The 70,754-nt window shown below is 42.2% G+C and overlaps 6 protein-coding genes across 8 annotated transcripts in view; 3 read left to right on the top strand and 3 right to left on the bottom strand.

Annotated features, from left to right (window-relative positions):
• The first annotated feature begins 6,078 nt into the window (after positions 1 to 6,078).
• LOC112224481 (ras-related C3 botulinum toxin substrate 1) lies at positions 6,079 to 15,495 on the top strand. The gene is made up of 6 exons (XM_024388059.2): positions 6,079 to 6,375; positions 8,434 to 8,505; positions 8,751 to 8,868; positions 11,577 to 11,639; positions 13,155 to 13,314; positions 13,643 to 15,495. The coding sequence occupies exons 1-6, from the start codon at positions 6,341 to 6,343 to the stop codon at positions 13,771 to 13,773; spliced, it is 579 nt and encodes a 192-aa protein (XP_024243827.1). The 5' UTR covers positions 6,079 to 6,340; the 3' UTR covers positions 13,774 to 15,495.
• Positions 15,496 to 15,552: 57 nt separating this feature from the next.
• crym (crystallin, mu) lies at positions 15,553 to 20,124 on the bottom strand. Of its 2 annotated transcripts, none has more exons than XM_024388057.2 (8): positions 19,885 to 20,124; positions 19,658 to 19,808; positions 19,435 to 19,497; positions 19,205 to 19,306; positions 18,865 to 19,048; positions 16,038 to 16,159; positions 15,794 to 15,878; positions 15,553 to 15,701 (listed from the first exon to the last, which is right to left on the bottom strand). In XM_024388057.2, exons 1-8 carry the CDS (start codon positions 20,049 to 20,051, stop codon positions 15,637 to 15,639), a joined length of 939 nt encoding a protein of 312 aa, XP_024243825.1. In that variant the 5' UTR covers positions 20,052 to 20,124; the 3' UTR covers positions 15,553 to 15,636. The 2 variants fall into 2 exon arrangements, with proteins under 2 accessions (XP_024243825.1, XP_024243824.1); XM_024388056.2 differs by having other exon boundaries at positions 15,794 to 15,871; positions 19,885 to 20,119.
• A 417-nt stretch (positions 20,125 to 20,541) lies between these two features.
• LOC112224484 (NHP2-like protein 1) lies at positions 20,542 to 21,761 on the bottom strand. Its single transcript, XM_024388064.2, has 3 exons — positions 21,549 to 21,761; positions 21,261 to 21,381; positions 20,542 to 20,995 (listed from the first exon to the last, which is right to left on the bottom strand). Exons 1-3 carry the CDS (start codon positions 21,549 to 21,551, stop codon positions 20,733 to 20,735), a joined length of 387 nt encoding a protein of 128 aa, XP_024243832.1. The 5' UTR covers positions 21,552 to 21,761; the 3' UTR covers positions 20,542 to 20,732.
• A 200-nt stretch (positions 21,762 to 21,961) lies between these two features.
• On the top strand, positions 21,962 to 32,102 carry LOC112224473 (cytochrome b-c1 complex subunit 2, mitochondrial). The gene is made up of 14 exons (XM_024388050.2): positions 21,962 to 22,102; positions 23,767 to 23,847; positions 27,749 to 27,898; positions 28,032 to 28,096; positions 29,243 to 29,299; positions 29,407 to 29,531; positions 29,692 to 29,789; positions 29,953 to 30,010; positions 30,143 to 30,238; positions 30,400 to 30,599; positions 30,805 to 30,885; positions 31,147 to 31,220; positions 31,345 to 31,498; positions 31,732 to 32,102. Exons 1-14 carry the CDS (start codon positions 22,070 to 22,072, stop codon positions 31,813 to 31,815), a joined length of 1,356 nt encoding a protein of 451 aa, XP_024243818.1. The 5' UTR covers positions 21,962 to 22,069; the 3' UTR covers positions 31,816 to 32,102.
• Positions 32,103 to 50,081: 17,979 nt separating this feature from the next.
• Positions 50,082 to 60,350, top strand: LOC112224483 (uncharacterized protein C16orf52 homolog B). Of its 2 annotated transcripts, none has more exons than XM_024388062.2 (3): positions 50,082 to 50,952; positions 58,014 to 58,226; positions 59,222 to 60,350. In XM_024388062.2, the coding sequence occupies exons 1-3, from the start codon at positions 50,838 to 50,840 to the stop codon at positions 59,404 to 59,406; spliced, it is 513 nt and encodes a 170-aa protein (XP_024243830.1). In that variant the 5' UTR covers positions 50,082 to 50,837; the 3' UTR covers positions 59,407 to 60,350. The 2 variants fall into 2 exon arrangements, with proteins under 2 accessions (XP_024243830.1, XP_024243831.1); XM_024388063.2 differs by having other exon boundaries at positions 50,083 to 50,943; positions 59,222 to 60,349.
• Positions 60,351 to 64,739: 4,389 nt separating this feature from the next.
• Positions 64,740 to 70,754, bottom strand: part of tmem235b (transmembrane protein 235b) — a 13,525-nt gene continuing 7,510 nt past the window's right edge. Inside the window, exon 4 of the mRNA XM_024388058.2 lies at positions 64,740 to 65,820. Within this exon, the coding sequence (XP_024243826.1) occupies positions 65,567 to 65,820 (254 nt within the window). The 3' untranslated portion in view covers positions 64,740 to 65,566. The remainder of the gene's footprint in view (positions 65,821 to 70,754) is intronic.

The raw sequence follows: 70,754 nt of genomic DNA on the forward strand, positions 1-70,754 counted from the left end.
TATCTGTCGGGAAGATATCAGTTTGTCTCTGTGAATGTTTTGTCCTCTGACAAATCAACTGTAAATTTCGGTGTTCCTCAAGGTTCCGTTTTAGGACTACTATTGTTTTCACTATATATTTTACCTCTTGTACATTTCAATGAAACATGGTAAAACCCCACAATTGCCCTCGCTAGAAGCCTGTGTTTCAGACATAAGGAAATGGATGGCTGCAAACGTTCTACTTTTAAACTCAGACAAAACAGAGATGCTTGTTCTAGGTCCCAAGAAACAAAGAGATCTTCTGTTGAATCTAACAATTAATTTTGATGGTTGTACAGCCGTCTCAAATAAAACTGTGAAGGACTAGGGTCAGTCTGTTATATCTGGCTATGGAACACTGACCTGTTCACCGGACATGCTACCTTGTCCCAGACCTACTGTTTTCAACTCTCTAGAGACAGCAGGAGCGGTAGAGATACTCTTAATGATCGGCTATGAAAAGCCAACTGACATTTACTGCTGAGGTGCTGACCTGTTGCACCCTCGACAACTACTGTGATTATTATTATTTGACCATGCTGTTCATTTATGAACATTTGAACATCTTGGCCATGTTCTGTTATAATCTCCACCCGGCACAGCCAGAAGAGGACTGGCCACCCCTCATAGCCTGGTTACTCTCTAGGTTTCTTCCTAGGTTTTGGCATTTCCTAGCCACCGTGCTTCTATACCTGCATTGCTTGCTGTTTGGGGTTTTAGGCTGGGTTTCTGTACAGCACTTTGACATATCAGCTGATGTAAGAAGGGATATATAAATACATTTAATTTGATTTGAACATCTGCTAACTATGTGTATGTGACCAATAACATTTTATTGGATTTGAACTGAATAACACCATGGCAGAGGGTTCAGTTCTCCTAAGGAATAATATCTTTACCACAATCTGTATCCATCAGAAGGTTGGATAGTTCCAGTGGGCGGATTCGATTATGCAGGGCACTGGGCAAGGTCATCGGGCGAATGCAGGGAGGGAGGAGCACCATTCTCAAATGGAACAGTAGGGAAATCTGTGCCACTAGGTAATTTTGTCAACAATGGTGCATCGACCAGAAACATACAACATCTCTGTTCCATGAAATAAATGTTTGAATTTTCTATTCTATTTTTCATTGGGAAGGCAGATAAAGTGTTTTTATTAAAATGAATCACTTTTGCATGTGAAAACACAGAATCCTACTAATTACTACACATGCTTAATTACGTCACTTTTGTTTTGAAGCCATCTTCGTGTTGGGCTATGAACGGAGCACCTGGCTCACGACCGGGAGGCAACCCAATTCCAAATCGAATGCAATCAACTTTTAGCTGACACATAACATGCCTATACCGCTGCCCCGGCGAGATTGATCGAACTCCCTCATTGACTCTTCCAGCGTTCTAAAATGTCATCCGGGACAATCCATGCTCTCGCATGGTGCCAATTACTGCAATCGTGCACACATTTACATGACGATTCCCCACAGACTGTTATGCAAATGAACTTTGCGTTTTGAATACGGTAGTTGAGAGATGATTCAAAAACATAATGGGAAACATAATGACCAGGTGACAAACACTCAGATCCTGAGCTTGGAGAGTGAGAAAGATCTATTTGCATGAATTAACTTCTATCATTTCCACGCTAGTGTTATATACCATGAGAAGGAGACACCATAAATGGTGTGTTTACTCTACTTTCTACAGCTCTAGCAGAACAGTAGCTTCTGGGCTATACTGTAGTGTTGCTGATCTGCATGCTTTACATTCAGTAGCTTTCCATAGCTTTATCAGAGGAGCCTACCAATGCATCTGGATCAGAATCACCTTTATTCACCAAGTACATTTACACATACCCAGAATTTTACTTGGTGATATAGTGCTGCTAGCAATAGACAACATATAGACGCAGAATCAGACAGAGGAATTTACACAAAGTTGACATATTTTATATACAAAATAGATAGTTTGGCATAGAACTGTAGCGTATGAGTGAATTTACAGTATAAATATACACATATATTTACATGTATGTGTATATATATATATATATATATATATATATATATACTGCTCAAAAAAATAAAGGGAACACTTAAACAACACAATGTAACTCCAAGTCAATCACACTTCTGTGAAATCAAACTGTCCACTTAGGAAGCAACACTGATTGACAATACATTTCACATGCTGTTGTGCAAATGGAATAGACAACAGGTGGAAATTATAGGCAATTAGCAAGACACCACCAATAAAGGAGTGGTTCTGCAGGTGGTGACCACAGACCACTTCTCAGTTCCTATGCTTCCTGGCTGATGTTTTGGTCACTTTTGAATGCTGGCGGTGCATTCACTCTAGTGGTAGCATGAGACGGAGTCTACAACCCACACAAGTGACTCAGGTAGTGCAGCTCAGGTAGTGCAGCTCATCCAGGATGGCAAATCAATGCGAGCTGTGGCAAGAAGATTTGCTGTGTCTGTCAGCGTAGTGTCCAGAGCATGGAGGCACTACCAGGAGACAGGCCAGTACATCAAGAGACGTGGAGGAGGCCGTAGGAGGGCAACAACCCAGCAGCAGGACCGCTACCTCTGCCTTTGTGAAAGGAGGAGCAGGAGGAGCACTGCCAGAGCCCTGCAAAATTACCTCCAGCGGGCCACAAATGTGCATGTGTCTGCTCAAACGATCAGAAACAGACTCCATGAGGGTGGTATGAGGGCCCGGCGTCCACAGTTGGGGGTTGTGCTTACAGTCCAACACCACCGTGCAGGACGTTTGGCATTTGCCAGAGAACACCAAGATTGGCAAATTCGCCACTGGCGCCCTGTGCTCTTCACAGATGAAAGCAGGTTCACACTGAGCACATGTGACAGACGTGACAGAGTCTGGAGACGCCGTGGAGAACGTTCTGCTGCCTGCAACATCCTCCAGCATGACCGGTTTGGCGGTGGGTCAGTCATGGTGTGGGGTGGCATTTCTTTGGGGGGCCACACAGCCCTCCATGTGCTCGCCAGAGGTAGCCTGACTGCCATTAGGTACCGAGATGAGATCCTCAGACCCCTTGTGAGACCATATGCTGGTGCGGTTGGCCCTGGGTTCCTCCTAATGCAAGACAATGCTAGACCTCATGTGGCTGGAGTGTGTCAGCAGTTCCTGCAAGAGGAAGGCATTGATGCTATGGACTGGCCTGCCCGTTCCCCAGACCTGAATCCAATTGAGCACATCTGGGACATCATGTCTCGCTCCATCCACCATTGCATCACAGACTGTCCAGGAGTTGGCAGATGCTTTAGTCCAGGTATGGGAGGAGATCCCTCAGGAGACCATCCGCCACCTCATCAGGAGCATGCCCAGGCGTTTGTAGGGAGGTCATACAGGCACGTGGAGTCCACACACACTACTGAGCCTCATTTTGACTTGTTTTAAGGACATTACATCAAAGTTGGATCAGCCTGTAGTGTGGTTTTCCACTTTAATTTTGAGTGCGACTCCAAATCCAGACCTCCATGGGTTGATAAATTTGATTTCCATTGATAATTTTTGTGTGATTTTGTTGTCAGCACATTCAACTATGTAAAGAAAGTATTTAATAAGAATATTTCATTCATTCAGATCTAGGATGTGTTATTTTAGTGTTCCCTTTATTTTTTTGAGCAGTGTATATATATATATATATATATATATATGCAGAGGTAGGGATGCTCTGTGACGTAGTGCATTTAAGGTAGTGCATCTAACAAAGTTACCAACACCCACGGATTCTACACAAACCCCACACAATTCCTCTTTGAGCATCTTACATGTCTCCAATGCTCCACATTTCCATTGGGACACATATGTGTGTTAGTGCTAGTGCTAGTGCTGGCCCCTAGTCTCTGTGACAAGCATGTTTATCTTGCATTAATCCCTTTCCTCTGCTTTAACCCACCATTTAATGCTGTTGTCTATCCTATTAATGTGTCAATCGCTTCAAAATCCTCCAATAACATAATCCTTCCTACACGATTCTGATGAGGGGTATAAACATAGAATTAGGAATTAGAATATAAAATGGACATGAACCTTCTTATGACGGTCCAGAGGTCAGCAATGTTAGTCAGGGAGTTGGTCAACCATGGCTTTGCCAGTGCTGTGATAAGATATTGTGTAAAACAATGAATGCGAAGAATTTATCTACATTGTATGTGTTTTAGCTAGCCAGACAATTTTAGAGGAATAATTCCATTAATTTTTTAAATTAACTGCCAATATGCCAACATTCCATTCAAGCGATGCAGTCAATCCACTGCCATAGCCTGGCTCAAATCAGTTGAAGACTGAGTTTAGAAAGGTTTAAATGCAACAAGTACTGATATTGTATCATATAATAACACTCAAAGCTTTCCAAGAAAACAACATCTGAGACATTCATGGTCTGTTTACGTATATTTTAGAGGCTATTTATGCAGAAAATATGTATAAAACCTGTATAAACTCTATTTATCATTATATGACAGTATTTTAGATTGACTATAATTCCATTACACAATTTCTGATACATCACATGCCTTTCTTTTATTTTCCTACATAATTAAAAGCAGGAAATGCATCACCTATGAAGCTGCTGACATTCATTCCAATTAGACTGGTTTTGAATTTCTCCCTGGCCAAGATTGCTGTAATTTTGGCCTCATTACGGAACTTTGAGGGTTCATGACATAGCCCCTCTAGTAATATAATAAGATCTCTCTGGGTATAAATATATTGAACAAAAATATAAACACAACATGTAAAGTGAGCTGAAATTAAAGTTCCCATAGATTTTCCATACACAGAAAAGCCTATTTCTCTCAATTTATTTGCACAAATTTGTATAAATCCCTGTTAGTGAGTATTTCTCATTTTCCATGATAATACATCCACTTGACAGGTGTGGCATATCAAAAAGCTGATTAAACAGCATGATCATTAGACACACAAGGTGCACACCTTGTGCCGGGGACAGTAAAAGGCCACTCTAAAATATGAAGTTTTGTCACACAGCACAATACCACAGATGTTTCAAGTTTTGAAGGAGTGCACAATTCATATGCTGACTGCAGGAATACCCCCCAGAGCTGTTTCCAGAGAATTTAATTTTCATTCATTTTAGAGAATTTGGCAGTATGTCCAACCAGCCTCACAACTGCAGACCAAGTGCAATCACGCCAGCCCAGGACCTCCACAGTTCTGCATACTCACGAGACCCATTGAGCATGTTTGTGATGCTCTGGATTGATGTGTACGACAGCGTGTCCCAGTTCCCATCAATATCCAGCAACTTCGCACAGCCCTTGAAGAGGAGTGAGACAACATTACACAGGCCACAATCAACAGCCTGATCAATTCTATGCGAAGGGAATGTGTCGCCTAATGAATTTATTTCAATTGACTGATAACTCAGTAAAATCTTTCAAATTGTTGCTTATTGCCTTTATATTTTTGTTTTTTGTTCAGTGTACATGGGGATGGGGAGACAGGGTTTGAGTTACCATGAAGACACTGATTAATTAAAGATGAACTCAAGCCACTTTAATAGTTTTGTTAAGAAGGGGATAATGGGGGAGGGGTGGGGGGGGACAGGGGCGGGAGAGAGAGAGAACTCAAAATTACAGCTTAACTGGTTTTATACTTACTCAGATGTCTTACAACATGGATCCACAATCAGCAGGGGATAAACTCCCTTTTAATCTGTTAATTTAGATAAGATGCAATTTTTCATCTATATAAATGTGGATAAACACATCATTTTTCTTAGGATAAAACACAGGACAACTATGACAAAGTTCCAGAGTGATGTAATCATAACACCCAAGGTATTGCATCTGGACTTGTCTTGACTGTCTCGTCTCATGCCTGCCTCCCTGAAATCTTTACAATATTAAATGATGAGGAAATACTGCCCTCTAACGTTAAGGACCTAAAGGTGGCTGTAGAAATATTAAACTTACCGCTAGGTGGCGTATCTTGACAGCCCTTTGAAAATTCCTCTATCCAATCTACAGTAAACGGAAATGACTTGCATGGAATGGGAGTTACAGCTTCCGTTGTCTGAGGGCGTTTTTTCAACTTTAGCACCAGAGATTTTTTTGGGTGGTGGCTGCTTGTTTTACAAGTTTAGAATTCCACCAAGTTATTGTTGAGGACACTGATTTGAAGGAATTATACTAATTTCCAAACTATCGTAACTTGGGCCCTCTAATCGAGGCTTCAAACCTTGTTTTTCCCCGTTGGGGCAACTAACGAGTGGTTTACCAGCTAACCGATAAGCTCAAATTTTAGCTAGCTAGCTGAGAGAGGCGTCAGATGCAGGCCATCAAGTGTGTTGTAGTGGGGGACGGGTAAGTTGAACCTACATTTGTCTATTTAGCTATGTTTATAAAATGTCTTACAATATAAGTTATGATGTAGAATATACATTATAATATCAAAATTGTTTCTAGTAGCCCTTAGTTTGCTTGGTACGTTGCTAGCTAACTGGTGACAACTGTTGTCACTGTTTCCAGCTTGCTAACAACACATTTTCCTGTAAACTTGTGGCATGGTGTAATTTAGCTTAGCTAGCGTAATTGCTACCTACTGCTAACTGTTCAGCATTCTCGTTTGCTGTTTATGGTTACGCAGCTATATGCACTATTTTCTCAGACAGAAATATGCAAAAAAAAAAAAACATTTCCAATTCACACATCCGTATCAATACGCACCCACCATATTATCTTTAGCTATTAAATTGTGCTTAGCAAGCTAGCAATCCTTTAGGGTGGGTTGCCCAAACATGGTTTCAATTAATCTTAGATTAGACCTAATTTAGATTTTGTATATCTAGGTTTATAGCTAGCAACTTTGCCTAATTTCAGTTTGTGACAAAACAAGCAAGTATATTGTAGAGAATCATTGTACCATATTAACAGCTGCAAATATATATTTTACATAACCAGAAATTCTGTATTTTCAGCTGGTTGAAGCTGGTGAACAAAACAAAGTGAAAGACAAATGTAATTTAAGAATGGGCAGCATACAAATAGTGCACACAGAACATATTTTTAGACTTGCTTACAACGAGAATGACATCTATTAACTCACATCTATGTACATTTGGTCAGATTGCCCATAAGTTTACATACTGCAACTTTAACTTTTTGGGAGACCTGACCAAATGTACGTAGTAGATATGTGAGTTGTACATCTGTCATTTGCACTGTTTGCCAATATATCCTCCAAACACTGGCTTCTTGGGCATGATCACTTAATTAAATAACTAAACTATGATTAGTGACACGTGTCATAATACATTCAACATAGCAATATGTTCTAATTGTATTCATATGGAAACAAACCAGCACTGGTCATTGCTAGTTTGCTAGCAAAGTGAGTTTTTGAGCTTTTTGAAATTTGTGAAAGTAGTTCATGTTACCTGGCTAGTTGAGTTTTACAAACATAAGCTGCAGGAGCTGAAATTGTTAATCGCACTGAAAACAGCACATACACTGACATGACAAACTTAAACATCCTCCAGTGGCAGTTTAGATTGAATCCCTAACCTACTTTTACATTTGACTTTAAAACAGTGGAGCAACATGATTACATTTGATTTTTGTTTATAAGAAGGATTACATTTAACTAGGATTAATTTAAGCCTACTGAGTGGCGCAGTGGTCTAAGGCTGTGCCATTAGAGATTCTGGGTTCGAGTTCATGTTCTTTTGCCAGCCGGCCGCGACCCGGAGACCCATGGGGCGGCGCACAATTGGCCCAGTGTCGTCCGGGTTAGGAGAGGGTTTGTCCACCAGGGGTGTCCTTGTCCCATCTCGCACTAGCGGCTACTGTGGCAGGCCGGGCACGCTGACACGGTCGCCAGGTGTTACTGTTTCCCTCGACACACAGGTGCGGCTGACTTCTGGGTTAAGTGGGCATTGTGTCAAGAAGCAGTACGGCTTTGTTGGGTTGTTTCGGAGGACGCGCGGCTCTCTGCCTTCGCCTATCCCGAGTCCATACGGGAGTTTTAGTGACGAGACAAGACTGTAACAGCCAATTGGATAACACAAAATTGTGGGGAAACAGGGAGTAATTTAAAACTAGGTTTCAAGTTTGGTTAAACAAGATTTATAGATAAACCTTGATTTAACCCAGTTTGAGTATCCATGATGGTGCAACCCAACCTAAATGTCTGCTGCATGTTCTTATTGAGCTACACCACCCAATCTTATTTAGGACATTGTGATTGGGACTCAAATGTGTCATTCTGCAGACATTTTTCAGTTTAACTCATTGTCTTAAGTTTGCCAGTTACACCCCATTCAAGTTCTCCTTTCAGTTTTGAAATTGACAAAAACAAAACTGAGGCCAGGCGGCTTATTTCTCCTCTTCATTCCTCCATCTCTTTATGCTTCTCTCCTCCAGAGCTGTGGGTAAAACATGCCTGCTCATCAGCTACACCACCAACGCGTTCCCCGGGGAATACATCCCCACAGTGTAAGTACTCTCACTCTATCCCCCCACTCCCTCATCGTAGCAGGTGCCCCACACGAGAAACATAGAATGCCAACATTAACATTCAGAACTGTTATATTTTATAGTCCGATGTGGGGGGTTTTCTCCTGATGATCAGGAAATTCTATATTTGGCCTGTCGAATCATTGAAATTAACTTGTTGATTTTATTTCTTGGTGGTGTGCTGATCACATCCATTGATGTCAATGTGGTGTATCTCTCTCTAGCTTTGACAACTACTCTGCCAATGTGATGGTAGATGGGAAACCAGTGAATCTGGGTCTATGGGATACAGCAGGACAGGAAGACTACGACAGACTCAGACCACTGTCCTATCCACAGACGGTAAAACAACAGGATAAATGTACTGTGTCCTCTAGGTCACTAGTGTCAGCAATGAAGACAGTCAAGTGACTTTACTGCGTCTCAAAGTATCAAACACATTTTCAGATGTTTCTATGGGTACAGCCAAAAAACGGAAGTGATGGGATTCGACTTTCGCTTTACTTCCTTACTGCAGTGTGGCAGTTCGCCGGTTGCAAACTTGGTGCGGTAAATTATTTGGAGTCAATTTATAGAGCATAAAAGTAAACAAGTTTAATTTTGTATTTATTTCCTTCAAGTTCGCTAACGTTAGCTAGACCTACTAGTTGTACTGTTGTGATAACGTTAGTTGTGTCAGAGTTAAGGGCCATCCACAAAGCCAATAACGATAAACTATAGGCTACATAACTATAAAACCTTGGTGAGCATCCACACTAGGGGAAGGTTTATCGTTCTACAGTCCTACAGATGTCAATCAACTGATCAACGCATTGTGCTGCCTATTACAAAATGGTAACTCAACCATTCAGTAATTTCAGGGTGTGTTCATTGTCATGGTGACAACTGCAAATAATACCTCAATGTACATGTAGGCCTAATAGAAAATAATATAGTAACTCATATTTGAAATGTAGCAATTCATCAACAAACGCTGTTGAGCCTACATATTTTTTTACAGTATGACATTGGCATGTTCCTCAAGTAGTTTGCAAGTGATTTATGATTTTCTAATGGTTGTCAATTCCTTTTCGGTTGTCTTTTTCACTGTGCTCATCTGTCTGTCCTATGCAACTATTTGCATGCGTCAGTGTAACAATGTTATCATAACCGGCCGAATGTGATCACTCCGATGCGCTTTCTCACCTCAACTGTAGGCCTGTTTTACGTTCAGCAATTGAATGTTATAGGCTGTTAAGCCTAGTATAAAAAAAAATATCAAGATAAATATTCTATAGCTTTTTTTCCTGGAATTTTACGAGCAGAGGAATGGCTATCGTGGAGAGGCTTGCGTAGCCTATAGCCTAAACAGCTGGAAAAGAGAGGCTAGTGATATCTGATGTGTAGCTGAAGTAAGAAGCTAGATATTAGCTAAATATTAGGGCTGTAGGCTAAATAATAACCAGTCAAAGTGCAAGAAAAATAAATTAACAGATTATGAAATGTCAGATCTGTGGGTTCCTCCAGGCTACGCTCTGTTCCCCGCGAATGCAAAGCTCCACTATTAATTAGGGCTACATTTTTAGACAAGACAATTATTCTACCTGTGCTACAACAGTGCAATGAGGAATTCATTTTTGTTACCAAGTCAGTACAGTCAGTTCAAGTCAGTATTGTCTATAAGGCTGTAAACTACAGTGATATAGGCTAGTTTGAATAAACGCTCAAACGTCCTGTTTTGTTTCATGCCAAAATAACTGCATACAGCCTAGGCCTGATTATGCAACCATTTGGATCAGTTGGGGTACATTCTCGACAATTTAGAATGGCTAGAAAGGTACATTAGCAGGCGACTCTTATGGTGTATTTTGGCAGGATGTAGCCTATCGGTGTTAAGATGGGCCTACAAGGAAAATATGGACTTCTCCTTTCCCACTCCCTGTGTGTTCTTAATGCTGTAGCTTATTTTACATTCAGCAAGCAAGTGTGCATCTCTCTTCCAATAGGCTATTAGTAAAGAAAATAGTCTAAGTTAGAAGCACTTAATTCATCAGCTCAATGTTAGGCTTCATACTGCAGTGAATATATCCAGTCAATTTACGCAGTGAAAGAAAACATAGTTATCAGAAATGGAAATCATAGGTAGCCTACACTGTGCGGTCCCGAGGCTGAGCTCCCAGTCCCCGGGCACGCAGCTCGAAAAGCTACTCTATGGATTCTGTTTTTTTAGGGACTAGAAATGTATCCAACCTAGGCTACAACAATGTAATTAATAATTTTCTTGTTTTCAAGTGAGTATAAAACTCTAGACCTCAAACTGCTGTGAATTGCCATTATTTCAATAATCGCTCAAAAGCCTGGCGTTTTTCATGCATATTAATTTAGAAAAATAACTGCATCTAGCCTGCCTTATTGGGCAATCATTTGGATCGGTTATGGGTCTTTTCTCTGCAGTTTAGCCTACAAGGTCCAGGCACATTAGCAGGTCAGTAATATGGTGTATTTTGTCAGGATGTATTGGCTAACAGAAACATGCTAATGCAGGGATTTCTAGTGGCGCGCATATGGATTATCATAATAGGTGAGCACAGAGGAAGTTGTTTTAAAATTGCTGTCAGCTCTGCATAAAGAATCAATCCCTACAACATTGTGAATAATATAACAAGATAATCAGGGCGTTAGGGAAAGGCGTATTGATTGTTTCTTATGGCTCAGAGGTCTGTATGAGGAGGAGAGTACAGCCTGCTTTCCACAGTACTAAAACAATGTCTGGAGCAGACATTAAGGAAGTGAAAGAGTGCTCTGTTTGCCCCACATTCTGGGCTCTGACTCCTCCCGGCAATTGAGTGTTCAGGGAACTTTGTCCTCCTAGATAACAGTAAAGTTGTATCGCAGTGAATTGAGGATGTTCATGAACTCTGTTGTCTGTGTCATGTATGTTTTTTTTGTACCATTCATAGCTACAAAACATTAATCTCCATAAATTGTAAGTGTCAATTTTTCATGTTTGATCTTGTAATGCTGTACTCGTATGACCAAATAAATAATGCTGGTTGTTTCCTCCCCAACAGGATGTGTTTTTGATCTGTTTCTCTCTCGTGAGTCCTGCCTCCTTTGAAAACGTCCGTGCCAAGGTGAGTCATAGTCTCCGCTTTGTTTCTGTTTAGTTTTTCTGTTAAGTATTAAGTTATCTTGAAAATAAAAGATCCGCACACTCTAGGAGCTCAGATACAAAAATGTAATTACCAACGTTTCGACAGCCAAGCTGTCTTCATCAGGGTATAATCACAAACACTGCGGGATGACTCGTTTATATAGTGTCAAAAGACACAGGTGTCTGTAATCATGGCCAGGAGTGGCCTAATATCATTGGTTAATTATCAAATATTAAAATGTCATACAAAGAACAGCATACAAACAACAAATGGATAGCATACGATCATAGATTAATTTGACTACACAAGCTTACAAACAATTACAATGGCAAAATCACAAGAATGACTTCAGATCAAAGTCTACGTTGAGACCGAAGGGCGCAAGTTAAAGATCGAGGCAGCCTCTCGTTTTAACAATAAATTATCACGGTCACCCCCTCTCTCCTAGGGAGGGTGACATGTTCGATGCCAATATAACGCAGAGACGAAATCGAGTGGCCTGCCTCCAAGAAGTGGGCCGCAACTGGATAAGTAAAGTTTTTACACCTAATGGTGCTACAATGCTCTGAGATACGTACTTTTAATTCGCGCTTTGTTTTACCTACATCATTTTTACCACAAGGACAAGTTATAAGATAAATAACTGTCTTAGTGGAGCACGTAATAACTCCTTTGATTGGGATCGATTTCCCTGTTTGTGGGTGTTTGAAGGATCTACATTTATAAGTGCCATTGCATTGAGCACGGCCTTTACATTTGTAATTTCCATCCAGTAGGGGCGCAAATAGACGTTGTTCAGGAATATCTTGGGGTGGTAAATCAGAGTGTATCAATTGGTCTCTGAGATTTCTGCCCCGCGAGAATATGACCAAGGGAAGGTCCGAAAACACATTACCGAGACTACCATCGGATTTTAGGATGTGCCAATGTTTGTGAACGATCCCTTAATTTGTTCAGAGCACTTTGAATAGCGGGTAGTTAGAACACAAGAATGCGTCTTTTTGCGAGACTGACCTTGAAAAAGGTCATGTTTTGAATTTGATCTGATCATTCTTGTAGCCCCTCTCCTTGAACTTCCTTTGCGTCTCGGCCATATTTCTGTCGAAATCTGATTGTTTTTTGCAAATTCTTTTGATTCGACAAATTGGCTGTAGGGCAAACTGTTTTTCAAGGGAAGTGGGTGACAACTATCAGCCCTCAACAAACTGTTATGATCAGTAGGCTTCCTGTAAAGATCAGTGTATAGAACATTATCTTCACACAAGATCAGAAGATCAAGGAAACTGATTTGACGTGTGTCAGATTGCATTAAATCTCAGATGTTAAGAAAAGCATAAAATGCCTGGAGCTGTATTAAGTTATCAACATGGTCATTGCTTGACAGGGTGGATTTTATCCACATTCTCAAAACAACTGATGTACTTGATAGATAGGCGTCTAGTCTACAGTAACATCCTGATCCTATCCTGACTGGCTTGGCCCTGTCCTCCATAGTGGTACCCAGAGGTGAGACACCACTGCCCCAACACCCCAATCATCCTGGTGGGCACCAAGCTGGATCTGAGAGATGACAAGGACACCATCGAGAAGCTGAAGGAGAAGAAACTCACCCCCATTACCTACCCCCAGGGTCTGGCCATGGCAAAAGAGATTGGTTAGTATACTAATAGTACTTTAGTGTCCTGTCCAGGAGGTGTACTTGTACATCAAGCTGCATCACGCTACAAAAACAACAGATAACAAATAACAGATATGAGCTGTTCTGGCTCGGACAAGGCTTACTTCTTAGTAATACTTGAGGGCCCGGTATCCTGGACGTAGAGCAAACATTTTACTGGACAACACAGCAAGGTCAATGGAGTTTCTCCATAGCTTCATTTGCAACCGGATGGGGTAGTCTTAGCTATTATTCAATTCAGGATTTTAATGAATGAAATCCCGTTTGCTGTGACGTTGAATGCCGGCCTCTCTCCCCTCTACAGGAGCAGTAAAGTACCTGGAATGCTCAGCCTTGACACAGCGTGGCCTTAAGACAGTGTTTGACGAAGCCATCCGGGCGGTCTTGTGTCCCCCGCCCGTCAAGAAGAGGAAGAGAAAGTGTTCACTACTCTAAACGCCGCAGACAGGAAGTAGGAAGTCACACTGCAGTCTGAGCTCACCTATTGGTTGGGGGGAGGAAGAAGAGGGTGGGGGAGTGTCTTAAGAGGGAAGATTCTACAGATGTCATTTTTTTTCTCTCGGATTGTAATTAGTACATAGTACTTAAATATGATTTTTATTATACAAATCCTAGAATTAGAGCTTTGTGAAATTCCTGCTGCCTTCTAAAAATAACTTTTTTTTATGTTCTTGGAAGATACTAATTGCTCTTTTCAATTTCAGTCTCTTTCCACTCTTCTCGAGTCCATATTGTTTGTTTACAGACTTCAATTGTGTAGAATTGAGGTGTTGCCAAAATTCCTACCGCATATAACGGTCATCACTTTCTCATAGCTCCATATACAGCATATAACGGTCATCACTTTCTCATAGCTCCATATACACTAAATGTAATGATTGCTTCTTGTTTTTTTCTTTTGTACCATATGTGCGACCATAATTAGCAAAATCTTAAAATATCCTTTAAATGGTTCAAGAGAAATTGAAGTAAACTCTTAAAAAAACAAAAAAAAAGTGTTGTAGTAGTGTCTTCTATGTTCTATAATCGTACTCTATGTAGATCAAGTAAATTTAGATCAATTGTTTCTCATCAGGTAGATTTTATCTATCCATCAAATACATTGTCAAAATAACTCAATCATGGATAATAGCGATCACTTTATACTTAGGTGGATTAAATGCTTATTAGATCTATCTAAATATCAACTTACAGTGCTTGCCCCTTGATCTGATAAAATAGTATTTTACATTCTACAGGTGTCTATACAGATGCACCTGAACAGGTGAATAGGAGAACCTGTTAGAAAGTGGATGGAGAATGGTTCTTTATCAGACCAATTTAGATGGATCCCTCTTGTTGGATTAAACAACGGTTTCACAAACTGTGTTTTCTGTACATAAACACAAAATACATCCATTGTACGAGTATTGTCAGTAAAGGAACTGTACTGTGTAGTCTGCCAGATTTACACTCCAAACACCTGCGTGTGTCAACCTTTTTGTTATAGGCCTTCTTTGTTATAAGGTAGAATTCAACCTCATTCCCTTTAAGAACGTATTCTGTCAGCAGATGCCATCTATCCAGTCCTTTACAGAAGGTATAGTTCTTGTGTGAAGAATCTGGACTTTGTTTGCTACTCGAAACAACATAGTTGTGAACTCATTTTAACATTAAGCTTTATCATCACTAACATCATGATGCTATGTAAACATTACTGTGTTGTTTTGTCATCAGAGCTGCCTATTACTAGTCTGAGTACCAGTCTTTCTATCTAACATTCCACTCCTTGCCACTCCTTTCATTTGGCCAATGGCAGGAATGTAATAGCTGAACAGGGACTACATCCAGGCTAACCTATTACTGTATCACTAAAAACTGAGCAATTTAAAATAATTCAGAAGTTGTAACTGACCATGTTGTCTTTGTCTTATTGTAGCTTCTAATTGCTGTATTTAAAATATACAGTAGTTCACCTACCAGTGAATTTTCAAAGTACTCTTTTTTAATTTGAACTGAGTGAGGCTGTTCTGAGCTATTACCAGTGTTAACAGCACAAGGAAAGAAATTATACCTGATTTTTCTTTGGCTAAATGTGGTTTTATTTTGACAATAGTAGTTTAATCTGCTGATTTTTTTTTTTTTTTTTTTTTAAGCCAATAAATTCATTTAATCTCTGCCTGTCATTTTTTACTTCCTGTTGTGCAGATGTAGGAATAACACAGTAACTCCCACTATCTTTCCACCAACTCCCTTTAATATAGAACTGGTGGGAATGTAAGTGATCACATCCATGGCCATCCCATTATCCTCAGGTCTTCAGTGTTTGTTCTTCCACTGTTCAAACACAAGCTTGGCAGAGACTGCATCTTGAATCCCCATTCCTGTTGTATACAAACAGGGTCAATAAAACTATGGGAAAAGTACAATGAAGGAACATGTTACAGGATTTGAATAGAGGATAAAGACAATCTACCAAGGGATTTGAACACAGTGGTCTTCTCTCTAAGGGCAGGTCTTGTTCCATTGAGAACCTCTCCAAGCTCTGCAAACACTTTGGCCTGGATATTAAGTATTCATTAGCACACCAAATCATGTTAAACATGTTTATCCTTTAATTGGGATTACCCACTTGTATAACTTCCATAAACCAAGATTGCATTCAGTAGGCACAGCCAGAAGAAACCCATATACAGAATACCAATAGTCTCACAACCTACCCCAGACAGGATGATGTCTCCTGACTCTGCTACAGCTCCCTCTCTGCTGTCTACATACACCTCAGCCTGCCTCATCAACACATCATCCAGCTCCCTCCAGTCTGGCCTGCAGGCTCCCACAGCTGATGCGCACACACACACACACACAACAATGATACATTACATTAAGAACAAAGAGAGATGTCCTGCACAAGCGATATGACTCAATTATTTTAGGAGATTTGAACTGGGGCGTGCATACATCTGTATCGGACACTTTTAAATGACTCTGAATCTCGCTCTAATTAATGCGCCGACAAGACCGAATCCCAGAGCACCTAACAAATCAACGCTATTGGGCATTATTCTAACGAATACCCCTCACAAATACACATCAACTGGGATATTCTGCAATGTCTGTGATCACTGTGCAATTGCTTGTGTTATAAATACAAAAATGACCAAAGCCAAACCCCGTTATATTTTTAAAAGACATTTTAGACAGTTTGATGAGCAAACGTTCTTACATGATCTGTACCATAATATTGACAGAGTAAGTCTGATTCCCGATGTTGACACTGCCTGGGACTATTTGTCTATGAAATGTGTGTTGATTTGCGATAAACATGCCCCTGTGAAGAAATTTAGAATCAGTGGAAGGGACAATCCCTGGTTTTCAGATAACTTGGCAGAATTCATTAGAAAGATAAATGTATTTTGGGCTCAAGCTAGACATACAAATGCTCCTGTTGACTGGGCCTCCTTCAGAGCACAAAGAAACAAATGCACAGGATTGATCAGGAAGTCCAAATCAGATGATCTAAATGCAGTCACGGAAAACCTAAACAACCCTACCAAGTTCTGGAAGCCAATCAAATCAGTGTCAGGTTCTAATGTATCCTCTGGCCTTCATGACCATTTAATGATGGATTCTAATGAAGTGAAAGATAAAGCCCATATTGTAGGGGTTTTTAACAAGCACTTCATATCTGCTGGTTCAGTTTTTGATAATGGTGGGGCCCATGCCTCTAATGTAAGCTCTGTTACAGTAAACTATGATATAGGCCCTCACGTGAACCATTTTAACGTTGAGCCTGTTTCTTATACTGAGGTCTATAAAACACTGGAGGCAATAGACACTAAAAAGTCTGCAGGTTCAGACAACCTTGACCCCTACCTCTTAAAGATAGTAGCTGATATTATTACTGAACCTGTGGCTCACATGTTCAATTTGAGTCTCTTGACCAATTCCATACCAGCATTTGGAAAGCAGCTTAAGTCCCCCACTGCTAAAGAGTGGAGATCCCTCAGATGCCAATAACAATCGTCCTATCTCCAAACTCCCTATCATGGCCATAGTCTATGAATCCCTAGTGAACTCACAGTTAAAAAGTGTCTTCATTGAAAAGAACATACTGAGCGGGGTTCAGTCTGGCTTTAGACCGGGGCACAGCACCACAACTGCAGCTATGGCTGTGGCAAATTACATAATAAATGCACTTGATAAAAAGCAACATTGTGCTGCTCTGCTTGTGGATTTATCAAAGGCCTTTGATTCAGTTGACCATGAATTGTTGCTAGCTAGACTCAGAAACACTGGTCTCAGTGAAGGAGCAGTAAATTGGTTTAGGAACTATCTTTCTGACAGAACACAACGTGTATAACTGACAATCACAAGTCTGGCATTCTTGAGATTAATAGAGGTGTGCCCCAGGGTTCCATTTTATATCCTGTGTTGTTCTCAATGTTTATTAATGATTTGGGAAATGGGATGCAACCAGCAAAGTTACATCTATATGCAGATGATACAGTCATATATTCATGTGCTCCTTCTCTGGTTAAGGCTGTTGAAGAGCTCCAGACTGCTTTTCAGTCACTGCAGGCCTGCCTTTATGGCCTCAAACTGGTCTTGAAAGAAAATTCAATTCATGACCTTTACCAGAGCTAGAACTCTGCCAGAGAACGTTAGCATTGTCACATCTGGTGGCTTATCCATTGAAAAGGTGTCATCCTACAAATACCATGGTATTTAGTTGGATGACAAGTTGTCCTTCAAAGTTCATGTGGATAATCTTGTGACAAAGCTTACATTGAAATTGGGTTTTTATTTTCGTAATAAGGCCTGCTTCCCGCTTATGGCTAGAAAGAAGCTTGTTGAGGCCACTTTTCTCTCTGTAATTGATTATGGTGACTTGTTGTATATGTATGCAACCTCCTCTGTCTTACATAGACTGGACTCTGTTTATCATGCATCCTTGCACTTTATTACAAATGCCAAGTCACTCACCCACCATTGCACATTGTACCAAATGGTAGGTTTGTACACTTTACTTTATATGTGCAGAAAGATACATTTGTATGTGTTCACCTACAAAGCCCTTTTGGGTAAACTCCCTCTTTACCTCTGTAGTGTGGTCTCCTTCACCACTAGCAGTTACCATACCCTGCTAGGTGGTTGCTACTTAAGGTCCCCAGGACATTCACAGTATTAGGCAAGACTGCCTTCTCTTCTTGTGCACCAGAGGCATGGAATAGTCTATAATCCATGCTTCATCTAGATATGTTAGTGCCACTGAATTCATTTAAAATAATGATGGGAGACTGTTACGGAGGAGTGTAAATGCTTTTTTTAGGCTGGATCATGTTCTGTTGTATGTTTTAATTCTGAAATGTTTTGATTGTTGCTGCCTTTTTGGCCAGGTCTCCCTTGAAAAAGAGACTCTGGGTCTCAATGGGCTTTTCCTGGTTAAATAAATGTTAAATAAAAAATTAAATATACAGTATGTTATCTTCACACATCAAAGTCTTAAGGCATGGCACTATCATCTTCAGTCAGGAGTTTCCTCACCTGCTACATGGGCACCTGGCTTGACCCACTGGCCAAAGAGCACTGGTTCACTGGCCCCAGTCACAGTGACTATGACGTCTGCACCGTTCACTGCCTCCTCCACTGACTCCCATACTGTAACGTGACCCTGGGTGGACTGGGCAAACCTCTCCGCCGTCTCTTTCCTCCTGCTCCACACGCGGACCTGTAATGACGTGATCCCTCGATGGTCTTTCATATTTTCTCATGACCCACAAGATATTTCTAACCAGAACCCAGTCTTATGTCTGGAGGATATAGCCACAACACACCAGTGGATCTCTCTAATCACCCATTCAGAAACATGGAATCACTCTGGTACCTCTTTAAATGAGAAGGTTTCTGTGAAGACGTTGTAGTGGCTGAGGGCCTGATGGCCAGCTCCCAGTATGGTCAACACCTCCGACTTGGCTGGCATCAACAGCTGGGCAGTTGCAAGGGGGGTTCCAAAAATTCCAATGTTAGAACAGCACAATGTTATTGACAGTTAGTGAGGAATCACCAATAAAGAGAGTATGCATGCCCGCCTAGGCCACAAAGAGAGGGCCTTACTTTGGCAGAAATAGCAGACACTGCTGCTGTCCTTTTGGCTGTGATGACCTCCCCATCCATGACCTGCAGATGTCAACCACACTGAGACATGTTATTACTGAATTGACCTCTATTATAACCAGCTGTGCTAAATCCTTGAAGTATTTAACTTTACTTGTATTGCTAATCACAAATGATAAATAACATCTAATGGCCTCTGTTCAATGATCATAGGCATACTCACAGCTTTGACATTCCCATACTCAGGATCAAACAGCAACACTGTGGCTTGAGTTGATGGCAGAGTTGACCCACTCTCCCTCTTGTAGAAGCACACCAATTTTGTGCACAGGATGTCTTCATGCACCAAATACGCAGGCATCAGCCCCAGAAATCTGTCCGGAACATTTTTGGAACAGTATTGTTACTAAATTACCGACCAATGATAAACAGGGGAATGAATAAACATACCCATTGTATTTTTGTAACGGGACCGTAGTACGAACGGGCTGGATCACTTCTGCGCTGTCCAGTTTGGAAAACTTCCCCAGTGCTACTTCAAGTCGCGGGATCAAATCTTTATAATGTAACAAACCTTCAACCTCATCTTGTCGTATAAGAACGGGTGGCTCAGCCATGGTGGCTAAAGCTTTTGCTCAACTCAAGCGTACATACAGTTTATGATCAGTGATGCGAGTCCAAAAGTTCAACTTTGTGGATGAATTATTCCAGCTCAGACGCTGCGTTCAAGACACCAAACGGTTGCGTGAACGCTAGGATATGTTCTAAAAACGCCCTACAAGATCAAATGGGCACATATTGATTCTGCCAAGGTAGTTCGAGGGACCCTTCATATTTTTTATTACCCTTGCTGTTCCGCAACAGACATGTGGTAATTACTCATCATCCAACACAATACTGTATGCAAGATAAATTGGTTGAGAACTCGAGGGATGAACCAACTAGAAAAATAAGTTTGCCAATGATAAGATCCTGTTCATAACGAACTAATAATTTTCTAGTTGGTTCATCCCTCCATTAAAAGTACTCAATTTATCTTGTATACAGTATTATTTGATACTGTAATAGTCTTATGGCACTTACAAAATTGAACACAATTACATATCACACATTAGTAAAAAGAAATGTTTTATTATCACAAAACAAGAGTAAATTACATAACATAGTATGTCCCTGACAAAATACAATGTATCTTCCAAAGACAATTCAATTCAACTATCCAAAAGAACACACAATTCAATTGCCTGACATAGTCCTTTAGACTATCCAATACTATAGAGAGCAGAGCAGCAACCAGATCAAACCAGCAGTCTCTCAATGGCCATCTGGGTAGACTGGATCTGGGGCTTCAGCTGAGATCCCTCCTTGATGGTGATTGAGGTGGCGATGACGGGGCGGGAGACCCCACAGGCACGCCCCAGGGCCTGCTTAGAGCGCACAAACACGTAGGGGACGTTCTTGTCCTCGCAAAGCAGCGGCAGGTGGAGGATGATCTCCAGTGGCTCAGCATCAGCAGCCATCACAATGAACTCAGAGATACCACGGTTCAATGTCTTGGTGGCTGGAAGAGGGCAGACAAGAGTTAAGGGTTAGTGATATATGTCTTTGATAGATTAGAACTCCATAGATAAGTGTTTGAAGTGGTAATCTGAATAGGATTTGAACCAGCTAATCTGTGGTCAGATATCAAGCACACTCAACCTCATGTACTGTGCAATTGGGCCAGATGTCTTAGAAGCTGGTATAATGATGCTTGCAGTAAGGACTATATTTCCAGTACATTACTTATATTATCAATTGGGTATTCATCAATATCAGATTCTCACCCTCATTGGCCCCTTTCCTCAACTGTTTGTAGTTGGAGGCTTGCTGCACAAGGTCCAGGATGGTTTTGGAAAGTGTGGCGTCGGCCAGGGGGTAGGCCTTGGGATTCACTTCGGCTTCAGTCTGAGAACAAACAAAAACTGTTAGAAGATGTAGAGACTAGATGAGAACGAAATAACATTATCCTTATCAATTAGGTAACGTTAGCTAGTTACGTTATTACCGGTATTCAGGTAGTTAGCTAACGGTAGCTAGAAATGCTAACTGAAGCGGTCCATTAAAATACTCACCATGCTTGCTTCCGTTTATTTCTGATATTTCTCCTCTCGGCGAATGCTTCACGGAGGACTATACGTCTACGATTGAGGTTTTGGGAAATTAAAAAAATAAATCGTTATGTAGCTAAAACAGCTTGTTTCGATTCTCAAAAGCTAGAGAAACTTCAACACGCAGCTACTCTAACAACACGTGTTTAGGACTGAGCGTGGAACGAATGGGGGCTTCGGTTGCTAAACTGGGCAGGAAGTGAATTGTTTGACCCGCCCATGTTCTTCTTTTTGCTTCGTTTTGTTACCAGTTATTTCCCATTGATGCATGTTGTGCATTTTCACAAAATGTGGACAATATTTGTAGAATTCTACAGGGTAGATAAAAAGTTGTTTAGCACATTTAAAAACAGTGGTGGTAAATACACTTGTTAGTGCACGTTTTTAAACCCCAGAAGAAGAAGTTGGTGCGCTAGGAATTCTGGGTACGACATTCCCGTGTCAGCCATATTGTTTCATCGTTCTGGTGTAAGGTTAAAGGGGAGATGAAGGGGATTCGCGGAATAAGTCAGTTATCGGTAAGAACTCCTTTGCCATTTTCATAAATTGAATAGTTGATTATTCAGGAGACGTTTTTGATACCCACTTATAGATTGTGGGGCTTGGTTGGCGAGGATCGCGCTCGGGCCAGTATCTAAAAGGTTGCTGGAACAAATCCCCGAGGTGACAATGTAAAAATCTGTCGTTCTGCCCCTGAGCAAGGCAGTTAACCCACTGTTCCCGGGGCGCCGAAGACGTGGATGTCGATTATTGCAGCCGCCGGCTCTTTTCTGCCTCAGAGGGGTTGGGTTAAATGCGGAAGGCACATTTCAGTTGAATTCATTTGTACAACTGACTGGGTATCCCCTTTCACCACAAATTGTGATGACACTAGGTAGCTAACGTAAACATACTAGCGAGGAAGCGAACGTTAACACAATGATGATAAACCCAGCCTTAACGTTTGATAGCTTAATAACCAAATTTTTGACCCACTAACGTTACAATTTGTGGAATATTTGATCTACTCTTTACCCGCTGTCAATGAGTTGTCAAATTTGTCCCTCGCGGTCTGTCCAATCAGAAGTTCGGATCATGCAAAGGATAATAGTTCCGTTGTTTATCAGTCTCACCGGGGGTCGCTATAGGGTTTAGCAGCTGTTGGTTTGACATCAAGCCTTCGGTGTGATTCTCCCTTGAAAGTCAAATGTAGTTCATAGCAGGTGGTCATGTGTCCTGGACTGTGCACTATGATGCAAATAGCTGGCACACACTGTCGTGTCATTCAATGAATCAGGACATAACGTTATTCAGTTGGCTACAACTTGATGTTTTAAAAGTTCCAATATCAATGAATACCGTAACATTCTCACAAGTTTGCTTTCCTAGCTAGCTAATGCATAAGTAAACTTTGCTGTCACGCTCTCACATACATTAACTGAGTTACATAATACCCCCGTTTACAAGTAGGAATTGACTGGGTGACTTTTACTTAAGTAATTTTCTAAGGTACTTTTCCCACCAATGGTTAACATTAGTTAATCCAGAGATTCTTACCTTTGCCTCGATTCAGTAGCCTCGTCCAGATCATCATTGGATTTGTAGTTCTTTATGATAGCCACATTTGCAGCTAATTATCATTACATTTTTGGGGGGCAAATACAGGTGAATATATTGATAAGTCACCTTTCCCTGTAATTTAACATTTTGTTTTATGAAAAGGATTTCTCTTAACAAAATTCCCCCGGCCAGAAGTCAATAGGCGCTAAAGGTAGTTAGCATCTATGAATGAGTTGAACTGGAGACAGACTTTCTAGGTAGCTAATTTCCCCCTTACAGCCAAGTTTATCCCGGCTCAAGCTTCATCATGGTCCAGCATGGTGAATATACCTATTCTTTGATTTTGCACGTTCCATGATCCTCCTCCACAGTCCTCCAAAACCAAAACGAACGAGTGACCGGGCTGCACTGTTGAATGGAAACAGAAAATACGGAATGTGCCTTTTTATTAAACATGAAACATTTGAATATGATTATACCACTGTGCCACCATAAGGTCCATCCACATCTGTCCAGTCTGCATTCAACCATTATTCTGTTTCTGATTCTCAATCATCTAATTGTCTCCCTCTATCCAGAGTCCAGACCCACCATAAAACCCTAGTAGGATATTAAGTCACCTTGTATCTTTTCTCTATTACAGACAAGGCTTTACTCAGCCCAGGCTGCCCGTAAGTTGGATGTCGCTGCAGAGCATGTCAAGTTTCAGCCTCAGGATGTGCAGGTCAGTGGGTGTTGACATGTTTCTCTCTCCTCACAAAGACATTTCTTTGTAGCCACCCGGACAGACCAAGGCCCAGTTTCCCAAAAGTATCTGAAGGCTAAGTTCATCGTTAGAACCATTGAAGGAGTATCATGAAATCTCCGAGCTGTTTCCCAAAACCATCGTTATTAACATTGCACTTGAAAATGCTCGTAATCTAACGCCTGCCTCAGACCACAGCTACGTGCCTAATTAGATGCTTTTTTGCCCTCCCGTGTCACTTTATGCACAGAAGAAACAGAAGATCTCAGCTAAACATAGAATCACATGGTTTATCAGAGTCTCTCTGACCGCTGATAACTTCAGAACAAAGTTCACTACAAATACAAAGTTGCCAATGTTTTTTTTTTAAAACATTTAACCTTTTATTTAACTAGGCAAGTCAGTTAAGAACAAATTCTTATTTTCAATGACGGCCTAGGAACAGTGGGTTAACTGCCTTGTTCAGGGGCAGAATGACAGATTTATACCATGTCAGCTCGGGGATTCGATCTTGCAACCTTTCGGTTACTAGTCCAACGCTCATTGTCTTTCCAATTGATACAAACAAGCAACGTATAAAAATATGCTTCAAATTAAAACTGAGATGATTGGATTAAATCATATTGAAACAGGCTACATTTCATTTTCAATCAATTTGGTTATGTTTTGGTACTTGTGCTCTACTGTCTGTAATTTGTCTCAATATATTACATGATATGTCGCCTAACGTGCACAATGATAGCATTTTTATTGGTCAATCCGTAGAATAAGCCGCCTCAATATATGCAGCCGTAGGTGGTAGGACTAATATAGGAGCTGCTTCGTCGTCAGTATTGTGGAATAATTATAATGTTAAGGTAAGATTTGAATGGAGAATGCTGATCCGAGAGCAGCGCTCCCTTTCTTTTTGATCCTATCAGTATCAGAAACACGTACCAATGGTGCACTTAGCAACTGTTCTCTAAGCGTAGTGTTTTGGGAAACGCAAGTTTTATCTCCGAATGTTGTAGGAAAGATGCATTGTTTAAACACTCAGAAGCCTAAATTCCATCATTATCGGGAAACCGGGCCCAGCCTCTGTCAGGCCTCAAATTCTCCACAGGGGCTGCCCTCATACCAAGATGTTCATGTATGTGGTGGTCTGAGGGAGCTACTTAGGAGGTGGAGATTGTCATCTGTCTTACTCTTAACTCCAGTGTATTTACACAGGCCTTTTTTCCTTTGAGATATTGGTCTGCTTTTATTATACCACATAGAATCTCTATGTACTGCTACAAGTTGCCCGTGAAATGTTGTGCTGATTATATTTGTAATAGTTGAAGTAAAACTAGCAAAGGCATTTCAGATTTGTAATGCGATGCTTTCCACCCATTTGTTGCCTTTTATGTGAACATGCTATAACAGAACCTAGAGCTAAGACGTGTTACTCTGCACTGCTCTGTTAACATTTTGTGACGTCGTAACTGCATAAAACACATGTTCAGTGCCTTCAGGAAGTATTCACTCCCCTGGACTTTTTCCACATTTTGTTTTGTTACAGCCTGAATTCAAAATGGATTCAATTGAGATGTCACTGGGCTGCATATAACACTCCACAATGTCAAAGTGGAATTATGTCAAGACATTTTTACTAATTAATAAAAAATGAAAAGTTGAAATGTCTTGAGTCTAAGTATTCAACCCCTTTGTTATGGCAAACCTAAATCAGTTCAGGAGAAAACATTTGCTTAAGAAGCCACTTCATTTGCAAGGACTCACTCTGTGTGCAATAATAGGCAGGATAGAGAGCGTACTGCTACCAGACACACATCAGCAGAAGAGACTGCCTAGAGTGTAGCCTGTTTTCCAGATGATCAGTGGAGAGAGAGGACAAGACACGCCATATGACCACAAGTCAGAGCACAGGGGTAACCCCACCAATAATACCTCATACATTAATAATTCATAGAACAAATCAGAGGCAATGTCATAGATGCACCAGAAAATAACAAACCTAGTTAATTAGATTATTTGTGAATATCAGTATTCCTTATAGAGTGAAAAGGGAGTTGGGTACATTAATGGGAGAGTGTGTAGTTCAAAACAGTTGCTTACTGAGATGACATTGATGACAGATGACATTTTTGTGAAGAATCAACAACAAGTGGGACACAATCATGAAGTGGAATGACATTTATTGGATATTTCAAACTTTTTTTAACAAATCAAAAACTGAAAAAATTGGGCGTGCAAAATTATTCAGCCCCCTTAAGTTAATACTTTGTAGTGCCACCTTTTGCTGCGATTACAGCTGTAAGTCGCTTGGGGTATGTCTCTATCAGTTTTGCACATCGAGAGACTGACATTTTTTCCCATTCATCCTTGCAAAACAGCTTGAGCTCAGTGAGGTTGGATGGAGAGCATTTTTGAACAGCAGTTTTCAGTTCATTCCACAGATTCTCGATTGGATTCCGGTCTGGACTTTGACTTGGCCATTCTAACACCTGGATATGTTTATTTTTGAACCATTCCATTGTAGATTTTGCTTTATGTTTTGGATCATTGTCTTGTTGGAAGACAAATCTCCGTCCCAGTCTCAGGTCTTTTGCAGACTCCATCAGGTTTTCTTCCAGAATGGTCCTGTATTTGGCTCCATCCATCTTCCCATCAATTTTAACCATCTTCCCTGTCCCTGCTGAAGAAAAGCAGGCCCAAGCCATGATGCTGCCACCACCATGTTTGACAGTGGGGATGGTGTGTTCAGGGTGATGAGCTGTATTGCTTTTACGCCAAACATAACGTTTTGCATTGTTGCCAAAAAGTTCAATTTTGGTTTCATCTGACCAGAGCACCTTCTTCCACATGTTTGTTGTGTCTCCCAGGTGGCTTGTGGAAAACTTTAAACAACACTTTTTATGGATATCTTTAAGAAATGGCTTTCTTCTTGCCACTCTTCCATAAAGGCCAGATTTGTGCAATATACGACTGATTGTTGTCCTATGGACAGAGTCTCCCACCTCAGCTGTAGATCTCTGCAGTTCATCCAGAGTGATCATGGGCCTCTTGGCTGCATCTCTGATCAGTCTTCTCCTTGTATGAGCTGAAAGTTTAGAGGGACGGTCAGGTCTTCGTAGATTTGCAGTGGTCTGATACTCCTTCCATTTCAATATTATCGCTTGCACAGTGCTCCTTGGGATGTTTAAAGCTTGGGAAATCTTTTTGTATCCAAATCCGGCTTTAAACTTCTTCACAACAGTATCTCGGACCTGCCTGGTGTGTTCCTTGTTCTTCATGATGCTCTCCGCGCTTTTAACGGACCTCTGAGACTATCACAGTGCAGGTGCATTTATACGGAGACTTGATTACACACAGGTGGATTGTATTTATCATCATTAGTCTTTTAGGTCAACATTGGATCATTCAGAGATCCTCACTGAACTTCTGGAGAGAGTTTGCTGCACTGAAAGTAAAGGGGCTGAATAATTTTGCATGCCCAATTTTTCAGTTTTTGATTTGTTAAAAAAGTTTGAAATATCCAATAAATGTCGTTCCACTTCATGATTGTGTCCCTCTTGTTGTTGATTCTTCACAAGAAAATACAGTTTTATATCTTTATGTTTGAAGCCTGAAATGTGGCAAAAGGTCGCAAAGTTCAAGGGGGCCGAATACTTTCGCACGGCACTGTATTGACTCAGGGGTGTGAATACTTATTTAAATGAGATATTTCTGTATTTCCTTTTCACACACAAAAGGTTTTCACTTTGTCATTATGTGTAGATGGGGGAGATGTTTTAATTTTATTATTCAGGCTGTAACACAGCTAAATGTGGAATAAGTCTAGGGGTATGAATACTTCCTGAAGGCACTGTAGGTGTGATGCTAACTGATATTTCTCTTCCAGGTGACTAAACTGCCCAGCGGTCTGGTGATAGCCTCACTGGACAACTACTCCCCGGCTTCCAGGATCGGTGTGTTTGTGAAAGCTGGCTGTCGATATGAGTCCCCGGACAACCAGGGGGTCACCCACCTGCTCCGTCTGGCTGCCAACCTGGTATGCCTGGTTCTGGTTCATTAACCCTCCATGAACATGATGTATCCAGGAGCTTGAGTGATTGTTCAATGTACTCAATACTGCTTAGGAACTAGTGATGTGGTTCATCCCAATTTCTGCTGCTCTTTTCCAGACTACCAAAGGTGCTTCAGCCTTCAGGATCTGTCGTGGTGTGGAAGCAGTTGGAGGAAGTCTAGGGTCAGTGTCTGTGATTTAGTGTACATCCTCATACAAACATAAAGAGAACTTAACATACCTTTTCATTTAGATTGTTTGGGATACTTAATTAAAGACATGTTCCGTTACTTTGACTAACAACATATGTTTTTAAACCTCCAGCTTTGGGCTGGATGTGTCAATGGGTAGTTCATGCATCATCATCTGAGAAGAATTACTGTTTTACCTCAATTTGCCACGAAATCCCTAGTTTGAAAGTGACTGTTTTCTTGAAGCTGTGCCGTGCCATTTTCCCCCAAGTGGTCCAGCTCCGTAGCAGTTTGAGTTCTAGCCAATGATCTTCAGCCCCTCGCATTTGAGTGGCAGCTAGCAAGGGGCCTGCCCAGCATTATCCAATGAGGTTGCAGGATGGGTCTGATTGTTCTGTGGACACAGCAAAGAGAGAGAGAACAATGCCGCGGTGCACATACGTATGTGACTTTTTTGGTTCATGAGTGCTACTTTCACAACTACTGGCTAAAAGGTATACAAAAGTACCAGAGAATCTCTTTAGCATATTTTCTGACTAGCTGTACCACTGCCATGGATGTCATAATTACACTATATATACGAAAGTATGTGGACATCCCTTCAAATTAGTGGATTCGGATATTTCAGCCATACCCGTTGCTGACAGTTGTATAAAATTGAGCACACAGCCATGCGATCTCCATAGACAAACATTGGCAGTAGAATGGTCTTACTGAAGTGTGCAGTGAATTTCAATGTGGCACCGGCATAGGATGCCACCTTTCCAACAAGTTAGTCTGTGAAATTTCTGCCCTGCTAGAGCTGCCCTGGTCAACTGTAAGTGCTGTTATTGTGAAGTGGAAATGTCTAAGAGCAACCGGCTCAGCCGCGAAGTGGTAGGCCACACAAGCTCATCGCTCAACATCAGTACCTGACCTCACTAATGCTCTTGTGGCTGAATGGAAAGCAAGTCCCCGCAGCAATGTTCCAACATCTAAAAGAACACCTTCCCAGAAGAGAGGAGGCTGTTAAAGCAGCAATGGGGGGGACCAACTCCATATTAATGCCCATGATTTTAGAATGAGATGTTCGAAGAGCAGGTGTCCACATACTTTTGGTCATGTAGTGTATCTGTGTGTGTGTGTATTTTCTATGCAGTGTGACGTCATCCAGAGAGAACATGATCTACTCTGTTGACTGTCTCAGAGACCACATGTAAGTGTTGCTTGCCTCACGTATACATATGTGTACACAAACATAGATCTAAAATATATGGTGAATAAATCATTGTTATTCTCATTTCTGTGTGTTGTCTAATGCAGTGACACAGTGATGGAGTACCTGATCAATGTGACCACAGCACCAGAGTTCAGGCCGTGGGAGGTGTCTGACCTCACCTCCAGGGTCAAGATGGACAGGGCCCTGGCCGCACAGTCCCCCCAGATGGGTTAGCACACACATGCACACTCAGTCAGTCATGTGGTTGTTTGTTTCTTTATTTGAATGTACTTTCTGTTAACGGCTCTAGATTACATTATGCTGAATGTCAAAAGATTGCAAATTGTCATCACATTGCGTCTGAAGGGCCTTGCGGTTATTTTCCTCAGGTGTGATTGAGGGTCTACATGGAGCTGCTTACAAGAACACGCTGTCCAACTCCCTCTACTGCCCAGACTACATGGTTGGCCACGTCGACGCTGACCATGTAAGACACTCAACATCCTGGTCCCTGCATTATCATCGAGTTGGGACTAGTGCTATGGACGTTCATCTTCCTCTCCTGATGCACAACCCAGCATGCTCTACTTTCACGAAGTACAGCGTTACGTTTATGTTTTTGATTAACCCTCTGATGTTTGCCTCTCCAGATGCACAATTTTATCCAGAACAATTTCACAAGTGCAAGAATGGCTCTGGTTGGGCTTGGTAAGTGTTAAACATGTATATTTAATAAAACATGTTTTTTTATCAAATTATTTTTCTCCAGGTAGCTGTGCGTTAAGGTAATATTTAAAAAATATATATTATTGTATTCTTACATGCATTCTGTGTGTTCAGGTGTGGACCACGATGTTCTGAAGCAGGTAGGAGAACAGTTCCTCAACATCCGCAGTGGGATGGGCACCGCTGGGACAAAGGCTCAGTACCGAGGCGGTAAACTCTTACTCCACTATCTGCTAAAAGCATGAAACCTCATTTTCCTCTGGCATGGAAAATTCCCTGAATTCTACGTTTCTTGCTGCCTTTCTCTCTCCACTCTCTCTGCGTCTCCCTCTCTCCTCTCTCTCTGCGTCTCCCTCTCCCTTCCTCTCTAGGTGAGGTGAGGGTGCAGAATGGGTCCAGCCTGGTGCACTCGGCAGTGGTGTCTGAGGGGGCGGCAGTGGGCACAGATGAGGTCATGGCCTTCTCTGTACTTCAGCACGTCCTGGGGGTGGGGCCACACATCAAGAGAGGCTCCAATTCCACCTCCAAACTCATCCAGGGCGTTGCTAAGGCTACTGCAGACCCCTTCGATGTGAGTGGCATAATCACCAGATTGGATTGTGTTTGTGTTTTCATAGCTGGGCTATATACAAGAGGAGAATGCAATATGTGGAGGAATCTTTTGATAGAAGTGTTTTGTTCAGAATAGATATTGTATTCTATCATGCAGAATTTCATATTGTTGTATTTGAGTGGCAAAACAAATGTCATTCTCCTTTGGTGTCCCCTCCTTTCAGGCCTCTGCTTTCAATGTCAACTACTCTGACTCTGGCCTGTTTGGAGTCTACACCATCTCCCAGTCTGCAGCAGCTGGTGATGTGAGTATTATGTCTCTTAAATTTCCACTGCTTTCTAATAAGGTACTTTTTATGAGAATTCATAAAGCTTAATTCGAACTCTTCACAACAGCTTTCTGAATCAGTTGCTAAGTAGTCCTATGAACCCTGTGAGTGATAGTTACTTTTACATAGAATGTAATGTAAGATCATTCATTTAGGATGAGGAAAGAGCATAATGAAGATTAACTTTGACCTCCCATTGATTCATTTACTGACCTATCCCTGTCCTCCTCTCTACAGGTGATCAAGGCAGCTATTGGCCAGGTGAAGGCTGTTGCAAGTGGGGTCTCAGAAGCTGACCTGACCCGCGCCAAGTAAGCTAACATGCACACAGACATCAGTATAGAATTTGAGTACATATAATCGAGAAAAGTATTGCAAATAGAAGGGAATTTCTACATGTTGACTTAAGTTGTGCCTGTTTCTTTACCCCTTTAGGACCCAGCTGAAGGCTGAGTACCTGATGTCGTTGGAGAGCTCAGAGGGTTTGTTAGATGCCATGGGTTCACAGGCTCTGACCAGAGGGGCCTACCACTCCCCCGAGGTCATCGCACAGATGATCGACTCGGTCTCAGCAACTGATGTTGCCAACGTACGTTTATTCAGTTTTAGGCGAATATTAACTTCCACTTAAGTTTAATTTTGATTTAGTCATGCATTGATGTGAATTGGACAGGAAGTGAACATTTGAGTGGAAGTGAATATATTTCTATATTACCGTCTTTGCTGCAGCTCACTCTCGACGTGCACAGTATATTCTGAGTGTTTCCTAGTTTGTTTGTTTGTTTATTTTTGTGTTTAGATGTGTTTTCTTTCTTCTCTCAGGCTGCAAATAAGTTTGTGTCGGGCAAGAAGTCCATGGCTTCAAGTGGAAACCTCGTCAAGACACCCTTCGTAGATGAGATCTAAACCCTTCCAACTTTTTTTCACCTGTGATTTTAAAACGCACAACAAAAGCCCATCTGTCCATTCAAAACAAACTGCCTGAAACAGTCATTATCCCCATTTCACCATTGTTCTTCTGAGGAATAATAATGTTGTCCCACCAACCCTCAATATTTATAGTTGTTGCTGTTTTTAAGTTGATCTTGATTGTTTGTGCATAAGGAAATAAGATCCACATTTGTTCACTTCTTGAACTGTATAGATTATATAAATTAATTAATAAAGTATATCTACCTTCATGTAAAGATTCACCCATTTTGGATGTTATATTGTTTTTGTACATCTGAGTGATGTTCTATCGATTCCCTGGGTCATTACATGTTTTCATGTGTAGCTGCGCTATTGCCATTATACAGCAATTCGGCCGGGATAACGCAGCATTGCGATAAAGCCTGTCACTAGACTGGATACCTTACGAAAAATCAGCGTGACCGACGTTTCGTGTCTGTTTGGACTTTTTAAAAATGTTTATGCGTTGTGTCCGCCTACTTCCTGGCGGTAACACCAGCCCCTCCAAGGACATCAATACCATTTTGGGGAGTGTAAAAATAATCGAGGCCGAAGAGGCAATGAATTGAATGGAAAAGACATCAATGAAGTCCTGAACTCTGGTCTCTCTAAATTGGCCTCCGTGCCAGTAGGTGGTGCTGTAGTGGATCCTGTTGCAGCTGGGGTTGGTCCTGCTGCGGAAGAGAAAAAGGAGGGGGAAGAGGGATCTGATAATGACATGGGTTTCGGACTCATTGATTAATCTTCCTTCTGTTAGAGGTTGAAAAAACAATTGAGCTTAACGACTTTTAGATCGCGAAAACGTCTATCATATAGTACATGTCAAATGTCATGACGCGGGAGGTTGTCTTCTCGAATGAGCCATTTTATCATATTTTTTGCAATATTCTTGGAGGGTCTCTAACACATTTCTCCTATTTGTTTGCCTCTTCAGTTCATGCTGTTGTGAATGTCAGACGGCATGTTGAACATTGTGACTAAATTGATAGGGCAGTTTGTTTAGGAGATTTTACAGCTACATCAGATACTGATATTGACTTTGGAATTATTGTGGGTAGCTACTTAGCTAGCCAGCCAGCCCATAGAGAGCACTGCATTGTCGGTTTTGTAGTCGATTTGAGCTGCAACAGATTTCCACTACGATTTTCATATGTTACCATCATTATGACGACAAAATAAAACAGTTGTAAACAAAAAACATGTTGTTCTCACATATTAGTGCAATGTAACACTGAAAATGATAGGAATGGGTGGTTTTGGTTGTGTTTTTTCTTTGAAGGTGGAATAAAACAAGAATTCCCTTGATACTATAGTGTTGTCAAATCGGTTAAGACATCTACTTTGTGCATGACACAAGTCATTTTTCCAGATTATTTCACTTATAATTCACTGTATCACAATTCCAGTGGGTCACAAATTTGCATACACTAAATTGACTGTGCCTTTAAACAGCTTGGAAAATTCCAGAAAATGATGTCATGGCTTTCGAAGCTTCTGATAGGCTAATTGACATCATTTGAGTCAATTGGAGGTGTACCTGTGGATTTATTTCAAGGCCTACCTTCAAACTCAGTGCCTCTTTGCTTGACCTCATGGGAAAATCAAAAGAAATCAGCCAAGACCTCAGAAAATAAATTGTAGACCTCCACAAGTCTGGTTCATCCTTTGGAGCAATTTCCAAACGCCTGAAGGTACCATGTTCATCTGTACAAACAATAGTACGCAAGTATAAACACCATGGGCCCACACAGCTGTCATACCGCTCAGGAAGGAGACGCATTCTGTCTCCTAGAGATGAACATACCTTGGTGCAAAAAGTGCAAATCAATCCCAGAACAACAGCAAAGTACCTTGTGAAGATGTTGGAGGAAACAGGTACAAAAGTATCTATATACACAGTATAACGAGTTCTATATCGACATAACCTGAATGGCCGCTCAGCAAGGAAGAAGCCACTGCTCCAAAACCGCCATAAAAAAGCCAGACTACGGTTTGCAATTGCACATGGGGACAAAGATCGTACTTTTTGGAGAAACGTCCTCTGGTCTGATGAAACAAAAATATAACTCTTTGGCCATAATGACCATCGTTATGTTTGGAGAAAAAAGGGGGATGCTTGCAAGCCGAAGAACACCATCCCAACCGTGAAGCACGGGGGTGGCAGCATCATGTTGTGGGGGTGCTTTGCTGCAGGAGGGACTGGACAATGACTCCAAGCATACTTCCAAAGTTGTAGCAAAATGGCTTAAGGACAACCAAGTCAAGGTATTGGAGTGGCCATCACAAACCCTGACCTCAATCCTATAGAACATTTGTAGGCAGAACTGAAAAAGTGTGTGCGAGCAAGTAGGCATACAAACCTGACTCCGTTACACCAGCTCTGTCAGGAGGAATGGGCCAAAATTCACCCAACTTATTCTGGGAAGCTTGTGGAAGGCTACCTGAAATGTTTGACCCAAGTTAAACAATTTAAAGGCAATGCTACCAAATACTAATTGAGTGTATGTAAACTTCTGACCCACTGGGAATGTGATGAAAGAAATAAAAGCTGAAATAAATAATTCTCTCTACTATTATTCTGGCATTTCACATTCTTAAAATAAATTGGTGATCCTAACTGACCTAAAACAGTTTTTTACTAGGATTAAATGTCAGGAATTGTGAAAAACTGAGTTTAAATGTATTTGGCTAAGGTGTATGTAAACTTCTGACTTCAACTGTACATGTTGTGGCTGGGGAATAGGCATAAATTATTGTTAATTATAGGCAGAGCACTGCTTATTCTCATCGGTCACAATTGTGGCTGAAAATAAAACAGCCTACTTTTTCAAATTATTTTCACTCAAATAATAAATAAAAATCAGCATCTATTGCATGTAAGGGTTTCTAATGGCATTAGATTTGCATAGTGGCATGTCTGGGAATATTTTGGGAACAAATGGGTAAAAGGCCAAAATAATTGCATTTACTTGTTAGGCAACCAGCTGCAATTGGATTCTGAATTTGCTCAACATTCAGGCAGACCCAACATACAATTCAACTTGAGAATGTATGTACACTCAACTTTTCAATTTGAGAATTTATTCTACCGAATTTGCATATTTCTCAATGTACATTGCCTTTCGAGTGTATTGTAGTTACCACCCATGACTCTTATTTGTTAGCAACAGACACATGGTTGTTGTATTCAATGGCTTTCAGTCCTGCAGCCTTCACCAAGTGAGTGTCTAAGTGAATATGTTATCTTTAAAATGAAACTCTTTATGACAAGGGTAAGTTATAAGGAATTGGTGACTATGCTACAGGACTGCTTAGCTAGTGCTGAATGGACTATGTTCCGGGACTCCGCCAATAGCATCGATGAGCTAACCACCTCTCTCACTGGCTTTCGATAGGAAATGCATCGCTGACTTTGTCCCCACAGTGAAGGTTTGCTGCTTCCCCAATCAAAAGCCCTGGATTAACACTAAGGTTGGTGCTAAGCTAAAGGACAGGGCTGCCGCACATAGGGCAATCGCTGCCAACCCAGAGGCTACGGCTGAGGACACGAACAAGTGCAAGAAGTTCTGCTACGACCTCCTCAGAGCCATCAAACAACCAAGAGTTCAATATATAGGAACAAGGTGGAATCCTATTACACAGGCTCAGACACCCGTCGCATGTGGCAGGGGCTACAGTAAATTATAGATTACAAAGGAAGACCCGGCCGTAATATGCATAATGATGCTTCTTTACCAGACAAACTCAATGCATTTTATGAATGCTTCGACAAAAACAACACCAAGCCATGCATGAGGTTCCCCACCGATCCAGGGGACTGGGTGGTCTCGCTTTCCGGGGCCAACGTGAGTTAATCAGGTCAACACTTGCAAAGCAGCTGAGCCGGACGGAATTCCAGAGCGTGTTCTTTGAGCATGCGCAGAACAGCTGGCAGGTATATTCACTGTCATTTTCAAGCTCTTCTTGTCCCAGTCTGTAATCCCTACATCTCAAGCTGACCACCATCATTCCTGTTCCCAAAAACTCTAATGCTACCTGTCACAATGACTACCACCCTGTTGCACTCACATCTGTAATCATGAAGTGCTGGTTATGGCACACATCAACTTCATCATCCCAGGTGGTGAGGGTAGGCAACATCACCTCTGCCACGCTGACCCTCAACACAGGGGCCCCACAGGGGTGTGTGCTTAGTCCCCGCCTGTACTCCCTGTTCACCCATGACTGCATGGCAACGCACGATTCCAACACCATCATCAAGTTTGCTGACGACAACCTGGTAGGCCTGATCCCCGGTGACGAAGACAGCCTACAGGGAGGAGGCCAGTGACCTGGAAGTGTGGTGCCAGGACAACAGCCTCTCCCTCAATGTCAGTAAGACCAAGGAGTTGGTCGTGGACTACGGGAAATGGGGGGGGGAGCAGGCACCCCTCCACATTGATGAGGTTGCAGTAGAGCGGGTCCAGAGCTTCAAGTTCCTCGGTGTCCAAATCAATAAGGACTTGAAGCTGCAATATGTAATTGTTTGGGCGACCCGACCAAATTCACATACAGTGCCTTCAAAAGTATTCATCCCCCTTGGTGTTTTTACTATTTTGTTGCATTACAACCTGTAATTTAAATTGATTTTTATTTGGATTTCATGTAATGGACATTCACAAAATAGTCCAAATTGGTGCAGTGAAATTTAAAAAATTACTTGTTTCATGAAATAAAAAAATAAAAAACGGAAAAGTGGTGCGTGCATATTTATTCACCCCCTTTGCTATGGAAGCCCCTAAATAAGATCTGGTGCAACCAATTACCTTCAGAAGTCACATAATTAGTTATATAAAGTCCACCTGTGTGCAATCTAAGTGTCACATGATCTCAGTATATATATATATATATATATACCTGTTCTGAAAGGCCCCAATGCATAGTGCAAACTGTAAAGTTTGGTGGAGGACGAATAATGATCTGGGGCTGTTTTTCATGGTTCGGGCTAGGACCCTTAGTTCCAGTTAAGTGAAATCTTAACGTTACAGCATTCAATGATATTCTAGACAATTCTGTGTTTCCAACTTTGTGGCAACAGTTTGAGAAAGGTCCTTTCCTGTTTCAGCATGACAATGCCCCATGCACAAAGCAAGGTCCATACAGAAATGCTGTGTTGAGATCTGTGTGGAAGAACTTGACTGACCTGCACAGAGCACTGACCTCAACCCCATCAAACACCTTTGGGATGAATTGGAACGCCGACTGTGAGCCAGGCCTAATCACCCAACATCAGCGCCAGACCTCACTAATGCTCTTGTGAGGTGAATGAAAGCAAGTCCCCGCAGGAAGGTTCCAGCATCTAGTGAAAAGCCTTCCCAGAAGAGTGGAGGCTGTTTTCGCAGCAACGGGTGGACCAACTCCATACTACGGGATTGGTGTCCCTAAACCGGGATAGTTGTTGCTAACGTGTGTTAATGTGATGCCGTGTCTTTGGCAATGCCGGATTAAGTGATATGACATGCTATTCTATAAAATCCTTTCTCCTTTCGTAATTAATATTACCTGATTGAGCTAATCATGTAAATGTAATTAACTAGAGAGTCGGGGCAACATGAAAGAATATTTATAGAGCTGTTATCTTCCGAATAAACTCTTAAAGACCTAGTAATATTTTACATCAATAGCAGTCAATATTAATCGTCACCTTAATTCAGTCTCATCTGAAAGTTGTAAATTCTTGGTTATCTTCACGAACCCTGGCTAACAAGTTGAATCAGCAATACAAAATTGTGTTTAATTATTTATTTACTAAATACCTAACTAATCACACAGAATTGCATATACAAAGAATGAATCGTACCTTATTACAAATTATGTCATAAAGGAAAACGTCCCTACCGGGCAGAACAGATATGACAGTTGGTTACACAAAATAAAAGGGGCTGGGTTTGAGTGAAAGAGCGGAAAGACTGCGAGACAAAGGGAGAAGCTGTGCTATCGTAAATACAGCATCTTATGCATTCTAAATTACCGCCCATTTGGAAAAGGAAAATGCAATAAATATTTACTCTGAGCTGTGCTTCGGTAGGTTGGTGGTAAATGGAAGGCCGTGTTGCCAAACCGAGTCCTTTGAAGAATGTCTCTGGTGGTCAATTGGATAGGTTGTAGTAACGTCGTTGTGTAGTAGACGGGATACTCTGTCTGTTCTATCCTAGCCCAAGTTTGTTGTTGCTAACTCAATGGCTATGAGGTATCACTTCTGTAGTGAATAAGGGTTCAAAGTTCATACCATTCGCAACCAAAGCTCACGTTGAGGTTGGCTTAGTTCTGTAGTTGACATGTTAGTCCTTTTAACGCAGAGGCTGCAGACCTCATGTACTTGGAACAGGAGGTTACATTTTCGTCAAGGCTTTATATAGTGGAGCGAGAAGGGTGTTTCTGAAAAGTTTTATAACCCAGGTCTCTTCACAGGGGCGGGCCACTGATTGAGCAGAGCCCTAACCGTATGAAAACCCAAATCTCACATTTGGAAGCTAAAATTACATTTAATCTCTTCACCAATAATTTTATATTCAAGCATTTCAATTGAACAACAATTACATGTGACTCCGATAACTACAATGTGCAGACTTTCCACGGTAGAGTTTATGTCATTCTATCATTGATGAGTATGTCCCAGATGACAACCGAACTGACATCATATTCATTTGGTAGGATTACCCGAATATAGTTAATTTCCCCCCACCTTCTGATGTTCCCAGAATCTCTATGTTAACCAAGGGGTTTTCAAATTTCACATCAGTAGGGTAGAGAGAGGAAAAAGGGGGGAAGAGGTATTTCTGACTGTCATAAACCTACCCCCAGGCCAACATCATGACAGTGACTAGAATGACGTTGCAAGTTTCAGACAACTTTCCAGGACATAGCCATGTCTTATATGCTTCAATATTGTTTTGAAATTTGATTTGATTTGATTTATGGGCAGAAAGCTTACATTCTTGTTAATCTAACTGCACTTTCCAATTTACAGTAGCTATTACAGTGAACAAATACCATGTTATTGTTTGAGGAGAGTGCACAACAACAAAACACTTTTATCACGAGAACTGGTTTGATACATTCACCTCTGAAGGAAAATAATGTTCTTACATTCAGAAATCTTGCTCTGATTTGTCATCCTGAGGGTCCCAGAGTTAAAAGGTAGCATAGTTTTGTTTGTTTGTTCTAACTTTAAGCATCAGCTGTCAGAGCAGCTTATCGATCACTGTACCTGTACACAGCCAATCTGTAAATAGCACACCCAACTACCTCATCCCCATATTGTTATTTATCCTCTTGCTCTTTTGCACCCCAGAATCTCTACTTGCACATCATCACTCCAGTGTTAATGCTATATTGTAATTATTTCACCTCTATGGCCTATTTATTGCCTTACCTCCCTACTCTCCTACATTTGCACACACTGTATATAGATTTTTCCATTGTGTTATTGACTGTACGTTTGTTTATGTGTAACTCTGTGTTGTTTTTGTCGCACTGCTTTGTTTTTTCTTGGCCAGGTCACAGTTGTAAATTAGAACTTGGTCTCAACTCCCAAGGAACTGGGTTCTATAGTTTGAACCCCTGCTGTCTCTGTCTATATTCTCCTACATTCATTTCACATTTCCACAAACTTCAAAGTGTTTCCTTTCAAATGGTATGAATAATATGCAAAGCCTTACTTCAGGCCCTGAGTTACAGGCAGTTAGATTTGGGTATGTCATTTTATACAAAAATGTGAGAAAAAAAAGGGTACGATCCTCAAGAGGTTTTAATTCCCATGATTTTTGGAATGAGATGTTCGACGAGCAGGTATCCACATACTTTGGTCACTTAATGTAGGAATCAATGGTGTCACGGTGATTGATGGCTTTGCCCATTCATGGGCTTTGCCCATTGGGCGGCAGTGTAGCCTAGTGGTTAGAGCATTGGACTAGTAACTGAAAGGTTGCAAGTTCAAATCCCTGAGCTGACGAGGTACAAAATCTGTCCTTCTGCCCTTGAACAGGCAGTTAACCCACTGTTCCTAGGCAGTCATTGAAAATAAGAATTTGTTCTTAACTGACTTGCCTAGTAAAATAAAGGTTAAAAAATAAATAAATAAATAAATAAATAAATAAAAATACATTCAACAGTCTTGTTCAACATTGCAGCCCACAGTGCAGGCAACTGCCAGACTGAGTGATCTACAAATCACCTTGAATGACCCACAAATGACCTTGAGTGATCTACAAATCACCTTGCATCATAAATAAAGACTCATTATGATTTGTAGATCAGTCAGCCACAATTGACCCATGATACATCACGATTTTGATGCTCTAGACACTGCCATTGGGCGTGTTCCACAGACGTGACAACTTGCTATAACACAGGATGTGGTTAGCTGATACTTAAAATACCTATCCAAGAGTTGTAAATTCTAATGGTTCTTTCAAGACAGCTGGGAACTACGATTTTTTGGGGAGTCAAATAATGAAGTCAGTGATCTTTGAAAAGTTTGAAAGTCTGAGCTCTAGAACAATGCCAGAGTTTCCTATTTGGTATTCCGAGTTGAATGACAGTTTTTTCCAGTCGGAGCTAATTTTTTCCTTAATTCCCAGTTGTCTTAAATTAACTGAGGTTGGAAGTCCGAGATTTCCGAGTTCCCAGTTGTTTTGAACGCGGCATATGCATAGGAACGTGCTCATTGAATCTGTCAGTTTATTTCACAGTCGATGACGTTGCACGCAACCATAGGGTGATGGATGCAACCTCTGACCTTTGTGTGACGGAGTGAACCGAATCTCGCGAGAGCTGAGGTTTGCTAAACATTTGAGAACAAAGCTCCGTGAAATCAGCAGCATTTAGCGTTACGAACAGGTCCAAATCGCGCAAAAATAAAAGTCATTCGTTTACTTGAACACAAGATCACAAAAAGTTTTGTGTTTTGCATGTTTCAAGATTCGTTCTGTTTCTCTGATCCTACCCTCTCATGTTCATGCTATTTTAGGAGGTATTGAGGCATATTTTTGCGTTCTAGTGGTTATATAGGTACTCTGCCAAGTTGGGTAAATGAAATAAAAAAATGCAATCAGTACATGTTCAAAAACGTAATCAGCGTTATGTTAATAAGCGGACATCAACATGTTAATTATACAACCATGTTAAATATTGATGAGTAGAAAATGAATTAATGATTGATAGTTCAATATTCTATATATCAAATAATATCTGGAATAATAGTTACATTTTCATTCCAGTAGATGGCAATGTCCCCATGCTGATCCAAGTCTGGGGTCTGAAGATTCAGAAACAAAAAAGTTTATGATCTTGAAATGCATCCTTGCATTGGTAGATGTGCTGTACATTGTTATAAACAGTTATGTTACACTGCTATAAACTGTTATTATCGCTGTTGTTGACTATTATAGACACAAATAACATTATACTGTTATTACGTTGTTATAACAACAGACATACTGTGAAGGTCTTTATTTAAAAATATATATATATTTGGAAAGTTTACATCAATTGGACAGGCAGCACATGTATCTGTTTAATTATTACTTGATTCAAAAGTTATGGACAGAAATGTTGGTTGAAATAAGGGAAGGGTGTAGTCTGTACAGTGCATTCAGAAAGTATTCAGACCCTTTCCCTTTTCCCACATTTTGTTATGTTACAGCCTTATTCTAAAATTGATTAAATCATTTTTTCCCTCATAATTCTACGCCCAATAACCTATAATGACCAAGCGAAAAACATGTTTTTAGAAATTTTAGCAAATGTATTAAAAATGAAAAACAAAAAATACCTTATTTACATAAGTATTCAGACCCTTTGTTATGAGACTCGAAATTGAGATCAGGTGCGTCTTGTGTCCGTTGATCATCCTTGAGATGTTTCTACAACTTGATTGGAGTCCACCTGTGGTAAATTCAAATGATTGGATATGATTTGGAAAGGCACACACCTGTCTATATAAGGTCTCACAGTTGACTGTGCATGTCAGAGCAAAAACCAAGCCATGAGGTCTGTAGAGCTCTGAGACAGGATTGTGTCCAGGCACAGATATGAGGAAGGGTACCAAGAAATTCTGCAGCATTGAAGTTCCCCAAGAACACAGTGGTCTCCATAATTCTTAAATGGAAGAAGTTTGGAACCACGAAACCTCTTCCGAGAACTGGCCTCCTGGCCAAACTGAGCAATCAGGGGAGAAGGGCCTTGGTCAGGGAGGTGACCAAGAACCTGATGGTCACTCTAACAGCTCGAGTTCTAATGTGGAGATGGGAAAACCTTCCAGAAGGACAACCATCTCTGCAGTACTCCACCAATCAGGCATTTATGGTAGTGGCCAGACGGAAGCCATTCTTCAGTAAAAGGCACATGACAGCCCGCTTGGAGTTTGCCAAAAGGCACCTAAAGGATTCTCAGACCATGAGAAACAATATTCTCTGGTCTGATGAAACCAAGATTGAACTCTTTGGCCTAAATGCCAATTGTCACGTCTGGAGGAAACAATCCCTACAGTAAAGCACGGTGGTGGCAGCATCATACTGTGGGGATGTTTTTCAGCGGCAGGGACTGGGAGACCAGTCAGGATCGAGGGAAAGATGAACAGATCAAAGTACAGAGAGATCCTTGATGAAAACCTGCTCCAGAGCGCTCAGAACCTCAGACTGGGGCGAAAGTTTACCTTCCAACAGGACAACGACCCTAAGCACACAGCCAAGACAACACAGGAGTGTCTTCGGGACAAGTCTCTGAATGTCTTTGAGTGGCCCAGCCATCTCTGGAGAGACCTGAAAATCGGCATGCAGCGACACTCCCCATCTAAACTAACAGAGCTTGAGAGAATCTGCAGAAAAGAATGGGAGAAACTCCCCAAATACAGGTGTGCCAAGCTTGTAGTGTCATACCCGAGAAGACTCAAGGCTGTAATCACTGCCAAAGATGCTTCAACAAAGTACTAAGTAAAGGGTCTAAATACTAATGTAAATGTGATATTTCTAAACACCAGTTTTTGCTTTGTCATTATGGTGTATTGTGTGTAGATTAATGAGGGGAAAAAACGATTTAATCAATTTTAGAATAAGGAGCAGAATGTGGAAAAGGTCAAGGGGGTCTGAATACTTTCCAAATGCACTGTATTAACGAGTGATCTGCTACTGTATAATACAGGGTTGGTATAATGTAAAGTTAAAGTAAAATCATGACAAGCAAATCTTATTTTTTAACTCAGGTTTTATTCAGAGAATAATTATTTTTTTCTATTAATTTAATTAAGAATGAATGTATACAGAATTGATTTATTAATGGTAACTTGGCTATCATGGCTATGTGTAACAGCATTGAGAACCCCTCTGCGACCAGAACTGACTTCACTTTTACTGAACCGATATACTAACTATTATATACCCAACTACACAGAGAGACAGCAATACATATCAAGACTGTTTCAAGGACAGCTTTTTTCCATCTACGTAACATTGCAAAAATCAGAAACTTTCTGTCCAAAAATGATGCAGAAAAATGTATCCATGCTTTTGTTACTTCTAGGATAGACTACTGCAATGTTTTACTTTCCGGTTACCCGGATAAAGCACTAAATAAACTTCAGTTAGTGCTAAATACGGCTGCTAGAATCCTGACTAGAACCAAAAAATTGATCATATTACTCCAGTGCTAGCCTCACTACACTGGCTTCCTGTCAAGGTAAGGGCTGATTTCAAGGTTTTACTGCTAACCTACAAAGCATTACATGGGCTTGCTCCTACCTATCTTTCTGATTTGGTCCTGCCGTACATACCTACACGTACGCTACGGTCACAAGATGCAGGCCTCCTAATTGTCCCTAGAATTTCTAAGCAAACAGCTGGAGGCAGGGCTTTCTCCTATAGAGCTCAATTTTTATGGAATGGTCTGCCTACCCATGTGAGAAACGCAGACTCGGTCTCAACCTTTAAGTCTTTACTGAAGACTCATCTCTTCAGTGGGTCATATGTTTGAGTGTAGTCTGGCCAGGAGTGTGAAGGTGAACGGAAAGGCTCTGGAGCAACGAACCACCCTTGCTGTCTCTGCCTGGCAGGTTCCCCTCTCTCCACTGGGATTCTCTGCCTCTAACCCTATTACAGGGGCTGAGTCACTGGCTTACTGGTGCTCTTTCATGCCGTGCCTCGGAGGGGTGCGTCACTTGAGTGGGTCCATAGCCGCAGGTAGAACAGTTGAAACTGGAGCAGCAGCACAACCAGGTGGACTGGGGACAGCAAGGAGTCATCAGGCCAGGTAGTCCTGAAGCATGGTCCTAGGGCTGAGAGAGAGAGCGTACTTAAATTCACACAGGACACTGGATACGACAGGAGAAACACTCCAGATATAACAGACTGACCCTAGCCCCCCGACACATAAACTATTGCTGCATAAATACTGGAAGCTGAGACAGGAGGGGTCAGGAGACACTGTGGCCCCGCCTGACGACACCCCCGGACAGGGCCAAACAGGCAGGATATAACCGCACCTTCTTGAAGCACAGCCCCCACACCACTAGAGGGATATCTTTAACCACCAACTTACCATCCTGAGACAAGGCTGAGTATAGCCCACAAAGATCTCGCCACGGCACAACCCAAGGGGGGGGCGCCAACCCAGACAGGAAGATCACATCAGTGACCCAATCCACTCAAGGGACCCACATGGAAGAGCACCACTAAGCCAGTTACTTAGCCCCTGTAATAGGGTTTGAGGCAGAGAATCCCAGTGGAGAGAGGGTAACCGGCTAGGCAGAGACAGCAAGGGCGGTTTGTTGCTCCAGTGCCTTTCTGGTCACTTTCACACTCCTGAGCCAGACTACACAACAACAAAGACTTAATGGTCAAGACCGAGTTTGCGTCTCTCACATGGATAGGTAGTCCATTTCATAAAAATGAAGCTCTATAGGAGAAAGCCCTGCCTCCAGCTATTTGCTTAGAAATTCTAGGAACTTGCGTCTTGTGAACGTAGCGTACGTGTAGGTATTTATGGCAGGATCAAATCGGAAAGATAGGTAGGAGCAAGCCCATGTAATGCTTTATAGGCTAGCAGTAAAACCTTGAAATCAGCACCAGCCTGCACAGTAATCCAGAGTAGAGAGGCTACCACTGGAGTAATATGATCGATTTTCTTTGTTCTAGTCAAGATTCTAGCAGCTGTGTTTAGCACTAACTGAAGTTAATTAACAGTTGACAGTTGACAGTAGGGTTTCCTCCCAAAATACCCTAATGATGCAAATCTTCATGGTATGACACCAGATCCTATTAGTACAGTCTCTGAGGATTCAAAATGTCCCTCTTTATTGGAGACAACTTATATAGAATTAACAATATGCTAGCAACACGAATTAAGACAGTTGGTGGGGAAAGAGAGAGAGAGAGAGAGAGAGAGAGAGAGAGGAAGCATGCCTAAGATCACACAGTACACCAGGTAAGACATCCAGTTCCTAGCCCCTAGGCACATAGGTTATTGCAGCATAAATATTGGGGACTGAGACAGTTGGAATGGGCCAATGTGAAAATGTTCTCTTCAAAACATGTTTAAATCGTGTTCTGTTAAGAGTTGACAGTAGTTATCTGCCGCAATTGTTGCACCCCCTATTACTAGCCTGTTCAACCTCTTCTTCGTATCGTCTGAGATCCCCAAAGATAGGAAAGCTGCCGCAGTCATCACCCTCTTCAAAGGGGGAGACACTCTAGACCCAAACTGTTACAGACCTATATCTATCCTACCGTGCCTTTCTAAGGTCTTCGAAAGCCAAGTTAACAAACAGATCACCAACCATTTCGAATCCCACCGTACTTTCTCCGCTATGCAATCTGGTTTCAGAGCTTTCAGAGTCATGGGTGCACCTCAGACACGCTCAAGGTCCTAAACGATATCATAACCGCCATCGATAAAAGACAATACTGCGCAGCCGTATTCATTCACCTGGCCAAGGCTTTCGACTCTGTCAATCACCACATTCTTATCGGTGTCACGCCCTGGTCTTAGTATTTTGTGTTTTCTTTATTTATTTGGCCAGGCCAGGGTGTGACATGGGTTTATTTTGTGTTGTGTTTATGTATGGGGGTTTTTCTTAGGTTTTGGGATTGTGGCTTAGTGGGGTTTTCTAGCAAAGTCTATGGTTGCCTGAGGCGGTTCTCAATCAGAGGCAGGTGATTCTCGTTGTCTCTGATTGGGAACCATATTTAGGCAGCCATATTCTTTGAGTGTTTCGTGGGTGATTGTTCCTGTCTCAGTGTTTTGTGTTCACCAGATAGGCTGTATAGGTTTTCACGTTTCGTGTTTTTGTATTTATCGTGTTTATTCGTTTATTAAACATGTATGTAAATTACCACGCTGCATTTTGGTCCGACTCTCCTTCGACGGAAGAAAACCGTAACAGAATCACCCACCACACCAGGACCAAGCAGCGTGGTGACAGGCAGCGGCAGCAGGAGCTACGAAGTTTAGAGTATACGACTTGGGAGGAAATAGACAGGTGGGCGGTCGACCCAGAGAGAGTGCCGGAGCCTGCCTGGGATTCGCTGGAGCAGTGCGAAGAGGGCTATAGGAGAATGGAGTCGAAGAGACAAGCACGGCGGCGCAGAAGGAAGCCCGAGAGTCAGCCCCAAAAATGTCTTGGGGGGGGTGGGCTCAGGGAGAGTGTGGCAGAGTCAGGGTTCAAACCTGAGCCAACTCCCCCTGTTTATCGTGAGGAGCCAAGGAGGAGACCAGAACCAGAGCCGGTGTTGGAGGTGAGTGAAGCAGAGACTGTGAAGGAGTTAATGGGGAAAGTGGAGGAGAGAGTTATGAGGGAGTTGCTAGGTTGGTGCTTTAGGTACGATATTCGCCCGACGCAGTGTGTCGGGGATTTGATGGCACCTGGGTCAGCGCACCATACTCGTCCTGAGGTGCGTGTTAGTCAGCTGGTGAAGATTGTGCCAGCCTCACGCACTAGGCCTCCTGTGTACCCACCTAGCCTTGCACGTCCTGTGCCAGTCCTGCTCTCAGGCTCTCCAGTACACCTTCACGGTCCGGTCCATCCTGTGCCACCTTCACACACCAGTCCTCCGGTGGCAGCTCCCCGCACCAGGCTTCCTGTGCGTGTCCTCGGCCCAGTACCACCAGTGCCAGCACCACGCACCAGGCCTTCAGTGCGCCTCGCCTGTTCAGCGCTGCCAGAGCCTTTCTCCTCTCCAGCGCTGTCGGAGTCTCCCGCCTGTTTAGCGCTGTCGGAGTCTCCCGCCTGTCTAGCGCTATCAGAGCCTTCCTCCTCTCCAGCGCTGCCGGAGTCTCCCGCCTGTTTAGCGCTGCCAGAGCCTTCCTCCTCTCCAGCGCTGCCGGAGTCTCCTGCCTGTTCAGCGCAGCCAGAGCTGCCAGTCTGCATGGAGCAGCCAGAGCTGCCAGTCTGCATGGAGCAGCCAGAGCTGCCAGTCTGCATGGAGCAGCCAGAGCTGCCAGTCTGCATGGAGCTGCCAGTCTGCATGGAACAGCCAGTCTGCGTTGAGCAGCCAGAGCTGTCAGTCTGCATGGAGCAGCCAGAGCTGCCAGTCTGCATGGAGCAGCCAGAGCTGCCAGTCTGCATAGAGCAGCCAGAGCTGCCAATCAGCCATGATCTTCCAGAACCGCCAGTCAGCCAGGATCTGCCAGAACCACCAGCTATTCAGGATCTGCCAGAGCCAACTACCTGCCTGAGCTTCCTCTCAGTACTGGGCTTCCTCTCAGTACTGTGCTTCCTCTCAGTACTGGGCTTCCTCTCGGTACTAGGCATCCTCTCAGTACTGGGCTTCCTTTCAGTGCCGAGCTTCCCCTCAGTGCCGAGCTTCCCCTCAGTGCCGAGCTTCCCCTCAGTGCCGAGCTTCCCCTCAGTCCCGAGCTTCCCCTCAGTCCCGAGCTTCCCCTCAGTCCCGAGCTTCTACCTCAGTCCCGAGCTGCCCCTCAGTCCAGTGGGGTCCTTGGTGAGGGTTATTAGGCCTAGGTCGGCGGCGAGGGTCGCCAATCAAAGGACGCGTTACAGGGGGACTAAGACTTGGTTGGAGTGGGGTCCACATCCCGAGCCGGAGCCGCCACCGTGGACAGACGCCCACCCGGACCCTCCCCTATGGGTTTAGGTGTGCGGCCGGGAGTCCGCACCTTGGGGGGGGGGGGGTTCTGTCACGCCCTGGTCTTAGTATTTTGTGTTTTCTTTATTTATTTGGCCAGGCCAGGGTGTGACATGGGTTTATTTTGTGTTGTGTTTATGTATGGGGGTTTTTCTTAGGTTTTGGGATTGTGGCTTAGTGGGGTGTTCTAGCAAAGTCTATGGTTGCCTGAGGCGGTTCTCAATCAGAGGCAGGTGATTCTCGTTGTCTCTGATTGGGAGCCATATTTAGGCAGCCATATTCTTTGAGTGTTTCGTGGGTGATTGTTCCTGTCTCAGTGTTTTGTATTCACCAGATAGGCTGTATAGGTTTTCACGTTCCGTTTCTTGTTTTTGTATTTATCGTGTTTATTCGTTTATTAAACATGTATCGAATTAACCACGCTGCATTTTGGTCTGACTCTCCTTCGACGGAAGAAAACCGTAACAATCGGTTGGTTTCTCAAATGACTGCCTCGCCTGGTTCCCCGACTACTTCTCAGACAGAGTTCAGTGTGTCAAATCGGAGGGCCTGTTGTCCGGACCTCTGGCAGTCTCTATGGGGGTGCCACAGGGTTCAATTCTCGGGCCGACTCTTTTCTCTGTCTACATCAATGATGTTGCTCTTGCTCCTGGTGATTCTCTGATCCACCTCTACGCAGACGACACCATTCTGTATTCTTCTGGCCCTTCTTTGGACACTGTGTTAACTAACCTCCAGACAAGCTTCAATGCCATACAATTCTCCTTCCGTGGCCTCCAACTGCTCTTAAATGCAAATTAAACTACCACCCATCCAGCATCACTACTCTGGACATACTCTGACTTAGAGTATGTGGACAATTACAAATACCTAGGTGTCTGGTTAGACTGTAAACTCTCCTTCCAGACTCACATTTAGCATCTCCAATTCAAAATTACATCTAGAACCGGCTTCCTATTTCGCAACAAAGCATCCTTGACTCATGCTGCCAAACACCCTCGTAAAACTGACAACCCACCAGTCCTTGACTTCGGCAATGTCGTTTTCAAAATAGCCTCCAACACTCTACTCAGCAAATTGGATGCAGTCTGTCACAGTGCCATCCGTTTTGTCACCAAAGCCCCATATGCTACCCACCACTGAAACCTGTAGGCTCTCGTTGGCTGGTCCTCACTTCATATTTGTCGTCAAACCCACTGGCTCCAGGTCATCTATAAGTCTTTGCTAGGTAATGCCCCGCCATATCTCAGCTCACTGGTCACCGTAGCAGCACCCACCCGTAGCACGCGCTCCAGCAGGTATATTTCACTGGTCACCCCCAAAGCTTATTCCTCTTTGGCCACCTTCCTTCCAGTTCTCTGCTGCCAATGACTGGAACGAATTGCAAAAGTCACTGAAGCTCGAAACTCATGTTTCCCTCTCTAACTTTAAGCATCAGCTGTCAGAGCAGCTCACAGATCATTGCACCTGTACATAGCCCATCTGTAAATAGCCCATCCAACTACCTCATCCCCATATCGTTTTTTTGCTACTTTGCACCCCAGTATCTCTACTTGCGCATTCATCTTCTGCACATCTATCACTCCAGTGTTTAGTTTCTAAATTGTAATTATTTCGCCACTACGGTCTATTTATTGTCTTACCTCCCTAATCTTACCTCATTTGCACACTGTATATAGATTTTTTTTCTGTTGTGTTATTGACTGTACGCTTGTTTATTCCATGTGTAACTATGTGTTGTTTGTGTCGCACTGCTTTGCTTTATCTTGGCCAGGTCGCAGTTGTAAATGAGAACTTGTTCTCAACTGGTCTACCTGGTTAAATAAAGGTGAAATAAAAAATAAATAGTTTAAAACGATAAAAAATTCCAGCAACAGTGATGTTATTGTTGTCATTATAGTAAAAAATATAGACAGAAAATAGATATTTGTTCATTTATTTCGTTAATATATTGTTAGTTTAATTTTTTTTATAAATACATGTTTAAGTCACTTTAAACTATAAATCAGAAAAACCTCTTGTAACAGTCGTGTTACATTTTTTCAGGGGGACTTTTATTTAGACATTTTGCCGAATGATCACATGACCTTAATGTCGCTTGTTTCACATTGCCAGAGAACAGCGAGTTTTGTTACCGCTGATTCCATTGAGCTGATTCCCCCTTCACTACATTGCTAGGCTACATTATAACCTCGAATGGATACATCTGACGGGCATTACAGGCTACATTATAACCTCGAATGGATACATCTGACGGGCATTGCAGGAGGGACAAATAACGGTATTTTTATTGAAGGGAGTATTGGCAGATTATGAAATCTGACCATTGCATACAATATATGTATTTTATGGAATTTCCATTTGTTTGCAATGAAGACATCTCAGATGGAGAAGATAAACGGACACAGGAAAGAAGCGGTATAATATGCACTCTTGCAAGCATCTCTTAAATAACATAATTTCGGCGAAAATGGTCGTAGAACTTTTGAGTTTTCCTTTAACTCATCTTTCAAATATATTTTCCTGACACCATAAGCTACCCTGTTGCGATACTGAGCTATGGTAATGGGTGAAACAGTGGGCGTTCATAGCCAGGGCCATAGTCGATAGTTATAAGGCAATGAAAGGAAACGGCTTTGCATAAATCCTACACCAGGACTGCTGCGTGAAGATGAGAGGCTTGCCCTTCTACCAAGAGGACGATGACAATACATCCACTGGGCATGACCAAAACATTGATATGGGACCTTGAAATCCATGCCTGAATCTCTTTTGTCCTATCTGCCCTTGGAGGGGGCGAGATAGAGGAGACTTTCCTCTTTGACTCAATATAAAGGAGAAGAGAGCATTCACATCTGAGAAATGGATAAACTCACTGTCATATCAGGATGTCTCTTTCTAGCAGCTGATATCTTTGCTATCGCCAGTATTGCCAATCCGGACTGGATCAACACAGGAGATGCTGCTGGTAAGTTAGGTGAGCTAATTTAACTTAATTGACTATTTACTTGACAGCCATGCACACACCATCTGTCTACCGTTGGTGTCTAGGCTGCTACAGCTGACTGTCAATAATGTGCATTGACACACTATTCTTCTAGAAATTCACTTCACATTGGCCAAACTTTTTGAATCACACTTTTTCCAAATATAACACTTTGGCATTCTGGTGTCCTTCCTCTTGACAGGTCAAGGGAGCTTCAGAATGTACCGAGGCCTCATCTAAGACCTTCTAAATGTTGTGTTACACCTATAGCCTTCCTGCTCTCTTTCTCCCTACATCCACATCATAACTCTCCAAAATACAGCTGCTGATAAATGATCTGCCCTCTACTTTTCCGCCCCACCATGCTCCTATACCCCATGTCCCTTCAAGGCATATACGCCTTCCTGTACCAGCTACTCACCTCCGTTGACAAATAGTGTGTCAGACTGAGCGATGTGAAGTGAGTGCCACTTATCCAGCTATGCCCTTGGAGGTCTGTTCAGCTCTCCACTCACTCTCTGTCTGTTATATGCATCTGACACAGACCGACTGAGGCATTGGCATTTCATCTACAGTCACCAGTCTGAGGGCATGGTAAAGTGAAGTGCAGCAGCAAAGGTAGGCTACTGCTTTTTTTGCTGTTGTTGCTACAGCTACAAAACAGGCTATTTGGAATGAGCTGGTGACCTTTAAGCTACAGCTGTAGTCAGCAGATTGTAGTTCTGTGCTGTGGCCTACTGCATAAACGATGGGGTGACATTTTCCCCTGGTTGGTGTGAGGTAGGAAGATGTAACTTATTGAGTCCTGTGTTTACATTTTAACGGTATCATTTGTGATCATACTTTTTTAATGTTTTTTCATGTACACCGGGACAAAGAATTAAAACATAGGAAGGACCAAACTAGAGATAATATCCCACTTCCCTCCCACAAGACCACCAACATCACATAATGATGATGAGGTTTTAAAACATGGTTATAACAATGTTATAACTGTCGTATGTGCCCAGCACATTGAGAATTTATGCAAACCTGAAAATGTACAATTTATAGCCTACATTACACTGTTACAACAGTCCATTAGCATTCAGGTAGAACACACAATGCACAGAAGGAACAGAAACATGCTTGACTTCCTTTGTGAGACTTCCTCCTTTCATCCCACACAACAGAGAAGGTATGAAATCAAGCAGGGTTAAAAGCCTTTTGTTCCAGCCTAATTTGCCTGCTAGTAATTACCAGGTGGAGAGAAGCATTGTTTGTAAATGGAGATGTGTGGAGTCTTTCCTGATGAGGTCCGCTGGGAGGTAGAATTCTTTCAGATGAAGCACTCACAACTCAATTATCAAGGAAATTGCCTTGACTGGAAGGCCCTGTTTGTATATCTGAGGTCCAAACATATTGTTTTGTTCATGTGAAATGGATAAATGCATAGACCTAGTTGTTCCTGCCAATTAAGTTAATTTGCCAGTCTAGCATTTTGGCAGCACCCAGATGTTGATGCTCATTGCTCACAGATAAGATGTTGACAATGACATCATCAGATTGGAAAATGTTATTATAAATCCAAAAGTCTCTCTTTCATCCCCTGAACTTTATCCTGGAAAGTCAGCATCATGGTTTATTTGTTGACAGCAAACCTCTGTCCTCTCTAAGTAGTTATCCAGGAGGTGAATCTTTGAACAAGTTTATAGAGGTGTGTGAGTTATACTAACGTGCCTCCTGGTTGTTACGCAGGTATTCTGTAGTGAAGTCTGTAGCAGCAGGGGACTGACTGGGGCTGCATGGGGAAGTGTTTACTAACTACAGACATTGGCCCACAATCACACACAGTCACACACACCTCCCTGTGTCTCAAAGCCCTGGCAATCAGACAAGCCTGATGTGTTACGCATCTAAAACAGTCCCAAGAATTAGAAATGGCCTCCAAGAGTGCCAAGGAACAAAAAGTAGCATTTAGATCATTGACAAGCTATGGAATGGGTGTGTAAGCTTGCTAAAGGGAGGGAAATATTGTGTCATGACAGCATATAGTTAGAATAATAGTAGAGAATGATTTATTTCAGCTTTTATTTCTTTCATCATATTCCCAGTGGGTCAGAAGTTTACATGCACTCAATTAGTATTTGGTAGCATTGCCTTTAAATTGTTTAACTTGGGTCAAACGTTTCGGGTAGCCTTCCGCAAGCTTCCCACAATCATTTTGGCCGATTCGTCTTGACAGAGCTGGTGTAACTGAGTCAGGTTTGTATGCTTCCTTGCTCGCACGCGCTTTTTAAGTTCTGCCCACACATTTTCTACAGGATTGAGGTCAGGGCTTTGTGATGGCCGCTCCAATATCTTGACTTTGTTGTCCTTTAGCCATTTTTCCACAACTTTGGAAGTATGCTTGGGGTCATTGTCCATTTGGAAGGCCCATTTGCGACTAAGCATTAACTTCCTAACTGATGTCTTGAGATGTTGCTCCAATATATCCACATAATTTTCCTTGCTCATGAAGCCATCTGTTTTGTGAAGTGCACCAGTCCCTCCTGCAGCAAAGCACCCCCACAACATGATGCTGCCACCCCCATGCTTCACGGTTGGGATGGTGTTCTTCAGCTTGCAAGCCTCCCATATCGATGGTCATTATGGCCAAACAGTTCTATTTTTATTCTATTTTTCATCAGACCAGAGGACATTTCTACAAAAAGTACGATCTTTGTCCCCACGTGCAGTTGCAAACCATAGTCTGGCTTTTTTTATGGTGGTTTTGGAGCAGTGGCCGCTTCATATCCTTGCTGAGCGGCCTTTTAGGTCATGTTATGTTATGTTAGGTTACGATATAGGACTCGTTTTACTGTGGATATAGATACTTTTGTACCTGTTTCCTCCAGCATCTTCACAAGTTGGGGCGGCAGGGTAGCTTAGTGGTTAGAGTGTTGGACTAGTAACTGAAAGGTTGCAAGTTCAAACCCCCGAGCTGACAAGGTACAAATTTGTCGTTCTGCCCCTGAACAGGCAGTTAACCCACTGTTCCTAGGCTGTCATTGAAAATAAGAATTTGTTCTTAACTGACTTGCCTAGTTAAATAAAGGTTAAAAAAAGAAATTTAAAAAAAGGTCCTTTGCTGTTCTGGGATTGATTTGCACTTTTCGCACAAAAGTAAGTTCATCTCTAGGAGACAGAATGCATCACCTTCTTGAGCGGTATGACGGCTGCATGGTCCCATTGTGTTTATACTTGCGTACTATTGTTTGTACAGATGAACGTGGTACCTTCAGGCGTTTGGAAATTGCTCCCAAGGATGAACCAGACTTGTGGAGGTCTACAATTTATTTTCTAAGGTCTTGGCTGATTTCTTTTGATTTTCCCATGATGTCAAGCAGAGAGGCACTGCGTTTGAAGGTAGGCCTTGAAATACATCCACAGGTACACCTCCAATTGACTCAAATGATGTCAATTAGTCTATCAGAAGCTTCTAAAGCCATGACATAATTTTCTGGAATTTTCCAAGCTGTTTAAAGGCACACTAAACTTCTGACCCACTAGAAATGTGGTACAGTGAATTATAAGTTAAATAATCTGTCTGTAAACAATTGTTGGAAAAATTAACCGACTTGCCAAAACTATAGTTTGTTAACAAGAAATTTGTGGAGTGGTTTAAAAATGATTTTGAATGACTCCAACCTAAGCGTATGTAAACTGCCAACTTCAACTGTCTCTAACTAATGAAAGGGTTTATCTTCAAAACAAATCAGCTAATGTAAAAAAACACCATTGATGGGAAGTTTTCCACTCAGATTTCTGTCCGGTACTATAACATGATCTGTATCACGGCTGTTCATATATTATTAATCTTCCATACATTTGTGATTCTGGTCATTGGGAAGCAAACTGGACCACTATAATGAGTGAGGAAACATGACACATTAGTTTAGTTTAGTAATGATGAATTATATTCATTAGGATGCTATGCCAATAGCCATGGCATAACAGCTGTGGTCAACTTTACATACATTTACACTAGGCCTGCATGTGTGTCTTGACATCACAGGTGGTTGGTGGCATCTTAATTGGGGAGGATTTTCTTATAGTAATGGCTGGAACTGAATAAATGGAATATAGAATACATCAAACAGATGGTTTCTATGTGTTTGATAACATTCCATTCAAGCCATTATTATGAGCCGTCCTCCTCTCAGGAGCGTCCTGTGCTTTACACTAAATTGCTATTACTAAGCCTCAGTGCTGGCATCTAAGGACAAAGTTCCAGTCTTTGGCAGCATACTCACATCAAGGGCAGTATACTATGTCCTTAAACCTTTGAGGGATGCTCATCATATAAGTCCATACTCATTCTCTCCCTCCCCTCCCCTCCTCTCTTTAGTGATGTACAGTATGTTCTTGTTTCAGAGCCATAATGGGGTATTTGTAAGTCTCAGCAGGACTGGACCGATCTGTCCAATTACTAAATTCATCTCCATCCATCTCTCTAATCCAATAGACAAAAAATGATTGTGCCAAGGCCACTGTTAGTTCCTCTCTCCTCTAGCCGCTCTTTCTCCATCCTCTGTTCTTCTCTCTGCTCTGCCAAAGCCTCTGTTCCTCTCTCCGCTTCGTCCCGAGCCACTGAAAATGACAAGGTGCTGGCAAACTGCTCGCCTCATGAGAAACAATGATTTAATTTTACATTTCTCTCTCAAAAATCTATACTGGTGAATTGTCCTTAATAGCTAACGAGGGGGTTGAGTGTTGCTGAGTTGACATACAGTGGCAAGTCAAAGTATGTGAACCATTTGGAATTACCTGGATTTCTGCATAAATTGGTCATAAAATTTGATCTGATCTTGTTTAAGTCACAACAATAGATAAACACAGTTTGTTTAAACTAATAACACACAATCAATCATACGTTTTCACGACTATATTGAACATACCGTGTAAACATTCACAGTGTAGGGTGGAAAAGTATGTGAACCCTTGGATTTAATAACTGGTTGACCCTCCTTTGGCAGCAATAAACTCAACCAAACATTTTCGGTAGTTGCGGATCAGACCTGTACAACAGTCAGGAGGAATTTTGGACCCTTCATCTTTACAAAACTGTTTCAGTTCAGCAATATTCTTAGGATGTCTGGTGTGAACCGCTCACAAGGTCATGCCACAGCATTTTAAATGGGGTTGAGGTCAAGACTCTGACTGGGCCACTCCAGGAGGCGTATTTTCTTCTGAAGCCATTCTGTTTTTCATTTGACTTTTACTTACTGTGTTTTGCGTCGTTGTCCTGTTGCATCACCTAACTTCTGTTGAGCTTCAATTGGCGGACAGATAACCTTACATTCTCCTGCAAAATGTCTTGATAAATTTAATTCATTTTTCCGTCGATGATAGCAAGCTGTCCAGGCCCTGAGACAGCAAAACAGCCCCAAAACATGATGCTCCCTCCACCATACTTTACAGTTGGGATGAGGTTTTGATGTTGGTGTGCTGTGCCTTTTTTCCCCACCAATAGTATTGTGTGCTCCTTCCAAACAACTCCACAGAATGTCCACAGAATATTTTGCCAGAAGCGCTGTGGAACATCCAGGTGCTCTTTTGCGAACTTCAGACGTGCAGCAATGTTTTTTCTGGACAGCAGTGGCTTCTTCTGTGGTGTCCTCCCATGAACAACATTCTGGTTTAGTGATTTAGGTATCGTAGTCTCGTCAACAGAGATGCTAGCATGTTCCATAGATTTCTGTAAGTCTTTAGCTGACACTCTAGGATTCTTCTTAACCTCATTGAGCATTATGCACTATGCTCTTGCAATCTTCTTTGCAGGACGGCTACTCCTAGGGAGAGTAGCAACAGTGGACGGATGAACATCCAGGCTTTTAGAGATACTTTTGTAACCCTTCCCAGCTTTATGCAGGCCAACAATTCTTAATCGTAGGTCTTCTGAGATCTCTTTTGTTCGAGGCATGGTTCAGATCAGGCAATGCTTCTTGTGAATAGCAAACTCAAATTTTGTGAGTGTTTTTTATAGGGCAGGGCAGCTCTAACCAACATCTCTAATCTCATCTCATTGATTGGACTCAAGGTTAGCTGACTCCTGATTCCAATTAGCTTTTGGAGAAGTCATTAGCCTTTGGGTTCACATACTTCTCAAACCTACACTGTGAATGTTTAAATCATGTATTCAATATAGACAAGAAAAATACAATAATATGTGTGTTATTAGTTTAAGCACACTGTGTTTGTCTATTGTTGTGACTAAGATGAAGATCAGATCAAATTTTATGACCAATTTATTCAGAAATCCAGGTAATTCCAAAGGGTTCACATACTTTTTCTTGCCACTGTATTCTGAGTTGGGTCAGGGACAGACAGGAAGGGTGGAGTTCGTATACGATCTTGTTGTCGAAAGCGTTATGTCTTCAGCAGGCCTAACTAACTGACATAATTGGACCCACCAGGCTTTGGGGCAGGAGAGCAGAGGCTCTTAGGCAGTGAGTTACTTTCTGATGTAAGGCCTCTCTTCCCTCTCTCTCCTTTATCTTATCTCTCTCTGTGGTGTCAGGGGCTCTGGTCCTGAGCCATCTGAGTCTTACGCCATTGATTGATTCCTCAGGGACCCCTGGCATTGGTTCAGGGCCTAGGAGTCCCACTCTTCAGCCTTGTTATTATACCAACCCTCCTTGAGCTCTACTTTGTGTGGTCACAGGGGACTGGAAGTGGAAACCGGTGTCACCAGGGAGGTCATTAGTCCAGTCGTGATGTAATGCCGTCATGCCTCATACAGATCTTAGCTTATCTAATGGTGACACCATCACAAGTTGAGGGATATTTCATAACTGATGCAATCTGCTGCTCTGGGTTATGCTTCTTCTAATAAAACAATATGTACATCTTGTGGTGGGACAGCACAGTTGACCAGCGAGAGTATGCTATGTGTGTGATGAAAGATACTCTCCCTCTGTGTGTCTATGTGATTAAGCACTCTCTCTATAGGTGCTCTGACAGCGGGACTGCTGGTCGTGTGTGATCTAACCTTGACTGATCTCTGTCTCTCTCTCCCTCTCTCTCCCTAGGTTCCCTGACGGTAGGCCTGGTGCGGCAGTGCCAGACCATCCACGGTCGTGACCGGACCTGTATCCCCCCGCGGCTGCCCCCAGAGTGGGTCACCACCCTCTTCTTCATCATCCTGGGCATCATCTCCCTCACGGTGACCTGCGGCCTGCTAGTGTTATCACACTGGTACCGTGAAGCCACTCGTTACGCCCGCTGGATTGCCTTCACTGGGAGTATGTTTCATTTGGACTTATTTAACGGTTATTCAACCAGGCTGGTCAATGGAGAACCAGTTCTTGTTTACAGTGACGGCAGAGAGACAAAAACCACAATAGGATAAATACAGAAACTAGCCAACAACCCTTTCATTCATGAGTGGGGCCAGACATAACCCCCCATTATCCCCTATGTGGGCTCTGGTTAAAGTAGTACAGACTAGGGAATAGGCCAGGGTCATTTGAGGCATAGCCATTAGTTGGCCTACAGCTTCAAAGCACCTTAAGATTCTTGTTATATCACTAATGGATGTTAGCGAATGGATTAATGTCACTTGGGTTTCATTTTAGGAAAAGCTTTTGTGTGGTAACTGTGTCTGTGCTGAGTGGCTCCTTGAACACGTAGGTTACAGTAAATGGGTCTGTTGCTATTTTAAGAGGGAAAGAGACCATGGGGCTGCTATTAGCAGACCTAAAATCAGTAGGAGGGATTTTAGTGGTCCAAGGGATATGACGGAATAACATTCTTTGTTATTATTATACTCCAATAGGTTATTTTAGCTGAATAATTATTGGGCAAAAATGACCTTGAGGTATAATAATAAAGTAATGACAATGTAAATTGATTTTGTTGAGCGCTCATGTGTAAAGATATATATTGTTAAATATCTATGGTCTATTTTGATATTATGGTCTATTTTGATATCAGAAAGGGGGAGTAATGTCTGAATTAGTTTATTCTGGGAGTTATTGATCATAATGACTAGACATAACTGTGTGGTTTTAGGTATTCAGACTATTCACACTACATGATAACATGACATACAGTATGTCACTTAGATCAGGCTTCAATGCCGATGAAAACGCAATATAAAATTTAGCCTGACATTGTGTACACTGTTGCTGCCTATTTTTTCAATGTTGTAAGAGACATTGCTCCCTAAATTGTATGCATTGTGAATAGTGTTTTTAAGACTACTGTGTTTCTAAAATGTTTTCTCTCTCCTCCACAGTGATCCTGTTTTGTATGGCGGCTCTTATATTTCCTATAGGATTTTACATCGATGAAGTTGGGGGACAACCTTATAAACTACCCAACAACACAGTGGTGGGGTCCTCATATGTACTCTTTGTTCTATCTATATTTTTCACTATAGTGGGACTACTGTTTGCAGGAAAGGTCTGCTTGCCTGGGTGACATATTGGACACTTAAGTGTCCCGCTTGCGTCGCCTCATTAGCTAGCTTTTGAGGTGGCGCCATCGGCTAAGACGCTTAAGGAGGGCGGCTACGTGTGTTTTGTAAGGCAGAGGTCCTGAGTTCACGCCAGGTATGGGCCAAATCGTGAGGAAGTGGTACTGGCTAAGCAAGCAGCGTGGCAGCATGACGTTTGAAAATGGATGCCTGGAAGGGAAAAATAGGAACTGTGAGAAACACACTTTCTCTGTGTTTGTGGAACTCTCTGATGCACCTTTGGATGACAGGTCTCTACAGCCCCTAGCCCTGGTCCCATAGGACAGGTAGTAGGCACTAGCCTGTCTGTGGTCATAGATATGGGAGGAATGGACACCTATCCAGTCCCTTCACAGATCAGTGAACACAGAAGTTTTGTTCCACGAATAGAGTGCCTTTTCGGGTAGTGTAACTTTTTATTTCACCTAATTTTAACATTTTGTCATAAAAAGCACGTTTTAACGTCATAAGAAATATGTTTCTCCAACTCCTTTTGAGAAAAAAATATTTAAAAAGGAATCATTTCACCATATTTAAACGAGAGTTCAGTTGACGTAACAGGGTTGACCTTAAACCTGAGCGACATGAATCACTAATCAAATGAAATAAATAATAAATCTTCAGAAATCACTTTGTCAAAGCAACAAATGTTATTAGGGCTTTACATTGGTTATGAACACTTGGGGAAAGTTGGGGATGTTAAGTGGGTTAAAATCTTTAAGTCGGACAAAAATGACATGGGACATGCCAAAATGATCACAAGTCAGGATAAGACCCAGATGCACAGTTCGAATCACAGATGTTTATTAACAAAACGGGGCAGGCAGACGACAGGTCAAGGGCAGGCAGAGGTCGGTAATCCAGGGCAGAGACAGTAAGGTACAGAACGGCAGGCAGGCTCAGGGTCAGGGCAGGCAGTGGGGTCAAAACTAGAAAAACAAGAAAAATGGGGTAGAGAAAGAAACAGGAGTATGGGGAAAACACGCTGGTAGGCTTGACGAGACAAGACGAACTGGCAACAGACAAACAGAAAACACAGGTATGAATGCACAGATCAGGGTGACAAAAAATGGGATTTTCTGAGAAATCAATGTATTTTAATTTAAAACACACTACAAATATTTTTTCAAATGTTTAGTTAGAGTGTAGATGTATATAGTGCCTTCATACCTCTTGATTTATTCCACATTTTGTTGTTACATACAGCCTGAATTCAAAATGGATACACACAATAGCCCATAATGACGAAGTGAAAACATGTTTTTAGAATTTTTTGCAAATTCATAGAAAATGTCATACAGAAATATATATTTTACAGAACTATTCACACACCTGAGTCAATACTTTCTAGAAGCACCTTTGGCAGCTGTGAGTTTTTCTGGGTAAGTCTCTAAGAGCTTGCCATACCTGGATCGTGCAACTTTTTCCCATTATTCTTTTGAAAATTCTTCAAGCTCAGTCAAATTGGTTCTTGACACATCATACTAAAATGAGTGTCCCGGATTTAGGTAAAGAATAATACAAAATGCTCTGAGACCAGGTTGGTTATAGAGCAGCAAAGCACAGCTCAGAGCCAGCTACTGGCAAGCAGGGACAAGGTTGGGCTGCTGAGAAGGTTACCGCTCTCTCCCACTGGCCCACTGTTGATAAAGGTCAAGCAGCAGTCATTCAAAAGCCTTTCTGCTCTGACCTTCCCTCCATGCACAGCGCATCACAACCACTGCTATTATCAGCCCTGCGGAACACTTAAATCTTGGATTATTATTTTTGTTGTGTACTGTATGTAGGCTGCTGTGTCCTTGGCTGGGATTAATTCCATTTGCGCTTTGCCAGCTATGCACCTTTTAAAAGCTTATTTATTTCAGCGTCCATGGAGATCACATTCACAGTAAGCACGGCATAGGTCTGCTCAATCAGAAATGCAGGGCAGGGCCCATTCTGATTTGAGCCCCACCTGTTCAGCTAACATTTTTGCTGTTGCCCGTTTTGCATGTTATTTTGGCATTAATATGTGTCACATGTCAGTTTGCAATGTAAAAAAAAAAATCACTGAGTTAATAACGCCACATACAAACATGGTCTCTTTTTTTTGTTTTCTTGAGTAAGGCAGCTCCAAAATGCTGGTGTTTCAGTCTAGCTCAGTGCCTTCTGTGGTGGTGGGGCAGCCAGCGAAAAATAGAGTAGGAGTTTGTAATGTTTACTAGTTGCGCCGTGATTGGCTCAGTGTTCTGTCACTCATGGGAACACTACGTCGCCGCAAAATCTGAATAGGGGAGCTCGAACATTTAACCCCTTGGGTGCTGCCATGGAGTTACATTATACCGTGCCCATCCAAGAAGGCTCAAGGTCATTGGCCACAGATAAAATTACGTAAAATAACGTTATATCTACCGTAGCTTTGATTGAACTGATCATATCAACATCATACTTTCAAATCTTAGCTAGCAAGCGACGAACAAGCATGAATCACATCGAACATCTACTGGCAAATCCTTTTCAATCCTTGTCATATGAAGAGAAATTATAGATAAAAATTATCGGTGCTCATCGGATATTGGACATAAACATTACACAACAAGTTGGAAATCGCAAATTCAACAATGAGTGGTTTGGAAGGAATCAGTGGCTAACTGCAAGTGTTGCAAAGCAATCACTAGCCTGCTATTCAGTGGAGAGGGTGTGTGGTCCAAGTCTGGGTTTAAGGGTCTCTTTTCCAAGCTTAAAAGGATAAACATTCACATGCAACACCATGGGCCAGAAAAGGTTGAATTCATTGGCCATGCTGTCAATCCAGCATGACTTTGCCACATTCAAAACAACTGGGAAGATGCGTTTTGAACGGTCATCCAACTCGGAATTCCAAGTCAGGAACTCAGGCCTCTTTCTAGAGCTCCAACCTGAAGATCACTGATGTCGTGATTCAACCTTGTTTTTTTCCTCTGAGTTCCCAGTTGTCTTGAAAACCCCATAAATCCAAAGAATGACAGGTTTTGATGACAAAATTTGCCCACAAGAAAGACCACCAACACCACCTTCCTGTTCATGTAAGCACAGCACAACAAAGTGAGTCCAAATATGTCTTGTATGCTGCTGCATAAATTATGTAAGATGCCAGGAAGATATGTATACTGTAGCTAAGAAAGTAATACTAAGTGTATGTTGTGTAGTAAACTGTTAGTAGCCCATGTGCCTCACCCTAAAATTTGGTCCCTTTCCCCCTCATAACTTAGATTACTGTTGTGACTTGGTGGTGCACATGTAGCCTATGGCCTGTTTTAGAGAAATTCCATCATCGAATATTGTAAGAGTTTTCATTGTCTGCTTATATGCCTCCTTTATTCCCTTTATTTATCCTACAGTTCTGACTTGGTGTACAGGGAGAATACTGTAAGAACGGGTTCTGAATTCTGTCACTGCACATTTCAAAAGTGCTGAACAAATTGTTATATTGACTACGTCCGTTTTAGCATGCTCATTTGTTATTTTATTAGGATCCCCATTAGCTGTTGCAAAAGCAGCTGCTACCCTTCCTGGGGTCCACACAAAACATGAAACATGACATAATACAGAACATTAATAGACAAGAACAGCTCAAGGACAGAACTACAGTTGAAGTCGGAAGTTTACATACACCTTATCCAAATACATTTCAACTCCGTTATTCACAATTACTGACATGTAATCCTAGTAAAAATTCCCTGTCTTAGGCCAGTTAGGATCACCACTTTATTTTAAGAATGTGAAACGTCAGAATAGTAGAGAGAATTATTTATTTCAGCTTTAATTTCTTTCCAGTGGGTCAGAAGTTTACATTCACTCAATTAGTATTTGGTTGCATTGCCTTTAAATGGTTTAACTTGGGTTAAACGTAGCCTTCCACATGCTACCCAGAATAAGTTGGGTGAATTTTGGCCCATTCCTCCTGACAGAGTTGGTGTAACTGAGTCAGGTTTGTAGGCCTCCTTGCTCGCACATGCTTTTTTAGTTCTGCCCACAAATTTTCTATAGGATTGAGGTGACTCCAATACCTTGACTTTGTTGTCCTTAAGCCATTTTGCCACAACTTTGGAAGTATGCTTAGGGTCATTGTCCATTTGAAAGACCCATTTGCGACCAAGCTTTAACTTCCTGACTGATGTCTGGAGATGTTGCTTCAATATATGCACATCATTTTGCTGCCTAATGATGCAATCTATTGTGTGAAGTGCACCAGTCCCCCCTGCAACAAAGCACACCCACAACATGATGCTGCCACCCCCGTTCTTCATGGTTGGGATGGTTTTGAAATTACTCCCAAGGATGAACCAGATTTGTGGTCTACAATTTTTCTTGGCTGATTGGCTGATTTCTTTTGATTTTCCCATGATGTCAAGCAAAGAGGCACAGAGTTTGAAGGTAGGTCTTGAAATACATCCACAGGTACACCTCCAATAGGCTAATTGACATAATTTGAGTCAATCAGAAGCTTCTAAAGCCATGACATAATTTTCTGGAATTTTCAAAGCTGTTTAAAGGCACAGTCAACTTAGCGTATGTTAACTTCTGACCCACTGGAACTGTGATACAGTGAATTATGAGTGAAATAATCTGTCTGTCTGTAAACAATTGTTGGAAAAATGACTTGTGTCATGCACAAAGTAGATGTCCTAACCGACTTGCCAAAAGTATAGTTTGTTAACAAGAAATTTGTGGTGGTTGAAAAACGAGTTTTAATGACTCCAACCAAGTGTATGTAAACTGCCGACTTCAACTGTACATACATTTCTTAAAAAGGTACACGTAGCCTACATATCAATGCATACACAAACTATCTCGGTCAAACAGGGGAGAGGCGTTGTGTTGTGTTGCTTTATCCTTTTAAAAAACAAAACAGGTTCTGTTTATTTGAGCAATACGAGATGGAACAGAGTTCCATGCAATAATGGCTCTAAATAATACTGTACGCTTTCTTGAATTTGTTATGGATTTGGGGTCTGTGAAAAGACCCCTGATGGCATGTCTGATGGGGTAAGTGTGTGTCAGAGCTTTGTGTATGTTGACTATACAAACAATTGGGGATTTTTGACACGTTAATGTTTCTTATAAAAATAAGTGATGCAGTCAGTCTCTCCTCAACTCTTAGCTAAGAGAGACTGGCATGCATGGTATTTATATCAGGCCTCTGATTACAATGAAGAGCAATATGTGTCGCTCTGTTCTGGGCCAGCTGCAGCTTAACTAGGTCTTTCCTTGCAGCACTGGACCACACAATAATCAAGATTAGACAAAACTAGAGCCTGCAGAACTTGATTTTTGGAGTGTGGTGTCAAAAAAATCAGAGCATCTCTTTATTACGGCCAGATCTCTCCCCATCTTTACAACCATTGAATCGATATGTTTTGACCATGACAGTTTACAATCTAAGGTAACGCCAAGTCATTTAGTCTCCTAATTTCTTAATCAGAATTACGGATTGCCTCTTATCCACTCATCACTCCCTAATGCCATAGTTTGTACACCTCAATTGTCAGTAGAAACCACCTTTGTTTAGGCAAGTCAGCCATGTCAGATATGTTTTTTTTTTTAAACAGGCAGTAAATGAGTCTGAATGAACTGTTTTTCTGCCAGACAAGGCTCCGCTGATACCACCGCTACATCTGGCTAAAGATTCACTTGAGATGCACCCTCAGTCTGCTCTGATCATTTCTACTATGGCTTTTGCTTTGAGTACATCCACTCATGATACATACTTCTTTCCTATAGCCCTTCACTTGCCCAAGTTCTAAAATGAAACCCCTGGACTGCTAACAGCCATTCAGAGTGACTTGTGGTTGAGGCCTGTAGTTCTAGTACGTTTAATTTCTCATCCTATAGGACCACAATAATACAATTTGGTATTTGGGGGCATTTGTCAATTGAAATGTAGTGACTTATCACACCAAAAGATGGCACTACATCTCAACTGTTTTGCCCATAGATTAAACCTCATGGCATTTTGGATGAAAAAAAAAAATACTTAAAGAACAATTTTTCCAGAGAGAACTTAATTTGTGGTGCCAGATACGAGCACATACAAATCATTAGAACATTTAAGGTACAGTTCAGGGCCAGTTGGTTATCCAGTTCTTGTGACATCTGCCTCTTGGGTTAGGTTACAACATGGAGAGGCCAGCCGTGGCCTTGTGGTCCGTGCTGCAGGGTGGCTAGGCGGGCAGCTAGCAGCAGCAGCAGGCCAGCGAGGACCTCCAGGCAGAAGGAGAGCCAGGCCAGGCCGAGGGACCAGCCGAAAGAGGTGCTGACCACCTGGGCCAAACGCTCAGCCCCCACCAGCCTCTCAGTCTCAGCCATCGCCTGTTGGGAGTAACTGATGTACAGGCTGACACCAGAGAGGGTCAGAACACCTGAGGAAACACACACACACACGTAATTGATGTAGCTGGGGCTCACTTTGAAGCATGTCAGCAAACCTGGGGAGACAATAACAGTAAGTCATTGCTAATATACCAAATGCGCACACAAGCAGTTGGAGAGGGAGATTGAACATTATTTTCATGTAAGCACAAGTATGTACAAGTGCTAACAGGGTACACTTGGCTTGGAGAGAAGGATCACCTGAAGGCGGTAGTATTGGAGGACAATGACGCCACAGTCACTTAGACAGCTTCTTACACATAAAAGAGTAGGATCAAAAGGTCAGCCAGTGAAAGAGAGGAACACGTGAATGTTGTATTTGGTTTTGTCTTTACAACCCACATATCACAATGAGAGAAAAAAGAAGTAGACTGAAGCATGCACCATCTGATGATATCGGAGTTTAAGAGCCATCAGAGTCCTGTTATGTTGCCATGGAGGAAACGCCTGTCTTTGGTTCCGGCGGAATAGGAAAAGTCAATAAACTATAACGTCTTTGTATCCAGCTCCCTGCACCCAGCAGCCCAAATCACCACATATTGCTGGCAGGGGGGCTAGGTGGGCGTAATTTTAATTTATCCCTATGTCACCCAAGGGTGTCAAGAGCTAAGATGGAGGAAGGAGTGGAAGGTGTGTGAGTGAGAGAGTCAGTTATTATTGAGTTGACCTACAATCCTCAAATGGACTATCAGACAGCCTTACTTTTCCCTCAGACTCCATCTACACTGGACTGACTGGCGACTAATACAAAGATACTCATAAAATTCCAGAAAACCATAGAGCCATCAAGCCAGGAACATTAGAAAGAACATCAGTGACAATTACACAGAGGGCTTATTCACAAAGGATTGAAATAATAAAAGTGATCCGAATGACTTACAATGAGAAAACCAGAGACAGCACCACAGGGAGTATAATCAACTACCTATCAGCCTGCTCAATGATTGGTGGATATGGTTGCTGGCTACGACAGAGACATCGTTTGTTAGCAGAAATGAACAGGAAATTGAAATAAACAAGTTCTGGATATTCCCTATTGACACGGACCCCAGATGACAGAGGCTCGCCTCGTAAGAGACTGCTCCTGATTACTTCCGAGGTGTGGTAGCCTTGTGGTTCGTACAAGGCTAGAGGTGTGGTAGTCTTGTGGTTCGTATGTGGCTAGAGGTGTGGTAGTCTTGTGGTTCGTATGTGGCTAGAGGTGTGGTAGTCTTGTGGTTCGTACGTGGCTAGAGGTGTGGTAGTCTTGTGGTTTGTACGTGGTTAGAGGTGTGGGTGTCTTGTGGTTCGTACGTGGTTAGAGGTGTGGGTCTCTCAGACACTTATAGATTCCAAGCATCACCCAGGTGGAGTCTACACTTTCGCTGGTGGATGTTCCAGCCTACCGACAGAGGATGAGTAGTTGTGAACTTCAGAGACAGAGATGCCTGATAAAGAGCTCCAGTCCTGCTTGTCTGACTGATGTTTCTCCCTACCTGGCTGTACCATCGACTCCATCTCCACTCAAGCTATTCCTTTATTTAACTGCATTCTCATCTAGCCATAGTTATGACCTGTTAAATCTACTCAGCTCCGTTCAGAATCACTAGAAGCAGCAGACAAGGAAATCCAATTTCACCTTTGCTATTCTTACTCATGGAACCCCTGGCTCAGGCAATTCATCAATCGAAGGAAATAACACAAATTTCCCCAAAATCTACTGATCACTTAATATCATTACACGCTCGATTATACACTGCTCAAAAAAATAAAGGGAACACTAAAATAACACATCCTAGATCTGAATGAATGAAATATTCTTATTAAATACTTTTTTCTTTACATAGTTGAATGTGCTGACAACAAAATCACACAAAAAGTATCAATGGAAATCAAATGTATCAACCCATGGAGGTCTGGATTTGGAGTCACACTCAAAATTGAAGTAGAAAACCACACTACAGGCTGATCCAACTTTGATGTAATGTCCTTAAAACAAGTCAAAATGAGGCTCAGTAGTGTATGTGGACTCCACGGGCCTGTATGACCTCCCTACAACGCCTGGGCATGCTCCTGATGAGGTGGCGGATGGTCTCCTGAGGGATCTCCTCCCAGACCTGGACTAAAGCATCCGCCAACTCCTGGACAGTCTGTGGTGCAACGTGGCTGGTGGATGGAGCGAGACATGATGTCCCAGATGTGCTCAATTGGATTCAGGTCTGGGGAACGGGCGGGCCAGTCCATAGCATCAATGCCTTCCTCTTGCAGGAACTGCTGACACACTCCAGCCACATGAGGTCTAGCATTGTCTTGCATTAGGAGGAACCCAGGGCCAACTGCACCAGCATATGGTCTCACAAGGGGTCTGAGGAGTTCATCTCGGTACCTAATGGCAGTCAGGCTACCTCTGGCGAACACATGGAGGGCTGTGCATCCCCCCAAAGAAATGCCACCCCACACCATGACTGACCCACTGCCAAACCGGTCATGCTGGAGGATGTTGCAGGCAGCAGAACGTTCTCCACGGCGTCTCCAGACTGTCACGTCTGTCACATGTGCTCAGTGTGAACCTGCTTTCATCTGTGAAGAGCACAGGGCACCAGTGGCAAATTTGCGAATCTTGGTGTTCTCTGGCAAATGCCAAATGTCCTGCACGGTGTTGGACTGTAAGCACAACCCCCACCTATGGACGTCGGGCCCTCATACCACCCTCATGGAGTCTGTTTCTGACCGTTTGAGCAGACACATGCACATTTGTCGCCTGCTGGAGGTCATTTTGCAGGGCTCTGGCAGTGCTCCTCCTGCTCCTCCTTGCACAAAGGCGGAGGTAGCGGTCCTGCTGCTGGGTTGTTTCCCTCCTACGGCCTCCTCCACGTCTCCTGATGTACTGGCCTGTCTCCTGGTAGCGCCTCCATGCTCTGGACACTACGCCGACAGACACAGCAAACCTTCTTGCCACAGCTCGCATTGATTTGCCATCCTGGATGAGCTGCACTACCTAAGCCACTTGTGTGGGTTGTAGACTCCGTCTCATGCTACCACTAGAGTGAAAGCACCGCCAGCATTCAAAAGTGACCAAAACATCAGCTAGTAAGCATAGGAACTGAGAAGTGGTCTGCGGTCACCACCTGCAGAACCACTCCTTTATTGGGGGTGTCTTGCTAATTGCCTATAATTTCCACCTGTTGTCTATTCCATTTGCACAACAGCATGTGAAATGTATTGTCAATCAGTGTTGCTTCCTAAGTGGACAGTTTGATTTCACAGAAGTGTGATTGACTTGGAGTTACATTGTGTTGTTTAAGTGTTCCCTTTATTTTTTTGAGCAGTGTATATTTTACTATATCTAGACAAAGTAGCTCTATGGCTCCCAAACACTGAATGTATCTATGATATGCAATGCTTCATCTCAAGCTATAAAAAGGTATCTAACCAAATCTACTGCCTCTCAAGACGCCGATGGTGGACTCCATCTCTACTTAAGTAATACCAATTGTTTCCCAATTTAAATAATTGGGAGTAGATATAGTTCCTTCCTTAGATTAAACCCTTGCCAGAAACTTTAACAGAACGCTCAAATCAATTCAATCCGACCTCAGTAAATGAAATAATATTTCAGTTGTTTTAACTGGCAGAATATCTATTATCAAAATGAATATATTGACACGGCTGAATTTCTGTAGTTCAATGATACCCATTGACCTGGAAGAGGTGGTCTACACTGAGATATCCAGATATCCCTTAATGTAAACTAGAGAAGATTAGTTCTGCAAAATGGCAACCATCTCACTCTCTCCCATTTAACCAGTGGGAGGGGGGTGTTGGCGGGTGTATGGTTACCAACGGGAGGAATGCGTTGGGGTTGTCCTTGTATGCATTTCTTTGATAGTTTTTCTTTTACACCTGTAATCTCTCCCCCCCCGCTGTCTAAGGGGTGTACTTGTACATCAATCTGACTCAAGCTACAGAAAAAAAACAGAGTCCTACCCTATGAGCTGTTCTGGCTCGGGCAAGCCAATGCTCGTCCAAGGCTACTTACTGCTGCAGAAGCACTTTGGGTCAGTCTGACCCGGAGTCCCTCTTCCTGAGGGGATTGAAAGGACCTTTGTGTTGTGAGGCTTTAGGGCCCCCTTAGCCATAAAGCTCACTGATGGTGGTGTGTATTTAACATTTTTATTAAGCCCATGGAATTTGTTAAATTGAGCATTTGGCAGATGAGACAAGACCCTCACATAAACACAAAGAGACAAGTTTTCCAGTAAATTGGAGACATTTACAAGAAAACATGCTTGATGGAAGAATTGAAGAAGATAAAATCAAAGATAAGAATGACTGGGAGAAGATAAAAGAAGGATGGAGAGAAGGCACAAACACAATAGCGCCACACGTAGAGTGACCACAACAGAGAGAGGAAGACACAAGGCACACAGACCAAATTCACAAGGAGTCAGTAGAAAGCCAAATCACTGAACAAAAATATAAAACGCAACATGTAAAGTGTTGGTCTCATGTTTCATGAGCTGAAATAAAAGATCCAAGAAATTTTTCATATGCACAAAAAGCATATTTGTTTCAATACCTGTCAGTGAGCACTTCTCCTTTGCCAAGATAATCCATCCACCTGACAGGTGGCACATCAAGAAGCGGATTAAACATCATGATCATTACACAGGTGCACCTTGTGCCAGGGACAATAAAAGGCCACTAAAATGTGAAGTTTTGTCACACAACATAAAGCCACAGATGTGAAGTTTGAGGCAGGCATGTTAATTTCTCTACTATAAGCTACCTCCAACTTCGTTTTAGTGAATTTAGCAGTATGCCCAACCGGCCTCAAAACCGCAGACCACATGTATGGCGTCGTGCAGGCGAGCGGTTTTCTGATGTCAACATTGTGAACAGAGTGCCCCATGGTGGCAGTGGGTTTATGGTATGGGCAGGCATA

Source organism: Oncorhynchus tshawytscha, linkage group LG25 (genome assembly GCF_018296145.1).
Source record: "Oncorhynchus tshawytscha isolate Ot180627B linkage group LG25, Otsh_v2.0, whole genome shotgun sequence".
NCBI classification, from domain to species: domain Eukaryota; kingdom Metazoa; phylum Chordata; class Actinopteri; order Salmoniformes; family Salmonidae; genus Oncorhynchus; species Oncorhynchus tshawytscha.

Bases quoted from the DNA above. Each gene is read 5' to 3' on its own strand.
- LOC112224481 (XM_024388059.2), top strand. From the start codon at position 6,341: ATGCAGGCCATCAAGTGTGTTGTAGTGGGGGACGG. The intron at 8,869-11,576 runs GTAAAACAACAG...CCTCCCCAACAG, and splicing joins CACTGTCCTATCCACAGACG to GATGTGTTTTTGATCTGTTT. The intron at 13,315-13,642 runs GTTAGTATACTA...TCCCCTCTACAG, and splicing joins GGCCATGGCAAAAGAGATTG to GAGCAGTAAAGTACCTGGAA.
- crym (XM_024388056.2), bottom strand. From the start codon at position 20,051: ATGGCTGAGCCACCCGTTCTTATACGACAAGATGAGGTTGAAGGTTTG. The intron at 19,307-19,434 runs GTAAGGCCCTCT...GCAACTGCCCAG, and splicing joins TGTCTGCTATTTCTGCCAAA to CTGTTGATGCCAGCCAAGTC. The intron at 15,702-15,793 runs GTAGATTGTCTT...TGTATACAACAG, and splicing joins CACTGTGTTCAAATCCCTTG to GAATGGGGATTCAAGATGCA.
- LOC112224484 (XM_024388064.2), bottom strand. The intron at 20,996-21,260 runs GTGAGAATCTGA...GCCCTCTTCCAG, and splicing joins GAGGAAAGGGGCCAATGAGG to CCACCAAGACATTGAACCGT.
- LOC112224473 (XM_024388050.2), top strand. From the start codon at position 22,070: ATGAAGGGGATTCGCGGAATAAGTCAGTTATCG. The intron at 30,886-31,146 runs GTGAGTATTATG...TCCTCTCTACAG, and splicing joins AGTCTGCAGCAGCTGGTGAT to GTGATCAAGGCAGCTATTGG. The intron at 31,499-31,731 runs GTACGTTTATTC...TTCTTCTCTCAG, and splicing joins CAGCAACTGATGTTGCCAAC to GCTGCAAATAAGTTTGTGTC.
- LOC112224483 (XM_024388062.2), top strand. From the start codon at position 50,838: ATGGATAAACTCACTGTCATATCAGGATGTCTCTTTCTAGCAGCTGAT. The intron at 50,953-58,013 runs GTGAGCTAATTT...CTCTCTCCCTAG, and splicing joins AGATGCTGCTGGTAAGTTAG to GTTCCCTGACGGTAGGCCTG. The intron at 58,227-59,221 runs GTATGTTTCATT...TCTCCTCCACAG, and splicing joins CTGGATTGCCTTCACTGGGA to TGATCCTGTTTTGTATGGCG.